This window comes from Columba livia, chromosome 1, assembly GCF_036013475.1.
Source record: "Columba livia isolate bColLiv1 breed racing homer chromosome 1, bColLiv1.pat.W.v2, whole genome shotgun sequence".
Classification (NCBI taxonomy): Eukaryota; Metazoa; Chordata; class Aves; order Columbiformes; family Columbidae; genus Columba; species Columba livia.
The window spans coordinates 33,778,652-33,850,740 of record NC_088602.1 but is presented as its reverse complement, the minus strand read 5'-3'; the positions used below and the strand labels follow the sequence as shown (position 1 = coordinate 33,850,740).

General features: G+C 41.0%; 1 protein-coding gene across 1 annotated transcript; it reads left to right on the top strand.

Moving 5' to 3' along the window:
- Positions 1 to 47,259: 47,259 nt before the first annotated feature.
- Positions 47,260 to 70,103, top strand: TNFSF11 (TNF superfamily member 11). The gene is made up of 5 exons (XM_005501794.3): positions 47,260 to 47,752; positions 55,089 to 55,256; positions 61,647 to 61,692; positions 61,777 to 61,875; positions 69,402 to 70,103. The coding sequence occupies exons 1-5, from the start codon at positions 47,531 to 47,533 to the stop codon at positions 69,821 to 69,823; spliced, it is 957 nt and encodes a 318-aa protein (XP_005501851.2). The 5' UTR covers positions 47,260 to 47,530; the 3' UTR covers positions 69,824 to 70,103.
- The last annotated feature ends 1,986 nt before the right edge of the window (positions 70,104 to 72,089 follow it).

Here is a 72,089-nt window from a genome sequence, read left to right as displayed (position 1 = left end):
CCATTTTGGGGTGAGATGCTGCCTTTCCCGTGTCTCTTTTACATTCTCACTTCTCATATATTTTGGTTTCCACTTTGGAAAATTAGTGAGACCATTGAGGACTCATGGCATTCTTCATTTGCTTCCGTGTCTGGAGCTGTTTGGAATATTTCAGTGAACAAAGATTATTCACATGAGGGGAGGGCAGTTAAAATAACCCTTGTCTTGTCTGTAAAGACAAAGAAAAAAATATATTTAATTTATTTTAGAAATCTGTGTATCACATTCTTTTTTATTTTTTTTCAAATAATATAATAATAATGACATTGAAATTGCAAGTTTCTTTTTCTGTGCTTGCATATTCTGTCATAGATGTTATACTTCACTTAAAAATAAATTATAGACGAAGAAATGGATTGTAGATTTTCAAGGGCATGTTTGCAGTTTTCTTTAATATAATATGTTTTCAAGAAATAATAATATTTCTTAAGTTTATTATTTTTTGTCATAGAGATTAAAAACAGACTAAATGAGATAATTGTTTTCTTTTTCTTTTAAAGTGAAAGATTTACAGAATGAGGTTGGAAAATTGTGTGTAGGCTGATGTTTTATGTTGTAGCTGGTTATTACTCAGTGAGTCACTGTAAGTTTCCAGAGCTTGCCACACCTTAAGGTTAAACTGCCTCAAACCAGGCAGCAAACTATTAGCAGAGGTGCTTTGAGTGATTTTTTTTAAATGTAAAATGTCATATTTTCAAACAATGTGTTAATCTTTGCTGAGACTACTCAAATTGTGTTTCCTTAGAAAACCTTTCCTGCTCACCCTCTGGATCCTCTGAGAGCGTTAAGCATGACTAAAGAAATTATTTAATTGAGATAGTTATCAGTATTTTCTCAGGAGAATTAGAGGCTTCTATTGACAGGAAAGAGCCAGTTTCCCATGGCATAGCCACATGTAGCTGTCTTTTGGTACCTGGTGGGCTGACCCTGGCTGGACACCAGGTGTCCACCAAAACCACTCTATCACTCCATTCCTCAGCTGGACAAGGGAGAGAAAATATATGAAAATGCTCGTGGGTCCAGATAATGACAGTAAGATCACTCAGCAATTACTGTCACAGGCAAAACAGACTCAACTTGTGGAAAATTAATTTGATTTATTACCAATCAAATCAGAGTAGGATAACAAGAATAAACATTAAATCTTAAAACGCCTTCCCCCTATCTCTCCCTTCTTCTTGGGCTCAGTTTGACTCGCGAATTCTCTACCTCCTCCCCAACAGTGGCAGAGGGGGATGGGGAATGGGGATTGTGGTCAGTTCATCACATGTTGTCTCTGCTGTTCCTTCCTCCTCAAGGGGAGGACTCCTCACACTCTTCCACTGCTCCAGTGTGGGTTGTACCCATGTGAGACAGTCCTACATGAACTTCTCTAACATGGATCCTTTCTATTGGCTGTGGTTCTTCATGAAGTGCTACAGCGTGTTGCCTTCCACAGGGTGAAGACTTTCGGGAACAAACTGCCCCAGTGCGTGTCCCCATGTGGTCACAAGTCCTGCCAGCAAACCTGCTCCAGCCTGGGCTCTTCTCTCCACAGGGCCACAGGTCCTGCCAGGAGCCTGCTCCAGCATGGGCTTTCCACTGGGTCACAGCCTCCTTTGGGCATCCACCTACTCTGGTGTGTGGTCCTCCATAGTCTGCGGGTGGACATCTGCTCCACCATGGACCTCCCTGGGCTGCAGGGGACAGCCAGCCTCACCATGGGCTGCACCATGGGCTGCAGGGGAATCTCTGCTCCAGCACTTGGAGCACCTCCTGCCCTCCTTCTTCACTGACCTCACTGTCTGCAGTGCTGTTCACCTGACATATTCTCATTCCTCTCCTTCAGCCACAAATGTGCAGGGCTTTTTCCACTTCTTAAATATGTTATCCCAGAGGTGCTACCACTGCCGCTGATGGGCTCAGTTTAGCCAGTGGTGGATCCATCTAGGAGCTGGCTGGCATTGGCTCTATATGACACAGGGGAAGCTGTTAGTATCTTCTCACAGAAGCCAGCCCTGTAGCCCTCCTGCTACCAAAACTTTGCCATGCAAAGGGAAATTAACTCCATCTCAGCAAGAACAAATGCATGGTATTTTGGAAAGGCATGTCAGAAGTACTCGGTGAACATTCAGGAAACATGTGCAGTGCGGTGAAACAGAAGAAACTAAATACCTGGAGTGGATCATCTTTTCTATTTAATACTAATGCATCAGTGTGTGCTGTGTGTGGTATTCAGAACAAATACTGAAACAGGAGGCTCTGGAAACCTTAAACTAAGAGAAATGTAGTAACAAAATAACTGTTATTTACCCAGGTATTCAATTTCATATATATCATATACCTTGTTTCAGAGAGGGCTTCATCCTGAAAATTTCTGGGTGCTTCAATACTGATCAAACACAGAATATTAATCAGCTTAAAGCGTATGAGCTTCTCTCCTGGACTCTGAGGAAGACCAGAGCTGTACTTTGTACAATTCAGCCTAGGGAAATAAAAAATGGGATTTGATGCTAAAATATAATTCAGAGCTTAGTTTTGCACTCTCTCAGTTAATGGTGGTAGAAGTTTGTATCCCGTCTGTGATTCCAGCCTGACAAATTAAAAGTCAAAGCACTGTCGTGGTACAGGTGCTCCTGAAGTCAAATGTTTTTACATGTGCTACTTGAAACTAGGGTACAGAGAGAAATTTCTTGCAGCCTTTCTGCAGTGACTTACCCTCCACCGTACCCGTGTGCTACCCAGAACTGAGGCACTACAGCACTGCCCTGACATGGTACAGGCCGGTTCTCCTCCGGTGCCTGGGTCACCTCCATTGGCAAAATCCCCCTCAGAGCAAAAAGTTCATCTTCATACAGGTGTAGTTGAAAATATTCCCTGAAATAATCCATAGTTAAAATAATATAACAGTTGATATCACTGACTATAGGAAATAAGAACCAAAGCAACCCATCCAGTGGCCACAGGACTCTGTCTGTGGACACAGTTTTGAAGAAAGTTGAATAATATTCTGAATTTGATTTTGGGAACATTTGTCCCCTCATTTGTATTATTATATTTTTTTTTAAATTTCATTAAAGAAGAGGTTTCGTAGTACAAGTGTTAATCACAACAGTTGTTTGTAGACAGATTTAAAGCCTACCAGACTGCCATAGTAGCCCTAGTCCAGTCTGCATACTATTTTCTATTGGCTTCTTAAAGCTTTCATTTTCTAGCTATGTTCTCCTGTGGGTGTTATGTTTTCAAATGTGAAGTTTAAGGTATTTTCAAGTGCAGTAGAAAACCCCCAAAACTCCTTTCCTCATCATAAAACAACGTTTGCAAACTTCCCATTTAAAGTTACCTAAATTAAAAAAAAAAAAAAAAAAAAGAGAGAATGAAAATAAAAACAGATTAAGTAAATAGGTGTTGGGAATATTGTCAAATTTGATTAAATGTGTATTAAATTTGCCAGAAGAGAGGAAGGGATTCACAAAGCAAAAGCCTGTCACAGTAAAGAAAGACAAAACCCACAAGAATGGGTACCTAAGAAATCTCTGAAGTATGTAGACAGGGAGAAAATGCAATCCTCCCACACACTTTTTTTTCCCCTGGATATTGACATGTTTTTTGCTTGGATTGAACTGATGTAATGCAATTTCAAAAGATTTTCAGAAGCTTTTCTGCAATTATTGGATTTATTTTGTTGTCCATATGCTAATTGTGAATGTTAGTATTCACACTAGTTTCAAATAGTGACATTGACATATAAACCACATAAACTAGCAAGTAAAACAAGGAGGAAACCATTGTCCCAAGCTACTTACCATGTTCCCTGTCTTTGCACATGTAATTGTAGGCACTAATGATCTTTTAGCATCCAACACTGCAAGCCTCCACACCGTACTGTACAGCAGCAGAGAGGCAGTGGGGAATCTTTTATTTTTCTTCCCCTGTTTTCGTCCTGTTCAGTTGCTGCCAATGTCACTTGCTGCTTCTCAGAGAATTTATTGTAATTTTATTTTATTTTAATTAATCTCAGATTTAAAAAAATAGCCCCTTAGGCATAGAGCAGTAGGAGGTCTGTGAAGAGAAATCTTATCTGGTCCCGTGGAAGGGGTGTTATATGCAAACATGCAGTGACAGTTTGCTATCGTAACTTGTTAAATCTCCTCAAAAGATTTTATTGATGATGTTAATGGAGCTAATACAGCTTTTCACAAGGACCCTGTGGAAATGAAGTGTTCCACTAGATTCCTGGAGTGCCAACAAAAAGCATAAGTGGCATCGAGGAACTCTAGAAAATGGATTCATTGAGTGAAAAACATATTTGAGCAATTTTTCTCTCTTTGTGGATTAAAAGAATACTTTTAATATCCACTGCCAGGTGTGTAATCCTCTGCTAATGGCAGCTGAATCAAAGACCCCCGTAGCTGTTGTACCACCGTGTTGTAGAGGGTGCTTCCCCCTGTTGGCCTAGCCATGTTTGACTTGAGGGTCTTTCAATAGAGGGCATGTTTATGGGCACCTCATGCCACCACAGCCCCTTCACCTCTGTTTCTGTGGCATATTGCAAAACCACCCAAGTATTCAGCTGACGGGCAATAGTTGCAGAGACCTCTTCAATGGCTCAACTCATCAAAACTAAGGTAGCTCAACTTCACAAAAGTCTGACGCAGCGAGAAATAAAGGTTTCATCCTGAAACCTTCCTTCTTGTTAACAGCCACCCATGACAACTGATTGGGTTTTCAGGATGGGATTCAGTTCTTGGCTGTAGACACTTACATCCAGGGTGTAAGCATTGACCTCTCAGCCATGAGGCAATCTACTCTTGGGGTAAGAGCCAGCTGGTCAGCCCCATCCACGCTGTGGGGAGGGCTGCTCAGCTGGCCAGACACCAGCGTCTGTTTTATGGAGAGCAGAATAGCTCATCACACTCCTGTGCCTGTACTGACTAGTTGCTACCAGCTATTGTGGGAGCTCAGACACCTGGATCCCATGAAGACACTCACACTTAGAAAGTATATTTAGGTGTCTTCAGTCTGGACCTGAATACCTAATGCTTGTGGCTTAGGGATTCGTCTGCCTAAACATAGATGCCCTGTGGTGTCTGAGACATCCAAGGGGAGCTGAGGGGTAGGACACAAAGCCTACAAGGAGCTGTGGGTCAGGAGATAGAGTCCAGACAGGACACTGCAGGGAACCTCAAGTGCCTCTAAATATCTGTACGTGGGCAATAGACATGAGCCTCTAGTGATAATTCACACTTACAGAGGCCTTCTAATCGTGTTTCTTCTTTTTAGTCTTGTGTCAGCTTATATTTTTAATAATGTCCCATTTTCCATGTGAAGTGCATCTGTCAGTACAGACAGGAATTTAGTGTGACCAATTACAAAGAGGAAGCTAAAACTTTGTTTACCCGATGCACATTTATTAGGGGCTCCATGAATGGGTGATTCACGTCCCTCAAAATAGACCCTCTCCTTGGCCTTACTGCCTCTCACACCTTTCCCTCCCAGATAAATCCAGAGAGAAAAAGACAGTGGAGGAATGATAAGACTTCAAAGAGAAGTTGCTCTGTAATATATACTGAACCATAATTATTTACTCAGTTTGTTTTTTTAAAATGATTTTCTGATATATGTCTGCATCAGTACAGGCCATGGGAGTAGTTTTGGGAAGCAGGCTGACCATTGCTTAGGTGGTTTGAGACAGTTCTCTGAACATCTGACATAGATGAACATATTGAACAAAGAAACAGATGTAGAGCTTTCCCCCTCAGCAGCCTTTCATCTGAGGATGGAGAAAATGTTTCATGGCAACGTGACAACTACTCATAATCTTCCTGCTCTGCCATATACCCCAGTCACATCCTATATGATCTTCTACATGATGGGAGGAGCAGAGCAAACAGGGTCTGATAATCTGTGGTCCCTTCAGACATACCAGAGTGTCAGAAAAAGACGTGTAAGGGTGGTGGGGAAGGGAGGATGAGCTCCTACGGTGCAGAAACACATGTAAACATCTTGCTTTGCTTTGAGAAGTTGGAGCTTTTATTTCCATGCTTTAAAAACTGTCTTAGGTAAAGGTACATCTATGGCAAGCTGCTGTAAAAAGAAGCAGAACCCAAGATTTAATAATCTGCTGTGGGATTTAATGTGTCTTCTGTTAGTGGTGGTGGAAAGAGTGCCAGGGCTTTGTGAGAGACTGAGATATGACTAGAGACATGACAGGCCCATCAGTGACAACTCACAAGGGTGGGTTAAGCTTGGTGCTGTATGAATAGAAAGAATGAAAGCATGTTTATTTTTTCCCTTCTTACAATGCCTTTTTTTTTTTTCTTTCCCTGGTATCCCTATTCTCTCTCAGTTTAATATTCTGTTCACATAGAAAGCCGTAGGCACAGACTCAAATTTCCTTTCTACAGCTGCTTTAAAGAAAGCATTAGGGCTGAAAGAAGAACACGATTTCAACATTCACAATAGATTTTAAAATGGAAACATGAAAAGCTCACATCCATAATAGGAGACTCTACAGGCAGTTTCCTATACAAGATAACTCTGATCTTTCAATGGCTGTATTTTCTGTGTCGGCGGTCTCACCATGGGGTCCAGGGCTTCAGAGCACTTATCTCCAGGGCCATGAGAGGTCTGAAGCTCAATGCCATAAAGATATGGTTCCTCACTGATGAGTGTATCTCTTTGAATAAAAATACAGTCGTTATCCAAGGAAGAGTAAAGCCGAGCACCCAAGTAACACCTTGATCCTTGATTTAATGTCACTCAGGCAGATTGCAGTAGGGCCAGAACTGGAGGCATTGGCTTGGTCCATTGACATCACATAGGTATAGGCTTACTACTATGAGCAAGTGTAGAAAACAAATAAATATCCAGATGAATGTTATTGTGCAACTCAGAACAAAATCTCTTTTGCAATGTGTGTGTCAATTCTAAAGTTAAAGATTGACTACCAGGAAGCTAATTGTTTTCAAGCTTGTAAAAAAACCGAACACAACATGGGCCAGCTAATTAAGATGATGAAGGTAAAACTGCGTGTGTCTCTACAATCAGAGAGGTAAGACAACAAGCGGGTCTAAAAACAGCTTGTTCCATGACGCATGCCTGTGCCAGATTCTGTTGCAGTTTGGAGAAGCAATTATGTAAATATAGATTTGAAAACAATTTAACAAAGTGACAAAAACAGTGTTAATTACAAAAAAATGTTAGCGATCTGTCTAGCCAACCACAAAGTGATGAAATCATGGTCATGTTAAAAATGAAAGCCTGATGTAACCTCTGCCTTATTTTTTTTTTTCAGGAATATTATCTTTCCTTGTATCTTTGACTTAACTCTCAAGAGCATCTGGATTTACTTATTTTTCCTAATCTAGGCCCAGGAAAATGACACACATGCACATAGTCAAAATAATGTGTCTATTCCCATCAACGGAGGGGAATGTCATGAGCAGTGCCTCCACAGGTCTTTACAGACCCAAGAATCAGTTAATTTGTGTTCAAATTCTCATCCTGAACTAAAGAAGATTTTTATAAATAAGATTTTTGCTTTGTTTTTCACAGAACAAAGATGCAGTCTGTTTTCTTTCAATGTGTGAAAAAGCAACATTGACAGTAACTATTTCATGTTTTTTACTTGCCCAGAGTTTCTTACATCACATTGTACATCACAATAAAATAAAGCTCTTCTTTAATCTTCATTCTATTCTTTGTCTGTCTGCCTGTCAGCTCGGCAGTTCAGCGTTACATTTTAAAAGGCTCATTTCTCAAGAATGCAAACAGTGTCTTCATCGTACTCATTGGTTACTTAGACATTATAAGCCTAATTGATAAATAGTAAGAGATTGCATACATCCTGCTGATACTAAATACTGGTATCCAGTACTTTCCCCAGATTATGGCTATGGATGTCATACAAGATTGACTAAAAACATTCTTTGGAAGAGAAGTACAAGTTCACATCAAGTTTAGAAAAGGTTCTGGATGCAGTTAACCATAAATAATGGTTATTTTGTAATATTCAGAAACATCTTATTTCCATGGATAAATTACTACTTTCTCTTTCTCTGGTGAAAATTTAAATAGTACCTTCAAACAACAGTTGCTTCTATTCCTGCCACAAGGTTATACAACACAGTGTTGATACAATTTGAAGGAGCTGACTTACTGCTTAAAATATGGTTGTTGCATATGACTTAAATAATATGAATTATATGCTGAAGTCATTACTGAGTTGTAACCCAGGCAAAACATAGTGGTGCTTCAATAAATATTTCAGGATTCAACGCTATAATTTTTATGAGACATTTTATAGAAATAGGATGGATAATAACTTAAAAATGGCTGTTGAATTAATATCTCACTGTTTAAATATTTAGCCAGGAGCTTACTAAAATAGGATTGCTTCTCCATATATTTGTTAACCAAACAGCAAATTTACAAAAGACAGATCAAATTTCCTATCTTCTCCCTCCCCATTAAATAAACATGTAATAAGAATTCGTATCTCCTCTTCTAAAACTCATGCAAGTCACTATAGCTGCCCATGTTACATCATGAAAACAAAGTTTTGATGAGAATATGCCTGTGAACAGAAGTAATCTTCTAATCAATTCTAATCTTTAAGATCTGAAAAAGTTGTATGTCTTAATCATAAAAGATTTTCTGCAAAAACATTTGAAAGATCTCACATAATGTTTCATGAAACCTTGATTTCTGTGGTACAAAGTGTTTCTGCTTCTACAGAAGTGGAAACTCAGGCACAGGGAGACCGTGTGTTTTTGATGATAGCCCACGACTGAACTCCTGCATTTCAGTCTCTCCATTTAGGGGCTCAAGTTTGAATGACAAGATATGTTGAAAATTTCCAAGAGCTTCACGGCTGGTCAAATGCAAACCCCAGAGAAAAGCACCAATAGTTTTGACATTTCTGTGACTTGTGATCCATAACTAATAAACCAACTACTAAAGGATGTAACTCAGTCAATTAGCCATGCTATAGTGTGGTGTCACGCTCTGATAGGTTCTAGGATGCACACCTAAAATGTACATAAACTCCTGATTTTGTTTAAAGACTTCAATATTTGTACATGTGCCAAATATACAGCTTTCAGCTGAACATGTGGCAATATTTTTTGACGATCAAGTTATTACCTCGTATCTACATACATATTTCCCAGGTTAATGGCATTTCCAACCTCCAACTATAATCATAACCGTAACAAAACATCTCTGTACTTTGAGGCTAGAAATGGAAGAAGACAACTTTTAAGCTTCGCTGTTGAATATACCAAAGAGTGGTGGGTCCGGTCCAAAATGAAGTAATTCAGCAGAAAGACTCCCACTGATTTCAATGGGCTTCGAACCAGGGAAAGGTCTCTAAAATGTTCTGCTCAAATATGAGAAGCACAAAATGAAGGGAGAGAGTTTTCATTGCTCTATTGCCTAGTGTTTGTGATGACTCAGATACAGCAGACTGCTAGGAAATTGTACTTTTACCACAAAGACAACACTTATTGCAACTCCTTAGTCATCAGAGAGAGAAGCTAAATTCAGTTGCGAAGTTTGGTACAGGGTCACAGTCTGTAGTTTTTGGATTATTATTTTACTTGTTTAACCTATTGCTTTTTAAGATTAAGCCTGTCTAGGAGCTGAAAATTGAAGTGTTTCTAAGATTTATTTAAGCCTGAATTTTGTGGAATAGCAGGCTATCTCAGTAACACCCCTTGTTTCCAAAAGCTGATGAAACAAATCACACAAATGAATCTGGCATCATACTGTTACCAAATATCGCCACATCAAATACAGGGCAAATTCAGGGATAAGAAACTGCCTCTTTCTTACAGTTGCCTAACACAGGAACTATCCTCCTTTTTAATCGTGATTTTCAATCTGTTTGGGTCCTGTCACCGGAAAGAAAAGCTGCTACTTTTTGTCTCTCTTCAGCACTTGTACTACCACCCATCACTTCTGTATCCACATTCACATCTCCCCAAATAGATGCACTACAAATCTTTGCACATTCAAAACCTTTAATTTAGTGGGCTGAGCTCAGCTTTTGGGCTGTGTGCAGCCTCAGGGGGGGTCTTAAAAAAAAAATCCAGACTTTAATACCTCTTCGATATTCACAAAGAGCATTTTGGCTGTGTCATGCTGTGTTAATAGGCTGAAGGATTTCTTGGTCGGTTTGACATTCTGCTGCCCCTAGGTAGCAAAATGCTGCGGTCTCCAAGGACAACCCTCAAAACTCAAAAGAGCTGGGTACCGACTCCCAGCGGGGCTTCCTTAATGTGAACTCAGCCAACCAACAACTCCATGACTCCAGCAGATGTTTTTGGCCTTCGGACCAATAGATGAATTTATCCATCTTCCCTCATTCCCTCAGTCATCTCCCTGGCTGAAGCCAGCATGGTTAAACCTGGATTCCTGCCGAGGACAATCAGGAACGAAGTGCCGGCCCAGTGAGGTTTTGCAGCATGTACCCAGCAGATTGTATTCGGGGGCAAAGGGTCCATGCTATATAAATGTCATACAGCCTGTACCACTGTTCTTGGCTCCCCATTGTGCTGTCTTTGATTGCAGGTTTTAAATATGTCATGTATTTCCAGATGCATTATTTATGTTTGCTTGTGTTGTTGTGCAATTTGTGGCAGAGTGAGGGGTCTACTGGAAAGCAGTTCTTGGTTTAGTGGCCAGCCCTGTAGCAGAATATTAGTAATACAGAAATATGCCGCTCTAAGTGAAATTTGATTTAAACATAAATGACAGAAAGCATTCAACTAATGTGTAATTTTTTAAAAGTTGGTGACATTCAAAAGTGATTAACTAAAACTGTAGCTATTTTTAATTTTTCTCTTATCTTTCTTGTCTCTTCTTTCTCTTTTTCCTTTTCCCTCTTCCCCTTCCCGTTCCCTGTCTTCTTTCCCTCCCCTTCGTCTTCCCTTTCTCCTTCTGTTGCATTACGCTTCATGACAGCATCGAGGACACAAGCTCTGGCTTTATCTGGCGATGCCCGAGCACTATCAGATGGGTGGAAGCTGGTGGTGGCTGGTCACTCCTATGGCAGTGGTTCAAATGACTTTTTTTCAGCTAGTGTGGGCAGGAGGCTGTGTCTGCTTCTCAGTCTAGACTTGGATTCCATGAGCTGTGCACATCAGCCCGTCTTCAGGCAGTACTCCTGCCATAAAATCACGCCTTTACCCCTTCCAGAAATTGAAGCAACATGTAGTGCAATTCAGTGCCAACTTGTGACACTGGTGTTTCACAGTCAGTCATCCCAGAGCTTGTGGTTCCCAACACAGTTTAGCTCTACGTGTTTTACTTGGTTAGAAAAATGGGCTGTTGCTTCATATCCATATTGCCTTGCAATCAGTGGGAGCATTTAACTAGGACTGTCCGGACTTTAAAGAAACGCAGCTTCCAGAAGTGCATCCTTCATGATGTATGCTAAAACAGAGCCTTTTCTTTCCAATCCCAAATAGTTTTTGGGTAAATGCTTATTTCTACATAGGTATATAAATTCCAGGACTTTGGAAGCACATGTGTACTTGAGGCCAGATAGTATGTGGTAGTACATGGTAGCTAGCCTTGGTTTTAATATTTGCCTGGCTGTTTGCAAACACGATTTCATTCCTGGTACCATTTAACTTTTGATGTTCCCTAAAATGTTTTGGTTTTCTCTCTTGTGTATTGTCAGTATAAACAAGAATTAGGAAGCGCAAACGATCTGCAAAGTTAAGAGGAGTGATAAGTGATCATTGCACGATTATGACAATCTTTTTCCACTTGGATGACCATTAATTTGCGTAAACTACCGACTTTGTGATCATCCTACCCTGAATGCTACGTATTATACATGGAAATTTACCCTACTCCTCTATGTGACCACAGAAGGAATCCCCAGGGCCATATTTAATTTCACAGTCAAATGCGCTACTTGACTAGAAGCCTTGAAACCAGCATATATCCTATAGTTTGGATCTCCTCTGGGTACAGTACTGTGCAGTTAATTTAGCTATTTTGCTTTGTACAAGAGTCCCAGCAGGAAGGTTGTGGGGGGCAGGGACTGGGGAAAAATATATGTGCAAGATAAAAAAAAAGAAAAATAGGAAGACACAGCAGAACCCTTAATGTTTTTTGAACAAGATGTAATCAGTTGCCATAATACTGTACTGTTTGTTTGACTTTATTTTTTTTTTTTCATTGTGGTTACTGTTACTTCATCCCTGAAACATTTCCAAGAGAAAGGAGGGATTGTCCACAAGATAATCACTGCTGTGTCTGACTCTTCTGCCTGTAGTATGGTGTGTCACTAAGATGGAGATACTATCTATATGCAGCCCATGAACAAAAATCAAGAATACTAACTGGGGAGTGTAACTTTCAGCTGACATTGTTCAGTGAATGGATGGTTTCTCCAATAAAAAAATCATTGCTACTAGGTAAAAGTAGTTCTTTGTCTTTTTCAATATCAATATTTCAGTGTTTGCTCTGCACAAATGTGATGGCATCTTCAATACCTTCAATATCTTCAATGATAATTTAGAAGAAGGCAAATTAATGGTTCCTGAACCGATGTGCCTGCACATCAGGCACTAAGACCACTTGTGAGCCTAAAGTCATGTCACCTCAATCCAACTGGCGTGGACAATCATACATACCTGTGTTCCAACACTCTGAGAGGCCACCAGCTACAGCTGTGGTCCCTGCTATGAGCTGGATTGTCCTCACAGATAATTTAATTCTTGCCCTGCCTGTAATAACCAGAATGGGCAGATTCCCTATCCCACAAAATAAAAGAGTTCACTGATGCGGTGTTCTCACTCCTCTAACTTATAACCACCCGCTCGTCATGCATGAATCCATGCTATGAAAGTGGATGTGATGAAACTGCCAGCTCTGAGATGGGGCAGTGCCCTGGCTCAGAGGTGGCATCTGGCAGGGACTTTGCTCCCTAAGAAATACCGAGCATCTCACACAAGCTACGGGGGTGACCAGGGCCAGCCTTCAGGCTTATTCCTCAGCACAGCACCAACAGAGTAAATTTATGAGTAAACAGCTTCTTTATGGCTGCTTTGTATACCTACAGTGGGAACCATCCTGAGCAGTTTAGCAGGTACCTCGATTTGATATGTTTGATGAAGCACTCTTTCTTAGCAGGGTTTTAAAATTCCCTCAGTAGTCACTGGGGAGAGAAAAATGGCTCTGGAGACATTCAGAAGATTGAGTTATCACCCAACATGGTTTTAAACAGGTAGGCTGCGTCCCAGCCTGTATCAGTACAAAAGCATTACTTTACCATATACATATATATTTTTTCTTTTTAATTGTAGTTCTCATTAACTAAATAAAACCGAGTTATGCTAGTCAGCTCATGTTTATAAGTCTTTCCCTTGACATCAAAAGAGTTTATGTGACTGTCAAATCAATTATACTTCCAGAACTGTGTCCACTAGAAAACTTGTGTGTTTTGTTGTCGTTTTGCTATGATTTATCTATGTTTCAGCATCATGGAGGAGCTTGATTTTATACTCATAATAGACATCAATGTAATGAGAGACAAGCTGCTGAATCTACCGCTATTCAATTTTAGAATGATCATTTTTCAAAAACTGTAAAGTTGGCATTAGAAAAACAGTAATTTTTTGCTGTTTTTAATGCTTGTTGGATGGACAGTGTCTGAAGCCCAGCAAATAACAAAGTAACATTTATTCCTAGTGCTAGGTCTTTATACTTTTACTAGCTTGAGTAGATTTTGCTTCACAGAGGATTGTGTCAAAGCAAATTTCTGCTTGTCGTTCATCAGCTGGCAAGCTCTGAAGAGCGATGGCTGTTGGCCAGTAATGCAAAATCTGACATGAGTTAGTTGTATTCAATTCATGGGTAATCAACTAACTGTAATCAATCCACATGAATGATGAAATCTAGTCTTCTGGTGTCAGATCACCTTGAAAAAAAGTTTTCCATGCCACTTGATTTTATTAGATTTTCTATGGACCAGTGAAGAAGGTAATATGTTTCATGCATTTTATGTGTGTCAGCACTTTTTAGCTAAAGTTGCAGCATTAAATACATTGGTAGAGAAAATTTGCTTCTGCGTTTTGACAATTGTTAAGACTGTGCAAAAATTGAGTGATGATAATTAGCAAAATTGATTAAAGAACAGGAAAAAGTGATTATGAAAATTAACAAAAATGCTTATAAAACTGTTGCGTAGGTGCAGTTTGGAAAGAAAGCCTTGACTTTGTTATTTATTTTCTGTCTCATGACTTAAAATACAAGCCATTGCTCCTACGTTGATGGGAAAAGTCGAAACATATGCTTCTTAGCTAACAAAAAATAACATACAAAGCAGAATGTTATTGCAAGTGTGAAACTAAATGGAACTTTTCCATAAGCCATATTCAGAGCAGTGTCAATGGCCACAAGGCCAGCTTCAGCTTGCTTCTGGGGGAGTTGGAGCCCACATGGGCCACAATCCAAACACAGTAGAAATACAATACAACGCTTTCCCCTCCTGATGCTTTTCACGAAACCACCAGAAGTCATGCATTGAGATCACAATGTATCAGTCTAGCTCAGAAATTCAGACTTGGGAAACCAGCTGATAAAACTGCTTCCTGCATCACGCCGTACAAAACGTAACTGCTGTACATTTGAAGCGGCGTGATTATCTGTGCTAAATATTGGTGGTTAAAAGCTACACTGAAAGAGAAGTAATGCTTTTGGTGGGTTGTTAGGGCAAGGAGGAGATGAATAGTTTCTGTTATTATGACAAGTAATAATTGTACAATTAAATACCTTAAGTGGCATTCTGTAGTGTGTCTATGTGAAAACGGAACTTCTTACCCAACCCTTGCATTCTCGATGTGAATTTAGTCACTGCTGCCTTTAATCGTCAAAATAAATGTTTAACAGTTTTAACTTGTAGGAACTCTGCTAAAACAGCACTGTATGGGGAGGGAGAGCTGGAGGCTTTTGCAGTCAGAAGTCAACAATAGCACTTGTTAAATAAGCAATAACTGACCATGTCTCAGCCCTTCACCTGCAGGCAAACAACTCACATCCTCACGTAAAATCCTGCGGAACAGGATGGAAAGCAAAGGCAAAGAGCATTTGGCCTGTAACGGCGCCACTGCTGGTGTTAATCAGCAAGCTGGGCTCAGCTTTCAACTCCTCAGATGTGTTGACAGAGCTGACAGTTAGAAATATTCTCTTTTTTTAACTTGTGAAATGAATGTGTTTTACCTGGAACCACTGAGTCACAGCAAATATGGAAAAACCACTCCCATGCCATTTCCCAGAGGAAAGTGGTCATTTAATAATAGCATGTTTATACAATATTTGTTTCCACTGTCCATGTTAGGGCCTCAAAGTACTTTGCAGACATTAATAAAACTATTTGTAACCCTTTCCAGCTAAGCAATTTATTTCCACTTTGTTGATCAGAGCCATGAAGAGACTGTTAATATTTTTATCTCCTACATGAAGTGCTTCTAAGCTGTGTCTGCCAATGTTCTTTGAAAAAAACCCACGTTACTATTAAGCCCATTTTACATACGGAGAAATAAGACTTTAAAGAGCACCAAGACTTACTAATGGCCATATCACCAATCTGTTGCAACACTAAGTATCACCCCCCTCCATATGTCTTGTTACCTATTCACTAGCATGCACATTATGTAAATTGTTTCCACCAGTAACAGGGGATTTCTGGGGCAGCGGGAAGAAGTGGAAGGCTGAAGGAGGAGAAGCAGCCATCCTGTGGTCATGTCAGTGTGCTTTTATAGGTTGCTTCCACAAGCCTGTTCAAACAGCACAAACTGACAAAGCCCTGTAGCAATTTCTTCAGAGCTGATTTGCTTGCAATAGGTATATATATAAACACATATAAGACCCCAGATATATCTATACATAAAACTTAACCATGCAGCCATATCTATCTTCTCTTTCTTTGGGAGCAGGATCACTTGGTAGCTATGGAGAGCTTGCTCCATCTTCCTACTTTTTGGCTAAAGGCTGAATGTCTTCTCCTGGGAGACAACCCATATTGTTGGTTTGGGATTTGCAGTATTCATCATGAGCCTAAGCACGGTCTTAAAAGTGGTGGAGGGCAGGTGTGAGGGCACTGTTCTTGGATTGAGGGGTTGTTAGAGGAGGACTTTGGTCACTAAAGCTTTTACCTCAGGCACTGAGTCAGAGAAAAAGTCCCTCGTCATCAAGTGACACACACTTTATTCCTGGCAAGAGGCAAGAAATGTTGTTGTCTTGGATAACACCATTGCTATTCCAGGCTGTGGATAACAAGCAGGTATGTGAGCCAAAGGCTTTGACACCTTGTGATGGTCTAGACATCATCTGAAGCACTAATCAGGCATGGCTCCATTTCCCCGTGTTGAATTCCTCTCAGCCCAGGTCTTGCTGCTATGGAAACATGGGCTGTACAGCAGCTTCTCTTAGCACTTGGCTTCCAGGGATGACACTGTCTTTTAAGCCACTGGAGAGAAGTGGCCTGGGCTGCAAAATGCTGGGTGTCACAGAATCACAGAATGTTAAGGATTGGAAGGGACCTCGAAAGATCATCCAGTCTAATCCCCCTGCCAGGAACACCCAGATGAGGTTACACAGGAATGTGTCCAGGCAGGTTTTGAATGTCTCCAGAGAAGGAGACTCTACAACCTCCCTGGGCAGCCTGTTCCAGTGCTCTGGCACCCTCACTGAGAAGAAGTTTCTTCTCAAATTTAAGTGGAACCTCCTGTGTTCCAGTTCGTACCCATTGCCCCTCGTCCTGTCATTGGTTGTCACCGAGAAGAGCCTGGCTCCATCCTTGTGACACTCAGCCTTTACGTATTTATAAACATTAATAAGGTCACCCCTCAGTCTCCTCTTCTCCAAGCTAAAGAGACCCAGCTCCCTCAGCCTTTCCTCATAAGGGAGATGCTCCACTCCCTTCATCATCTTTGTGGCTCTGCGCTAGACTCTCTCCAGCAGTTCCCTGTGCTTCTGGAACTGAGGGGCCCAGAACTGGACACAATATTCCAGATGTGGTCTCACCAGGGCAGAATAGAGGGGAAGGAGAACCTCACTTGACCTACTAACCACCCCCCTTCTAATACACCCCAGGATGCCATTGGCCTTCCTGGCCACAAGGGCACAGTGCTGGCTTATGGTCATCCTGCTGCCCACCAGGATCCCCAGGTCCCTTTCCCCTACACTGCTTCTTGCTTTCCCCACTCTGCTTCTTGCCAGTCCTAACCCAGGGCTCATGCAGGCAACTCAAAGCAGTGGCTGCAGTGGGCTGGGGGAGCTCTTCAACTTTCTGCCATGGTATTCCAGCTGGGTTACTCTCATGGTGACCCTTAATATACTGCAAAGCCAAAAAAAATGTGGTAGATAAGAAATTAGTCCTTGATGGCTTCGCGAGACATGGCACTGCTAATGAAGCCAAATCAAAGCAGCTTAAGTTCCCACTTGTTCTCTATTTTTTTTTTCCTTTCAGTTTAAAGGGCATTTCTGTGATATATTTCTGAATTATGCAGTTTTCTTTTAATCATGATATGCTGAGGCGGGTTCTCACCAACACTCTTTCTTGCCATACTTTTATCTACCTTGCTGTAGACATATACTGTTGAGGCCTCTTGGAGAAAAGAAACTCTAATGCGTGTGTGGTTCGTATTCTTAATACTTTTTAATGTACTTTGACTTCTCTAACAGCACTGATGTGTAACTACGCTTTGATCCCCTTATGTTGATGTTTCTCCTTAAGTGTTTCTCTTAATTCCTTACACAACAGGAGTCTGCAAACAGAGAGTTTTCCTTCTTTCCCTCTTTTTAAATCTATGCTTTACCAAAATGATTTTCATAAAGGGAGGCTGTGTTAACATTGTGTCCAGTTCTGGGCCATCAGTTCCAGAAGGACAGGGAACTGCTGGAGAGAGTCCAGCACAAAGCAACAAAGATGATGAAGGGAGTGGAGCATCTCCTGTATGAGAAAAGGCTGAGGGAGCTGGATCTCTTTAGGTTGGAGAAGAGGAGACTGAGGGGTGACCTCATTAATGTTTATAAACCATGCTAAGCAGTCTTGAGAATGAAGTGCCTTGGGCACCTGGTTTCACCTTGGAGTGTTTCAAATGATGCTGTCTCATAGCTGTTGCCTAAAGCAGAGTCCAAAGAAGAGCCCTTGAATTAGTACCTGTTAGGTTTGGGTGCAGGATGTCTTCACAGAATCATCCTTCCACCATCAAGCTCATGAATCAACGCCCTTTAAAAATAATTACTTAGATTTTGAATTCATGGTCTGTGAAACCTGTCTCAGAATTGTGCACAGAAATGTAGAGGCCCCAGCCTGTGAAGTTTACACAAAACTGTTAAATTTCTGTCATTCCTAGAAAAATTGTAGGAAGAAAGGTTCAAATCTGAACATGCATGTCTCAAAGTTATACAGGTCAACTTTTAAAATTATATTATACTTTTAATTTAGATTTATTAATTACATTTTTAGGTCCATACACCCAAAGATCACAGACATAAACGGAGGCATCACAGTGGAGGTGGCAAGTAATCTGCTGGGAAGATCTTCATTAATACCTTTTATTTTTGCCCTTTGAAATATTTTAAAGAATAATTGTGCTTGCTAAAGTAAACACAAGATGGCAGTGCTCAGTTCATTAACAAACTAAAGGAAAATAACTATTTTGCTGTACAGTGAAAATGAAATAGAGAAAAAAATATTATCACACACAGCAGCAGTGGGTTCTTAACCCTTTCTGCCCAGCCCACACTAAGACAGATTCCCCCTAAAGCGTACAAGAATGTGTCAGTAAAACCCACAGCAAACACCCACAGCCCTGAAGAAAAGCCAAATTCTGCTTCATTATCCAGAGATACACAAGTTTTTTGCTTAGCCAGCTAATCTTCAAACCAGCAAGAGAAAGTGAAAATGACACCTGAACTTGTCCCAGTTTGTAATTTATATATATATATATATATTTATATATATATATTTTTCTTGTCTATGCTTGAGGCTTAGAGCTTCTGAGATTACACATATCCAAACTGCAACATTTTTTTTCTTTTTCCAAACAATATGTTAGATAACAAATAGATGGGTTTAGCTTCCTCTATGCTTCTCTTTCCACTTGCTTGGTAATACAGTAAATGTAAGGTTTCCTGCATCGTTGCAGTGCAGCACTGTATCATGGTATTTTTAAAGAGAGATTGTTTTTTCTTAATGAATTTTCCCTCTGAATGCACAACGTCTCTGTTAGAATACCTTCATTACTTAGCTTGGGAACAGTTTGGAGTGTGCCAAGTTAAATGTCTAAAAATAGTTGGTATGAACTCTGCTCGTTTAGATCATCATTTCACAGATGCAACTAACTGCTGAGAAAACAAAACCCAACCAAAGCACCTGGGCACCCATGTCTCAGTACCCAAGAAGCAGCTCTGGGCTTCAAACCCCACTTCTTAGTTATACTCTGTGGCAGGTAAAGGAGCAGGGAAGCCAACAGCCCTTTTTCCAGGCTTTGCATTGAAAGGACATGGGTTCAGACCTGCCTGGCTGCAACTACAATGACCTATAAAATCGCATCTTTCACCATACTCCAACCCCTGCCTATGTTGCACCCGCAACTAAGTAGGATGGGGCAGTTCCTTACTTTTAGGGACACCCATAAGGTCAGTTGGCCAGTTGGCACATCCGATGCCAAAAAAAACCAAGGTATCAATGCATAATGGTTACGGGTGCTCAGAGATTTCTGCCTGGTGTAGGGTGAAAAAGCGTCACAGAATCACGAAACGGTTGGGGCTGGAAGGGACCTCTGGAGATCATCTAGTCCAACCCACCTGCTAAAGCAAGTTCACACAGATCGTACCGGTATGTGTGCAGGTGGGTTTTGAATGTCTCCAGTGAAGAAGACTCCACAACCTCTCTGGGCAGCCTGTTCCAGTGCTCTAGCACCCTCAAAGTACAGAAGTTCCTCCTCAAAACAGAAACATATGAAAATGGACCTGAGTGTCCTGAGGGGTCAGTCCCAGGTGTGTGTGTGTACATCCTCAGCCTCTAGAAACAGAGGACAGAGTATTCCTGGGCCCCCAGGAGTTTCCACATAAATGGAATATCTAGTTACTTTAGTCATGACTTCCCTTAAATGGACACATAGTACTGGGAATTGGGAAAATGCCCTTCTCCAGTATCACCCCCCCACCCGGCAGTGGGCTGCAGCCAGCAGGGCATTTTCACAGAATCACAGAATTTCAGGGATTGGAAGGGACCTCAAAAGATCATCCAGTCCAATCCCCCTGCCAGAGCAGGAACACCCAGATGAGGTTACACAGGAACATGTCCAGGCGGGTTTTGAATGTCTCCAGAGAAGGAGACTCTACAACCTCCCTGGGCAGCCTGTTCCAGTGCTCCGGCACCCTCACTGTGAAGAAGTTTCTTCTCAAATTTAAATGGAACCTCCTGTGTTCCAGTTTGTACCCATTGCCCTTTTTACTTCTGCCTTTCACCCTGCAATGAGATACTGCCCCCAGATCTAGATGTCTTTTTTTTTCCATCCTGGCAGTGAGTCTCCGCTTTCCATCTGTGGGGGGCCAAGGTAGCCAGTCCCCCTTGCAGGCAGGGTCTGCTGCCTCGGCCCCATCCCTGCTCCCTCTGACTGCAGCAGCCGCTGCTCGCTGCCAGCACAGGAACAGGACATGTGTTGAGCCAGCATCCTGGCAGGGTATCTCTCCAAACAATTTAACTTCTGTGCTACCTGGCTTTGCAGCAAATCCCAGCTTTCCACAGGTGTGGAAAGAGGCCTGAAATGTGCTGTTCCTCTTTGCTGCGCAACAGTTTGGAATGGGGAATAGACAGACACCTATGATGCCCTGGGAGATGGAACAAGATCCAAAACCTTGTGTCTTTGGGTGACTAAAAGCATCCTTTTTTTATGCTGAAGCAGGGCAAATGGTGCATCTGGAAAAACAGGAAAACATTTGTTTGTCCTGTTTTCGCTGTGCTAATGAAAATGGTCAAAATAAAAATAGCTTCTATAACAAAAATATATTGTTTAAAAACCTACCAGACCTTCAACTTGTTCTTAAGTTTTATTAAATACATTTTTCTCAAATTAAATATGCATATTTCTCATTCTATTCATCTGCATTCGGAAGTATCATGTTATTTCACTTTGCCAAAAAAAAGAAAAAAAAAGGAGAATTGAGTGACCTGGCATACCTACAGAATATTGGCAAAGTACTAACATATTCTAAAAATGAAAAGAAACCCGTTCCAAAGTCAGCACCTGCTGCTTTGGTATTATTGTTTTTTGCTGGTACTTCCATTTCTCATGGTTTGTAGAAGCAGATGTTGCTATTTGGGAATGTGTCTAGTTAACAAGACCACTCGTAATCAATCACAGCATTTTCCAACAGATTTATTCCTTATGGTAAGGTATGCACTTGCACAGAAAAATCAGTATGTGCAGGATCTGAGCAAGTCTAATGTAGTTCCCCAGCCCTTCAAGCAATAATACCAAATGACACAGTTAATGCAGCTCCTCATTAAGGGAATGCAATGACTGATTAACACTTCACTCCTTTCACATCTGAGACCAAGACATTCACATTCCCCCAGGACATAAGAATATTTCCTTTTATCCTTGTCAGACTGTACAGTCAGAATGTAATATGGCTGTCTCCCATGGGCTACTCGGCTACGTTGGCAATGTTTTTACAAGAGAAGCCATGCTACAATGACTCAGTCTGCAGAACTGGTCTGTTCGTATTGTGGGATTGTGCTGCTCATTTTTGCCTGGACAAAGCGAGCTGGAGTACTCACTCACTGTTTACAAACAGCACATCAAATCCACGTTTTTACCAATGGAAGCTGAAATTGAGGGAGCTCACGATGTCAATCACTGTTGTGGGATTTTAGGACAGCTTGAACAAGCTGCAGACAAAGCTGCTGAGCTCGTCTGGAAAATCTATCACTACTTGGAGGAAATTAAACCCAGAGAGTTATTTGTGGTTCTCACCGCTCTAGTTAAGCATGGCATTCAATTAATTTATTAAAAATTGCACTTTGCCCTAATAATCGCTATTCAGGCATGACATTCATCAGACTAGATTTATGGCCAGATAATGTACTCAGAAGTAGTAATGCAGGTGCTCTAAGTCTTCTCCCACAGCCAAGCTCTCACACTGTGGTTTTGTAGTAGCTAAAGCTCACGCAAGGTGAAGATGGTGTGCCCCAAATGTCCATTCCCATCCTTTTCCAGTGCTACTACTAATGAGTGAAAACATGTAGCAAGTCACTTCAGGAAGCTGATATAGCTAAAATTTGAGCTGTAAAACAAACAAACAAACAAGCAAAAAAAAAAATGCAATAAAACCAACCCCAAATTTATTTGTCTTAGACAGATGCATCTCATGGATCAGCACACAGTGTGATCACAGAAATCACAGCCTGTGACACGGCAGGGAAAGCTTGTGGGGAGTTGGTCCCATAATGTAATCTCCAAAACAAGACGGAGAGGCAATTGCTCATGAGTATAATCAGTAAGAACATTTGGGATATGCTGTTTGATTCCTTTTGTGATTCCAGCTATTTCCAGAATAGCAGGATGGGCCTGATTTTACCTGTAGGCAGAGGAGACAACTGTCTTCGGCAGTTTTCTCCCTATTTTTGTCTCTGATAAAGTCCTGGAATGGTAGACATGCTGCTGAGGCATGTTGTGTGGCAACTTCTGCTGGTGCTGAACCCCCTACATGTTATTACTTTATGTCTTGTTTCTCCTAAGCAGTAGCACAAGCCACAGACTTGTGCAAGACTATGCAAGACTTCACCCACCTCTGCCCCTTCAATACGAGTCCTCCTTGCCCTTGGGGTGACTGGACTGTCATGACAATGTCCCGGTCCTAGTTTTAGCCATATTATCATCTTATAACTCCCAAACCTCAATTTCCCCTACTCTGCTGAAAGACTTAAGTTGACATTGAAGTAAATGTGTGGCCATCCTAAAAAGGAGCATAAAAAGAAGAAAATAAAAATTATCTTGATGAACGCAAGGACATGAGAGGCAGTGGTAAGTTGCTTGTGATAACTGTTTATGTCAAATTAGTTTCTTCTTACTGAACCTATCAATTTCAAATAACTCTTCTTTGTATGGTGGTAGGAAACCCCCACTTTTCCCATTGATTCTAACTTTTCACAGCCACTCTTCTTTCTTTTTTTTTTTTTTTAATATTATTTTATTCAAGACAACACTGCCCATCCTAAACCTAAAGTTAAAATCAAATGTTCTAAACCAGTTTGCTACCTTTGACCATCCTTCACCAGATATTAGCATAATCTAATTGTAGGACAAGGAATAACTCTCCACTGAGAGGGTGGTCAGTCACTGGAACAGGCTCCCCAGGGAAGTGGTCATGGCACCAGCCTGTCAGAATTCAAGGAGTGTCTGGATGATGCTCTTAGTCATACGATTTAGTAATTTCATCTGAATATGAGGAGAAACTTCTTTACTTGGAGGGTGCCAGAGCCCTGGAACAGGCTGCCCAGAGAGGTTGTGGAGTCTCCTCTGGAGACATTCAAAACCTGCCTGCACACATTCCTGTGTGATCTGCTCTGGTGAACCTGCTTTAGCAGGTGGGTTGGACTGGATGATCTCCAGAGGTCCCTTCCAACCCCAACCATTCTGTGATTCTGTGATTTAGTTTTAGGCAGTCCTGTGAGGAGCAGGTAGTTGAACTCTATGCTCCTTATGGGTCCCTTCTAACTAGAGATATTCTATGAACTCTGTTTCAGGATTTTGTGGACAAGTTGGAAAAGATTAAAAACCAGATGATCAAATACAGTTTTAAACAACTAAGGGATGGACACATATTATGCTGATGGGGAACAAATGGTCCTCATGGCCAGAGACAGACCGAGAAAGAGCACTCTGCCAACTTGTATTGGCAGGACTGCTGGGCTGGATCGACATTTTTTCTATTGAAAGGATGCATTTCCCACCACCCTCATTTTGTTACCTGACAACTTTCAATCTCAGCCCTGGACAAAACAAGTCAGACCTTGTCCTTTTCTAGTTTATGCATTCCCATCAAGACTGAAGATTGCATGCCTGGGACTTGGCAATTACAGTATCCAGCAAGAGGATAAGCAATAAACTTACTATGTATGTCAATAAAGTCAGCAAGTAAAACTTGGAACACACACATGGAGCAAAACTGCTGAGTAAGGGAAAGTGACTTTTCCAATTATAACAACCCATTAACATGCAGGTCAGAGGTTGAAATATTAAAAAGCAGTTAACAGGTCTCTTGAGAAGCACTGGTAATGCACAGCAGCTCTGCATACTTGCAGACAATGTAAAAAGCCACAACATTATCCCTTAAAACCAAACACTTATGTGCAAATCTCAGTTCATATAAGCTGTTCAGTAACTGAAATGTTAGTTCTGCTGAGAGATGCCCTACCAAGGAGCAGAAGTAACAGCACTGTGACACGCTTGGGGACCCAAAATTGCACTGCAAGGCAAAGGAGCCTGCTGAAGGCTGAAGTAAAATCTGTCAGAAAGTCATCAGCTGGAGAAAAAATTCATGGTGATGATGCCTTTTAACACAGACAAACAACCTTTTTATTACTGGCCTTTGTTTTTTTATTGCAACAACAGCTTGAAGTAGCAACACTTTGGTCTTGAGAATCTTGAACCCGATTTCAAGCATGATGTGCACCTCCAATTACACCTAGATTTTTTTTTATAGAGCTTTACTTTCATTTAGTTATTAAAACTGAGTATCTCTTACGGCTCTGATGCAATTCATTACTCTCTTCTAAACTACAGACAGCTGGACTGAGCATCATTGGGAAACACAGTATGTGTCCTTCACAACCTCTAGCTGACAGGTTCTTATAAAATATATTTTATAACACAGATGATTTGGTGTAACGTGGTGCAGGAGCTGTATAATTACCCCAGGGTCCGTGCATGACCTGCCTGTGTTCAGGTGTCCCACCTATGTCACAGCCCCATAGCCAGCTTCTCTGTTTTATGACTTTCACATCTGCCCTATGGGACACATGCTGATGGACTAAGATCAGTATGGAGATCTGTGATTGTTTCCAGTTTATTCAATCTGCTGTCCACATAGAGGAAGAAAGAGCTCAAATTTTCTGTGTTGTGCTCTGAAATTGTTTGAGTGGCAGCTTAATTTCAGTGAGTCTGAACACAGACTGAACACTGTTCAGACTGACTGAACACTGCTGCACTGCATCCATGCTTGGCCTGCACTTAGGCGCACATGTGAAGTCACAGTCTTCCTAGCTATTCCCTGGCTTAGGGGAGGAACTAAGTCCCTGTTAAACCATGTTTAGTTGCTTAGTGTTATACTATAACTGCATCTAAGCCACGGAAGAAGAGGCTTTAATTCATCTGTGAACTCCTTGTTTTTTGTGAGTTTGTTATGATGATTTCATGCCTTGAATGTAAATAAATTGGGAAACAAGAGTCTGTTCTAGAGCCTACCCAAAAGACTGGTGGTCTTCGCAGAGCTCTGATCAGGCAGCATGAAGAGAATGCAAAACCTACATGTGACCGAATCAATATGTAACCAAAGTTTCTATATGCACAGTGCCAAACAAACAAATGCTGAGCCTAGTTATGTTTGTAGTCTATATGCTCCATCATACACATGATAACCAGGTAGATGCAGTTAGATCAAAGGTTTCCTTTCAGTCCCAAAGCAGCGGATGTTCTATGGTGAAATCATGACAAATGTTTCTGCTAAGCAAAAGCACTGCCTGGCCCTGTCTGAGATAAAGCTCTGTCTCTTGGAAGGAAAATCTCAGTCACTCTGTGGCTATGTTACCCTTGCTCTGGGTGGAAGCTGTTTTGATGGGTAACATTTGTTATTTTCACTGAAATCTGAAAGACCTGTCTGCATGTTTTGGTGTTTTTTTTTTCTTCCTCAGTATAGGATGTGAGGGAGGGAAAAATAACTAAATTGACCTTTCAGTTGACTGAGATGCAGTGTAAAAAGTCTCAAAGAAATGAATATCCTTACAATTATGCATAGTAAGGCATTCTTACTCAGTTTTTCTCATGTAAAGAAAACCAAGAAAAACAGAGCTATTATGACTTTACCCACCTACAGACAGAGCCTGAGAAGATCCTATTTCTCAGACCCTTGTCAATTTTTCAGTCTATCTAGTGGGAATTCTTTTTCCTCTGTTAAAATATAAATATGTTAAGAAGTCTCAAAGGATAATAACTTTTAATCTGAGAAAACAATGTCGTCACTCTTTCTCATTCCCCAATCTTGTCTTCCTTCCCCTTCTCCATCTTTTATTCCTATCTCTCTGGCCATGGGAATATATATTCTCCTTCGCCATTAATTTCTCTTTTCATGGGATCTTATAACATTTGGAAACAATATATACTGAGACAAAAATTGGACTTTTGGAAAATTGGTGCAAATATAACCTATCTTTGTATTTGATTTTAAGTAAAATGTAGTAAAAAACATAACAAGAATAAGACACTTGTAGACATTTAAATAAAGAAGGCACTGACATTGAAAAAGTATTTACATTTGTCATTGCAATCTCCTGAATCTGCCAACAAATTCACATTTTACCCTGAACCAGGTCATGGGAGGAGAAAGGAAAGGAAAGGAAAGGAAAGGAAAGGAAAGGAAAGGAAAAGGAAAGGAAAGGAAAGGAAAGGAAAGGAAAGGAAAGGAAAGGAAAGGAAAGGAAAGGAAAGGAAAGGAAAGGAAAGGAAAGGAAAGGAAAGGAAAGGAAAGGAAAGGAAAGGAAAGGAGAGGAAAGGAAAGGAAAGGAAAGGAAAGGAAAGGAGAGGAAAGGAAAGGAGAGGAAAGGAAAGGAAAGGAAAGGAAAGGAAAGGAAAGGAAAGGAAAGGAAAGGAAAGGAAAGGAAAGGAAAGGAAAGGCAAATTACATTTCAAAAGTGATGCTGAAAATTATGAAAATTAATATTATAACCCTAAATTTCTGCTCATAGAAATTGTACAGCAGGTAGTTAGCATCTTCAGCCCCTGGCATGGGAGCTAGTGTTTGCTTTAAGACTCTGCTATTAGTACCAGAAACCATCTTACAGTCCTTATACATAAGCATTCCCATCTATTGGTTCACTACCTCTTGCTTTTTGATGACCCATAGCAGGGATGGATCACAAGTTTTCTGCTGGGATTTTAGGCCATAAGATCAGCAGCTGCTGGTAGCCCAAATCCCCACCTCTGGGGAAAAAGCAACATGGCAGGGGCTGGTATTGACTGATGGTCACCCTGTTTCAAGGGTGCAGCCCCAGCCTGACTCATCCCCCAGTGTTGTAGCTGGGAAGTCATTTCACCTCTTGCCTGTGGATGACTCCTGCAACCATCTATGGTTCATATGCTGTGGCTCTTGTGTATATGATGTCGGTGTATGGCAGATAAAGTCAGGCAGGTTGGCCAATTTGCTTGGTTTTATGCACTATATGAATGGCTCCTACAGCCCATTTGCAAGCTGATGAGCTTGCCATTTACAGAAGCAGGTACTGGGGCAAGAGCATAAAAGTGTGAAAGTTTCTACTGTAGCCAGCTGTGTCGCAAAACTGTGGCAGCAGGTTGTCCTTGATTGCTCTGCTGGTGCAGATGCACAGCCACTACAGTGGGGATTGATAATACTCATGACCCTGTGCAGAACCACACAGCAAAATCTTCATCATGTCGATAGCCACAGGAGGTTTACCACAGATGTTGGAGTGACAGATACAACAGGACATCTAGGAGTACAAAGCCAGGAGATATTAATGGATCTCTCATCACACTATAAATCGGACTCAGTGCACAGCTGAGTCCCACTGGTTTTGGGCTAAAAAATTCATGGGTGCACATTTCTGCCCGCTTCCGTGGGGGGTCACACAATACGTTTTTGTTGTGGGAGCCATTCTTTAATTGCTTGAGGCTTTAGAGAGTTTTTCCAGCTCTACAGGGCACTCTATATTTTGACGCCTTCCCCCAAACACTGATATCTCCAAATATGGCTTGCCAGAAAATAAACAATAAAAAAATGCTCAAACAATGACAAGAGTATATGATTCTGAAGTGTACAGAAAGTGCTATAATATGCATACAAGTGGCATGTTTCCTAACTCCCTTTGCAATCTTTTTTATACTCATCAGATGTCTATATCTCCTTTCTAGATTTTCAAAAAAGGGAACAGAAAGGATAGAAATCCCAGTGCTCAGCAGCATTGTGCAACATGAATTTGAGGGACTGGAACATTTCGATCCAGTACACGGGGTTCTGCCATTTGAACTAAGGGAGAAACTGAGTTTGTGGGTAATTTAACATAATTGAGGGAAAATCCCTTTAAAGCCAGATACTGAAACATCTGTAGTGGCAAAAGACTTCTTCTCTGCCAGCTGTCAGTATCTCACTAGCCATGTCCAAAATAAATAGTTTTGGCTAGATTTTTTTTTCGAGTCACCCTTAAGTTGAGGTATCCAATATCAACAATTTCAACCTGGAGAATGAAAGATCTGCTGACCAACAAGAAGCTAAATCAGCATGTTATAACAAAAAGTGTTAAGCAAGACTGGCGATAGGCAGAACCACTTTCAGCATCCAGCTAGGTGAGAAAACAAACTCAGATACACTTCCAAATTCAGGATTAAGTCACAAGGACGTTGCTTTGTGCAAAATCTCAATGAGCCTGTTTATTTTTCCTCTCTTGACCTTTCTCAATTCTGTTCTCTTGAATTCTTTGGTATTCATTGCAAGGTCTCTAGAACTGGATTCCAAAGCTGGTGTTGGTGAGGCTGGAGCATATTCAGATCTCTTGCTATAGCTGCCTTGCTTTGGTGTTGCAACTACCACAGTTTATGAGTTCAAGAGAATGATATTTATGGCCTTATGTTGTGCCAGGGAAAGTTCAGATTGGATATTAGAAAAAATTTATTCACAGAAAGGGTTGTGAAACAGTGGAACAGGCTGCCCAGAGAAGTGGTCGAGTCACCATCCCTGGAGGTGTTTAAAAGATATATAGATGAGGTTCTTATGGACATGGTTTAGTGCTAGAGTTAGGTCATGGTTGGACTCGATGATCTTAAGGGTCTCTTCCAATCAAAATGATTCTATGATTCTATGAGATTTGACTTGGGCTATCTGTTACCTGAGAAAGACAAAATATGACTTTGTATTCAAGAAACAGAGAGAAGGTGCTAATGATGCACAGACCCCAGTTGGCATTGACTTCACACTGAGAGTCAGAAAACTGCAAGCCAGACTTCATGTATTATTCTTTGGCTCTTTGTGTGTGCTTGCACGCTCTGCTATAGACAAAGCTGATTTCTCCCTGCTGTCTTATAAACCAGCAAGCTCAAGGAGAGATTGAGAAGAAAAGCTAAATATGCATATTTTACGTAATCAGCTCTCCTCCCACCATCCCTTCTTTGCCCTCTAGCTTGTGCTTGGGAAATGGGAGCTTTCTTCCACACAGTTACACAGAATCACAGAATGGTTGGGGTTGGAAGGGACGTCTGGAGATCATCCAGTCCAACCCACCTGTTAAAGAAGGTTCACCAGAGCAGATCACACAGGAATGTGTGCAGGTGGGTTTTTCATGTCTCCAGAGAAGGAGACTCCACAGCCTCTCTGGGCAGCCTGTTCCAGTGCTCTGGCACCCTCAAAGTAAAGAAGTTTCTCCTCATATTCAGATGGAACCTCCTGTGCTTCAGTCTGTGCCCGTTGCCCCTCATCCTGTTGTTGGGCACCACTGAAAAGAGTCTGGTCCCATCCTCTCAACACCCACCCTTGAGATATTTATAAACGCTGATGAGATGTCCTCCCAGCCTTCTCTTCTCCAGGCTGAACAGACCCGGCTCTCTCACTCTCTCCTCATAAGAAAGATGCTTCAGGCCCCTCAGATGCAGCCTCACCAGGGCAGAGTAGTCATCCCCATTGTCAGCTGTCTCTAAACTGACTCTTGCAGCTGTTCTGCAAGACACACTGGGTTGCAGAATCATTGAAACTACGCAAATTTAAGCAGAATACCTGTTACTGTGGGAACTGACTAACCTGCATCTGCCACATTGCTTTCACTTTTACTGGACAAGGTTAATGATGAAAATGAAGTTAATCTAGTAGAAGGTTAAGCAATTAATTACAGAATAGAAACTTGAGTTATAAAGAACTAAAACAATAAAACATTATGCTATTGTCTTTATCAGGTTTGTCTCAGCATTTTAAATTTCTTTACCACTTGGTGTTCAGGAAAGTTATCTTTCCTCACATTAAAATAATATCTCCTCTTATTGACAGATGGATATTCAGTACTAGTAAAAAAGGTTGGGTTCTGTTACAAATGTCAGTATGTTTAACATGGAAAAATAAATATTTTTAAAGTAGGCGTTTGGTATCTAGCCCTATATATTCTTGGCCAAATTAATTGACTTCTCAATACGAACAAAAGGATGGAGAGCAAACATTCATTTGCCACTATAAACTAGCTATACACAGGACTTTACAAATATCAGAAGGCAAATCCTGCAAAAAAAGTATGTTCATTTTTTGCTTTCAAACTTGTCTGGTTTGAAGATTTCTAAAATGTCTCCTGGGGATCACCAGTTATCTGCAACCTGGTGATTAAAAATGTGCCAGAGAATGTGAATTGCCCACTTTTTCTCATGTGGTGTCTTCTATATATATTTGTTTTTAAATACATTGATTTTGCCTTGCAAAACTACTTTCAGGTTAATTTAAGGCTTGACTCACCTCTTCCCCCTAAAACTTCAACCAATAGTGACACCTATCCAGACCATATAATGCAACCTTTAAAAACCATACTTGAAACTTAAATTATAGTACAGTTTCAGAGTGAACAACACTAGACCTTTGGGAAACTCTTGCCAGAGTGGAGAGCTACACTTGTTTTGTGATAACTAACTCCTCAGGTATTGAGGTCTAATACTGAAAATGGTGTATTGCAAGCAAGCGAAAAGAGCAAATGGAAACTGCACAAACCAATTTGCTGTTTTCACTTATGCTTCAGAGCTCCGAATGTCATCTTGGGTAGAAAATGCCTTAGCAGTTTTCTCTAGCCATCTGAAACCATTCTAATATATTGAAAAATGGCAGTGACATTTCCCCAGTATATTTTTATGTGCAATACTTGGTCAGTCCTAAGTGAGAAGAGAAAAAAGGGATCTGATTATAAACAACTGAAACAGTGTCCTCAGTAGAACTGCTCTTCCCACCCCCCCTACATAGTGTGTGTGGGTTTTTTTCCTAGAAGAATTCTAATTTTCATTAAAATGATGTTTTTTTAATCCAGAAATATAACTCTGAAGTAAAATAACCTCTCCTCTCCTGTTTTCCTTATAAAGTGTAGACAAAACACCAGCCACACTTATAATCCATTCAATTGCCATTCTCCAAATATAAGCTCTTCAATATCAGCAAAGGCATTTGGACTGGCAGGTGAAGAGTTGCATGACCTTTAAATTGATATTTCCTCTCTCCCCATATGGTGGTGACTGAGCTGCAAACAAGCCAGTGCACTTCAGGTGAATTATAAACTTTAGGTGCATATAGAAACTTGGAAATAGATCCAAACCACCCCTGGAGTAGCAGTTTCCACATATATCAGGTTTTATAATATCTTAGAGGTGTTGCCTTGCAGGAAGCGTGGAAGAATTTTTTACCTAGCACCAGATTTGACTAAGAAAAGCCTCTTTTTCAGGTTTGGGCTTCTTCTGGAGCAGCTGGAGAAATGCTGGATATATCAGAATATGCTGTTCATGTTGCCATAGTTAAACAAGCAACAGATAGTGACACAAGGTGCTATAAATATTTTTCAAGCTGCAAAGATCCACACGTCCCTTAGAATCGAGGCAGATTTAGAGTAAAATATGTCCTGGAGGAGCTGGAGGCAAAGATGCACCTCTTCTGGTAGGGTAAGATGACTCCACAGTCCCACTGGCACCACGTGCCAACTCCCTCATTTCTGAAGACAGAAATGATTTAGGATGAAACATTGACTAACTCAGTAAGAATTATTGTCACTACTTCTCAGGTGATGTAAGCTAACACATTTGCTGAATTACAGCCTTTGTGCCTTTTTCTGTGCATATATTCTAAGACAATAAAGGAATCATTTCTACTGTTAAAAGGAGTCTTAAAGGATTATCTTCCAAATGTTATTTTATTTTGGTCTGGGATCAAGTAGGAGTTACTATTATTTGTGCATTTCTCACATAGAATCAGAGATAACCTTGGACCTTTACTGAACAAGCCAGAGGATTTACTACATAGCCAGGAAAGCTTGTGATCTACAACCAGCAGTGCTGCTCATGGATGTACCATTTCTCATGTGTGTTTATGAGTTCAACTCTGCAATGGGCAGAAAAGCAGGTGTGAGAGGAGCAGGATGAAGAAAAATCTGTTGTTTATCACTTCAGAGGGTGAATTAGTGCCTTGATGCTTTATTAATATCTGTATACATATACTTGATGCATTGTATTGAGGTAGCATTGGCTTGGCTCCCAAATGCTTACATGGGCAGAGGGCACTGCCAAATCGGATGTCTATGGGATTTGGCAGTGGAAATCTCCATTTCATTTCATTTCATTTCATTTCATTTCATTTCATTTCATTTCATTTCATTTCATTTCATTTCATTTATTATTTCCCAACTTCTTGGTAGTGATGGTGTCCCAACCATCCCTCAGGTGACCATGCCTCAGTTTCCCTGTCTGTCAGATGACAACAGTGACTCTGATGAATTTTTAAATATAGTTGGAGATTCATGGGAGACAGAAGAGTGCCAGCTAAGAAATGGGAACCAACATCGTTAGCATTTTTATTACCTGTATTACCTTATATACATTATGTCCTGGCACCATATTGTCTGTAGGGTGAAGTGATGATGGATACAAAGTGATGTCAGCAGGAAGGAGAATGCAAAAGAAAGAAACAGTTCAGGCACGGAAGTACCCAAATATAAGTGATGTGCAGCCTTGTCTGAAAGTACCAGTGAGAGCTGTGAGGCCAAGCAGCCTCCTTTGAAAAACTCAGATGAGAGGTTGTTGCCTTTTATTTATTTATTTATTTTTCCTTCAGGGATGGGCGTGATGGCTGGTGTTTATTCAGATAATCAGCTTCACAAACAAGACTGGGAACGTGAGGTGGATTTTACTCCAGCTGGCACATTTTCAAGAGAATCACTAAAGTGATTGTAAAAAAACACTGGAAACACGATTCCTGGAAGTAATTCCCTGCTGTCATGTTGAATTATAGAGAGACTTAGAGCTGGTAAGTTTTCCATGTCTCTGTTTAATCCTCTGTAAATTGAGTAAAGTAAAACATATCTCAGAAGGATGTAGTGAGTTACCAAAATGATATTGTGAAAGATTTCCTGCCTCTTCGGAAGAGGTGAGCTGTCTAGTTCAAGGTATTAGTGTTCTGCTGTGATGAAGCAATTATCTCTCCTAGATAAAACAAGCCAAAATCCTGTAACTTGGTGCTTCACTACTGATGACTGACAGCTCACTTTGAATTCATAATTATAGTCAAAACCCACATCCATTTCTTCATAATAAGTGTTTGGATTTGTGTAATTGTGATGTAAGAAGAAAATGTTTAGACCACTTCTTTAATTTCTGTAAAGAGGAATAAGGGAAGAGCATGAGATAATGCTTTGGCTTCAAATAAGCACCTTAAAAAAAAAATAGTATTTTGCTTTCCTATATGTTACACATTTTCCAGGTTAAGTTAGAAATACATATTCACTTCATATGTAATGTATTTGTTATTTTCTGGTTTTCCTCCAAGGCATTTTGCCATTATCCTGCCAGGACTGTATGTTGTCTGACCACTTCCCCATTGCAATTAAGGATTGAAACCACTTGCTTACGCACAACGGAGACCATCATACCTAACCCCAAAGGAGGCCAGAAACTCCTAGAACACTGCATTTCCCAGACCAACCAGGAGGCCCGGGGCACAGAAGGACAGTGTGCTATTTGCAACAAGGGCTGGCACACTGACAATCCACATGAGTTGAACACTTCGAAATAAAGAAAAAACAAAACAAAACAAAACAACAACAAAAAAACTATGGGGGGGATTTAATGCATCGCACAGGAGGTGCTGACTGAACTTTGACAATAAAATTAGATAAACTACTTTGAAATAAGTTTTTAAGAGCATGCTACTAAAGAGTCTGCCTCAAGGAGTGATGTTTAATCAGAGGCTTTTATTCAAATCATGCAGTATATATTTGGCAGCTATTGTGAAGAATCACAGGCTTGATCTGAACAGACATCAGAACATGAAGCTTGCATGAGTGACACAGCCTTCCCCGGGAATTTCACTTTGTCCCTCCTCCCCTTCCCTGCTATTCCTCCCTTCTTCCTCCAGTGCCAAAGCCAAAGAGGAGGAGGAGAGACAATGCCGTGGAGTGTAAAAGAGAAGGAGGCAGACTCTGACTGCAATCAGAAATATTTATTTGGCTTCAGTGTGTTTTGAATCAGTCCTGTTACACTTAACAAACTTAAAAGTGACCAGTATGCAATAAAGAAAGATTCAGAATCATACAGTCAGGAAGATGAAAGTGGTTGCTGAGTCCAGACTACAATTTTCATGTGTGTGTGTGTGCATGTGTTTAGGGGCTGGGGACAGTACAAATCAATCATGATTATCAACCTATTTAATTCATCTTTAGTTTATTACAAGGCAAATCTTGTCATATTACAGAGTTGCAGCTGATGTGTGTGAATCTGGTAACCTGTGCTGAAAATAACCTTTGCAGTCATTCGTTACTTTTCTTCCTCAAGGCTGATGTTTAAGGACTTTAAACTGAAAATCAGAGTGTATTGCCAGATAATATAAAAAAACTGAGCAGGATCTGACTGTATTGGATATCTAAGTCCACGTGGCAAAACTTTGAAATGCTCTTATACAGTTATAGCATGAGGACATGATGTTTTCTTAGGATGAAGAAACACTGAGAGAGGAAGAAGCCTCTCAAATAACACACTGGCACAGATATGTATACATATGTTCAGAGAACTTAGGTGTGGGGGAGCTCTGTCTACATGCACATTTAATTTGAAAGTGGTTCTGTCAGAAAGATCCAATTCGATAGTTAAGAGGAAAGAAATGACTAGGTTACCTTTTTTTCCCTCTAAACTTTCGCATCAGTCTGAAGCGAGCCATGCTTCAAAAATAAGCAGCTGCTTGGATTTATTGTGTTCTGGAGCCATTAATTACAGTGTGTCCTGTTTCAGTTTGTTTGTCTTAGTTCTTCTTGGTGTTGAAAGACTGACCCTCATGGACATGAAAAAGATTATCTAGCTTCATCTGTCTCACCATCCTCTGTGGCTCAAGTCCTTGTGGTAGGGCACTTCCCCAGACTACATGACACAGCCAGATGTAGCAACTGGATACCAGGGGATGAAACAGAACTAATTTCAGATGTCAGCCTTCACACTTCATAAAACAGAGAGCTCATTACAGCATATGTTAAAATCTAGAACAAATAATACCAAACATCTATGCGGATGTGTTGTAGATCCAAATAATCTGGCAGACTGTATTTGGAAATATTCTCTAAATTTCCTCGGTCCCTGCCCTGAGACTGTGGTAAGTAACACAGAGACCAGCTGTCCAGCCTTGTTTTTCTAAGCCATTGACTAAACAGTGAGTTCATGTTCAAGATAGCTGTGGGGAACCAGTTCATGAACTTCTTGAACTCTGCTGTCCATAAGTGCGGCGATGGGATTGAAAAAGTGCCATTTAATTAATGGTGAGTCTTGTAACTAGAAATGAACCTTAGACCAAGTGTTTTGCTTTTTTTTTTTTTCATTAAAAAATGTCTGAAGAGCAAAAATAAGTAAAAGTGCTAAGCTGGCAAAGTTGTTGCCTTTTGCCAGGGAAAGACATTGCTTTATCAAAGGGGGGATAACCATACACATATGCATATACAGTCCAAGACTTGCAGTGCGTGTTGGCTCCAATGCCAGAGCATTTGCACAGAGCAAATTAGTCCCTGTGCTCCTTTCCAGATTCACTTCCCAATTTGCAGAATGATTAACCTGGAGGTCTTTCCGCCAGTGGTGTTTATTTTACTGCAAGAGTCTTAAACTTCTCCATTTCTTTGTGGGATTCAGTTCTGTGCCATTTATAGGCAGATTAGGGACTGGTCTCTGAGGCAAAAAAGCTGCATAGAGCTTGAAGTTGCAGTCTTGTATTGCCATTTCAGCCTCCAAACCTCTCCATTCATGTTGATAACAATGCTTAGATGCTGAGCCTTTGCCCAATACAAATTCTTTCCTATTATACTTTTTAAAATCACAAGAAACACAGTTGTTGTATAAATCCACATATTCTGCTCCCCTAAGCCAGAAACCACATAATTCCACTGTGCTTCAAGGTACATGCACCTTGTGCAAATATGACAGCATCTTCCCTTCAGTATTAGAAAGTGTTTAACGTACATATGCAGAACTCAACACAGAAGAAGGACCTTCTTAGATAGACCCCTGCTAGTGCAAGATTTATAAACTACTTAAACAATCTCTTTCACAGACAAAGTCTATCTAGTGAGGTTTCTAGAGAGATTCCCTGCCCCCTCTACCTGGAAGTTTAGTCCAGAACATCACTCTTTACGTGGATAAAAGAAGAGCAATGAAGCTGGTGAAGGGTCTAGAGAACAAGTCTGACGAGGAGTAGCTGAGGCAACTGGGGCTGTTTAGTCTGAAAAAAAGGAGGTTTAGGGGAGACCTTATTGCTCTCTACAACTACTTAAAAGGAGGTTGTAATAAGGTGGATGTTGGTCAGTTTTTCCAAATAACAGGTGACAGAACAAGACGAAATGGCTGTAAGTTGCACCAGGGGAGGTTTAGATTGTATATTAGGAAAAATTTCTTCACTGAAAGCATTGTCAAGCACTGGAACAGGCTTCCCAGGGAAGTGGTGGAGTCACCATCCCTGGAGGTGTTTAAAAGATGTGTAGAGGTGGCACTTAGGGACACAATTTGGTGATGGACTTGGTAGTGTTAGTTTTACAGTCGGACTAAATGATCTTAAGGGTCTTCTTCAATCTAAATGTTTCTGTGATTCTATAACAGCCTTTTTCTGATTTCCTCCTTAAATATATTCCTTGCCAGTTTATATTCATCTGCCTGTAGACCTTTAATTTAAATAAGCTATTTTTCCTCTCTTATTCCCCTACTGTATTTATGGCTAGCAATTATACACCTTCAGCCTTGACTTTTGCTCTTTGTTCCTCTCATATTCTGGTAGCATTTCTCTGTTCTGCTTCCTGTTTGAAATTGTCTTTCTTGAATGTGAATACCAGACTGAGAAAGATTGTGAGATGTCATTAGGGCCTTAACCCTGCAAATAGTTATTGGGGAAGAAATTATCCTGTTTCTTTAGGCTCCATGCTCTATGATGCTGAGGGAGTTGGTTTCTACTTCCATTGCACCTGAAACCATGGCTGACTCTGTTCACTCTTGGTACACTTGTTGAAGAGGTTATACAAGTTTTAGCACTACTGACCTAATGATACTTGATTATTACAAATAAAAGGTAACAAGTATAAATATTTTTCTTTGCTATTGACTATGCTAGAGTGTTAGGTGGTCTCATTCTGTAAATCCTGCTGCTTTGTAATGCTCCTGAGCAGACTTTGCCATGGTCTTTATTTGACCTGGTAAGTGGCACTGGTTGCGGGATCAAATGAGGTGATAAAGGAAGAAAAAACCAGTGGATGTGTTTTTTGGCACATTACTCTGGCTACCCACATGGGCTTTGATCATCCACAGTGCATTGGGGCTGCCATGTTGAGCACTGTGACACGAAACTTCATGAGATCCTTGCCAAAGCACTGGCAGATATTGTCAAACTGAGTCTGTAGCCTATGTTCTCCACAGCAGGTACTTGGAATAAAACTCTCATGGACTGGTGCTGAGTGGTGAGCTCCCTTGTGTTGTGGGGGAAAAGCAGAAAAAGAGAGAGAGGCTGATAATATGGGCAGGCATCTATGAAGAAGAGACACCTCAGCCCTGCTTTCAGGATATACATTCAACATCATGTCATGACTCCTTTTTGCACTGAGCATCCTACCTAGTCAGAAAGCCCCAATTTTCTTTCCTTCTAATTATTCCAAGTGATGTGGCTCTGACAGGTGGTCTTAACGCAAATCCCTTAGCTCCCACATCAGACGAACAGATGATTGTACCACTTTCCAGGGAAGTGGGACATGCTGCTGTGCCTTCTTTCATGGAGACAGAATTGAATCCAGATGCTCTTGTCCCTTGCTTTAACCACTGAATATGTGGAGACAAGAGGAAGTGAGAGATGAAGATGGATGTTTTAGATGATAGATATTATCTGTAAGGCAGATTGTGCTTTTTATGGGAACACATCATACATACACACACACATACAGACATATATTCTCCTTCTCCCTGTTCCTTTCCTCTTCCAAATCTTTAAACTGCCACGCAAACTGGGAGATCCCATCCTTCAGCCAGCACACAGATGTGTGGTTAGGAATTTTTCTCTGTGATCCTGGAATATGTGTGGGTTCGAATCCCACTGGAAAAAGAGGAATGTGAAGGCAGACCTCCCACATCCTGTGGAGGGCTCTAATCCATGACCTAGTAGATAAAACCGTGTGCCTGTGGGAGAGCCCAGCATCTCCTCCCCAGGGGCTGTTCTGTGCCAAGCTCAGCCCAGTGCTCTGAGAGCACCTACTGACATGACTGGTGCCAGTGTGACTAACGGAAAAAACATAGTTTCTGAAATTTGATGAGAGCACTGTCAAAACTTAAATGAGAAGAACTGAGGCACAGCCTTTTCTCTTCCAAAATATCCTCTTTCCTCCTCTTACATGCCCTGGGAATGCCATGTCCCATTTGTAAGATAAAGATTTGTTTACATCAAGCAGACAGTTAATTTATCTCAGTCAACCTCCTTTCAAATATCACTTTGTACTTAGTACTGACAACGGCAGACATATTTACAGATGTCACTTTTAAAGAAGAAGCTTCTCTATTGTGTTGGCCTCCAATGTTTCAGTCTTGTTCTGTTCCCATAGGTCTTCATCCACTACTTAATGTTTCCAGGTCCACTATTTAATGTTTCCAGATCTTCTCTGGTCAGTATCCTCTCTAAGGGATATTTGCTACATCATCTGGTACTCTGTGTGCCCTCCTGTGAGCCACAAGCACTGTTGGGGATGTCTGACAGCTTCTGACTCATACTCTCTGTTGTAATCACTGCTGTGTTGTGTCTTTTTTTGTGTCACATCCACTTGCCTGTGCCCCATCCAAGACTCAGCTCCCACTGAGGCTCCATCACATGTACACACGCCATTAGAATCCTCAAGCATCTTCAAGCATAGTCCTAAACACAAAAAATACCACCGCTGGCTTAGGACACAGTTGCTAGAGTGTACTGGGAAGTCTAATTACATGCTTGCCCTGTACTTTTATTTTTTCCTGGGCATAGACTATTGGCCACTGCTACTTCTGAAATCAGAACATTATTCTCTTGCCGTAGTTGGGTTTACTCACTATTGATTTTGCGGCTATTGGTTTCTTGGGCAGCAAGAAAGCCTGGATGTTGAATGAGCATGCAACTGTTTTAGGGCCTGTTACTCTGGATGGTGATCTGCAGGTTCTAGGGTATGATCCTGGGACTGTTTGGGTTTTTTTGTTGGTTTTTGTTTGTTTTTTTTTTGGCTTGAACCACTTTTCCAGCAGGGTCGAGAGTCTCAGACCCAAAAATTCCAGCGTGGTGGCTGGAGTTTCCAGACTCCACTTGATTAACAAAGCTGTCCCTGTGAAAAACAGTCCCCAGAGGAGCTGCAGTCTGGTTTCCAAGGAGCAGGGCTTGGGCTAGCCACACTGCTTGCCACAGCTGGACATGGCTACTCCTATTCTGCAGCAGCTGCCACCCACACAGGCGAGTGGGAGCTGGATGGATCTCTATCTGACTCAGTACCGTGCTTCTTATCCGCCTGTGTGAGAAAACTGCTTCTGCACAAACGCTATCAACAAGTGATTTGGTTTCAATTGTATGTATCTGAACTAAATCTGACTAGCAATAACAGCAATAGGCTCTTCCTTGGCATCAAAGCAATTTCAGCGTTTCTATGCAGTGCTGAAAGCAGTGGAGATGTAGCAGTTGCTCAGAAGATGGACACAATAAGGTGAAATTATACAGCTCTTAAGTGGATTGCGATTTCAAATCTTAAATTCTAGGCAGATGATCTTAATAAAATGTGTCTCCAATATCCAATATCACTCTTCTGACCAAAGTGCTTCAGTGCCTGTGCTCCTGGGATGGATTATAATCACCAGGATGGACGCTTGCCTGGGGTCCTCCATGGGCTGCAGGTGGACATCTGCTCCACTGTGGACCTCCCTGGGCTGCAGAGGACAGCTGGCCTCACCATGGTCTGTACCATGGGCTGCAAGGGAATCTCTGCTCCAGCAAATCTTCCTGCCTCACCTTCACTGACCTTGGTGTCTGCAGAGCTGTTTCTCTCACATGTTCTCACTCATCTCTTCTGGCTGCTCCTGCATCACAGAGTTTTCTCCCCCTTAACCATGTTATCACAGAGGCACTTCCACCTTTTCTGATGGGCCCAGCCTTGGGTATGGGTGGGTCTGTCTTGGAGGTGGCTGGTATTGGCTCTGTGGGACATGGGGGAAGCTTCTTGGAGCTTCTTACAGAAGCCACTCCTGTAGCCTCCCTGCCACCAAAACTTTCCCATGCAAACCTAACACAGGATGCTTGGAACTTCAGCACTATAAGGAGGTGTGATATGATGATCAAGTAATGCTAAAGAAATCTTTTCTATTCAGAAATGTTTCAGCATATCTGGCTTAAAGAAATATCCAGAAAGTCCCTCTTCTGCAAGAGGCCTTGAGGCCTTGAGCCTAATGTGTGAAGCCTGTACAACGCAGAAATAAATTGTCCAAATTCATATAAGGTGACTTCGAGCCTCCCAAGCAGAGAAACCTGATCCAAAACCTATTAAAATCCTCAAGAATATATTCAACAACTTCTTTGAGCTTTTTAACAGGTCCTGAGGACTCTAATTACTAATAAGCAATGTGGGGGTTTGTCGAGGTTTTGATTGCAGGGTGACAATAAAACCATGGCAGATATATTGTTAACCCCTCTCCCCTCTCTTCCCCCTTCAGCCTCTCCCTCTCCCCACTTCCCACTCAGGACAGGTGATCGGGAGGGAAAGAAGGACAGGGAGAAGAGAGTTGGAAAAATTAAAAATGTTTTACTAATGCTACTGATAAGAATAGAGGAAATAATACAAAATATACAAAATCAGTCTTGGAAGTCCCAGCAACTGTGGAGCTGGCACCTGAAGTCCTGGATTGGACTCTGCAGCCAACCTGAGCTGGATTCAGTCTGTCACTAGGCCTCAGTTTGCAGGGACGACCAGCAAGGTCCTCTCCTAATATTTGCTATAAGGAAAAAGGGATGAGAACCTCATGATCTCCCACTTTTATATGAAGTATCACATAAATGGGATGTTATACGCAGTTGGTCAGTTCTTGATCACCTGTTTCTCATTGCCCCTCTTGCGAGATGTGCATCAATTCATTATCAATAAACTTGCATTCCATTGTTATGTTTACCAAAACATGTATCTAGTTTTCCAGGAAAATGCAGCTAATATGAAAGCTTTAGCTGACAGGCAAATTCACTAAAAGAGAAACTTGGTTTTAACAAAACCAGGACAGGTTATTTTTGGTTTTACCTAATGTAGACAGATGTGAGCTGTTCTCTTATCGCCTAGTATTTTTCCCCAAATTCCATTGCTGACTTCAGTTCTAAAACAACGCAAGAATATTCCTACAACTTTGTTTCAAGTAATTTTTTTCCTGAACAGGGAAAAAAACTGTTTCTACAAGCTTAATTTAAGAGTTTTTACAGAATTATAAAAGACTTTAATATACTAATTATTTCTGTTGAGATTTCAAAATCAGCTTCATTGTTTTAACCTCTGTCATACCCACTAGACTAGAAAGAAGCTGAATGGCAATTCACTGGGAAATTTAAATGACATATTAATGCATTTTTCCATTATTTTCAAATATAGCAATTATTTCCTGGTATATCAATTGCTGTTTCCCAGCCTTTTCTAGAACACTATTTTTTTTTTAAATGTAAGTTTTCAGTGAGGCATTCTGTGGTATTGGCCATAATTTGTCACCCTTCTTTTTACACTTACAAATTTACTTAAATTAATCACTGTATAATGTGTGGAGAAGTGAAAAGAATGGTAAGTCCATTTCATGACAATTTTGGAGGTTGTAGAATTTCATTTCCTCTTAACATGCACAGAAAAGACCTCTCTGCATATTTTCATTGATTGCATTGAAATATCCCTATTCATACTCAGTAGATCAGTTTCAGTACAGGATTCTCTTTACATCCCCCTAAGAGTCTGTTCTGTTCCTTGGAAACCTTACTGTCCAAAATATGCTCAAAACAGACACATCTCAATGAAATATTTGCACATGGTGTGAATCAACCTTTTGCTGATAAAATAAATTTGTCAACAATATTCCAATAAATAGTAATTGCAGAAGAGTTAGTTATGAACATATTTCCACAGAATAAAATCTTGCTGATGTAAGAATATAATGCTTGTTCAATGAAGCATGATAAAAAAAAAAGATACAGTTGGAGGGATGCACTTACTGCTTTATTGAAATGGAATATTTCAGCTGCATAATCTCTCCTGAGTTAATAAATTGCTGTCTCAGTTGAAGTGTAGGTCAGAAGAAGAACTTTTAGTGATTTTCTCTATTTTGAAGAACAAACTAAAATAAAAAAGGGACCTTTCCCCCATCATGTTTTACTTTGAACTGCAGCCTTGCTGCTCTTTGACATTTTCAGATTTTTCAAGACTTTCAACTTTGCAATGAGAATTGACTTTGCAGTGAGAACCTACTTTCAACACAGCCTTTTATGTAAACACAATGTTTCCTGTTTTGCTTCAAAGCAAAATGATGAAAAAATCCTTGCAGTTAGGCAGTCTTATCACAACAGGTACTACATTCATGAGCAAGTCTCCTGCAACACAAATATTTTGTAGACAATAGCAAAGAGCCATTTTCCTCTTGGGGGCCAAGAGTTCACATCACAGAGCCAGAATTTATTCACAGGAACCAATACCTATGTCGCTAGTCCTTACACAATCCAAAGAAAGCTACGTTATTTAGAAAGAGAATATCTTTTATTAGGCCAACAGATAAAGCTGGCTAAGGCGGTTATTAGATGAATCAGATTCACTTCCAGGTAGATATACTACTCTTTGGGTCCAAAGCATAGAGAGAATATGCAGGTACTTGTAATTAATTGCTCTGAATTGCACTTTAACCGTTTTAGTCAGATACTTGAGAGAAAGTGTTTGTTACTTCAGGAGCAGAGTGTGATCTTGACCCTGTGAAAAGCATAAGAGGTGACAGACGCTAAAAGATCAGAGGAAACAGTAATTCCCAACAAAGATCAGCAAGACCTGAGATGTGGGGAAACTCAGAGGTCTGTCTCAAATCCGTCTGATATGGTGTCTGGTGTCTGACAGAGTTACACTTTTTAGTTTTCTGGCCCATCTTTGATCTTGCAGTGTCAGGACTGCAAGATTAGAGATAGAGCGGTCGTTTGGGGAATACAATTTTCCAACTGGTAACTGGGTGTCTCTGTTCTTTCCTGATTAGGTAGCACATGGTGGTTGCTTGGTTTCACCCACAGAGATCCCTAAGAGCAGCGAATGTGTCCTGTGATGCCTGTGACATTTTGGGGCACATGTGTAGGATCTGTGGATTTTGGTGGTTCTGCTGTAGCAGGCATTTATCATGAGGGTTGTGGCAAGACTCGGATGTGATTTTCTTGAGCTATCTGGTTCTAGCCAGCATATGCTGGTCTGATGGAAATTTGCTTTCAATGATGTAGCTAATGATGACGAGTGTTGTTTGAAGGGAAGGAGGGGTGTCTCTAGGAAATATAATTACAAGGTACTATTTTCTTCCAACATAAGTTGCAACTTGTTAACATTTTCCAGTATATATTTCTTGCATATTGTGGTACATGACACCCAGTACGGGATTTTCTCTCTGCATTGTATTAAGTTTGTACAAGGTTTAGGAGGCTTCTTCAACTATGCGATCCGACAGGCGTGTCACTGTTGGATGAACATCATCTGTAGCTTTGTGAGGGCGTGTCATGAATGTTCCCCTCAGAGCAAATGAGGTGATGTCTGTGGGCTGGTTGCATATCAGTTTTTCTGCTCTGTTTTGGATAGCTGATGGTTTGTGGAAGGAGGTGTGTTGGTCTGTGGATTTTCTGCATATGGTAGTTTGAAGGTTGCTATTTTTTATGTTGACCTTGGTGTCTAGAAAGTTGATGCTGATGTAAGTTTTCCAGAGATAGTTTGATGGACAATTCCGGTTGCTGAACTGGTGGTAGAAATTAGTGAGGGAATCCAAATTTTCGGTACAGATGTCATCTATGTATCCTTGTGTATCCTAGGAACCCAAGCTGGTTTTGTGGGAAGGTTAAAGTCTTCGGGTTTTTTTGAGGTAACTCCTGAAAAGCCTGATATTCTGGTGCTTGGATACAAGTACCTGGCTGCTCATAGTTGCATCTGTGATTTTGTGAGGATGAAATTGTTGAGGACAAAGATGAAATAGATGAGTTTGAAATATATAAGGTGCCCATTAGAGGCTTTTAACACGTAGGCATGCAGGTCAGGTGTAATGCTTCCCCAGTGTGGCATAGTGATGATAATATGAAAGCCAGAAGATAGTTTATGAAGCAGTGCTCCTGGAGGAAGCATGTTTTTCTGTAGAAAGCAGCTTTCATATATAACACAGCACTTAAAGATGCTGTCTGCAGATCCTTATAGCTCTTCAGCGATAGTATCCTCGGGTTTCTCTCTGTAAGAATCTAGAAGAGCACATTAAAGTCTTAAGGTGGCAAAAGAGTTTACACATTTTTTTTTCTTCTTCTTTAGGAGGAGATTCGAGCTCCAAGGTGAAAAGAACAGATGTCTTTCTTGAGTTCCTTCTCATATGAAAGCATCAAAAATAATCTGCTAGCACCACTGATGTGATCTGAACTTCTTTATCAGTTGTTTAATAACTAATTGGATTTTAAAAACTATGTAGACTCTTAAAAATAAACAGTTGTATCTTTCAAAATATATTTCACTGTTACTTCTGTTCTGATAAAATTGTTATTGTAGATCAATGTAAAATTCATTCAGGATGTCCAGCGAAGTATAATGTGAGATTATTTTCATAGTTATTTTACAGAAGATGGTGGCTAGCTTACCTTCCTTTTGTTTTCATAAAAGTTGAGACATACTTAGAGAAACGATTCCTCCAATTCTCTACAGACCACAATGTTACCCATCTTTGCAAGCATAAATGTAAGTATTTGGGCAAAAGAGAAAGGTTGCCATTCAAGATCAGGGTATTGCTCCATGACTTACTGGTAGGTAATGTTGGGAAGCAGGTGCTCTCACCATCATTTCTCAGATATGTCTCATTGTTGGTGAAGTAATTGTTATTGCACTATTTGGGTCTAGTGTTAAATGATATCAGCTTATTTTGATAGTAATTTGTTGCATGGTGGTTTGGCGTATTTCAGACAGTTTCCTTTAATTTGCTGGAGCACGTAATCATGTCTGGGTCAGTCAACCTCTTTGGGAGGTAAAGTTTCTCAGTTTCTTACCTTAGGCAGACCTAAACAGGATATTCTGTCATGTATGAAGAGTCAAAAATCAGACTGTTTTTCTACAGTCAAAATTACCTACATGGATCTGTGCCATTCTCAAATGTTCTTCAAAGCCTGAGCTCAGCTTCAACTCACTTGCTCTTATATCTTGACCATTTCCCCCACTGCATTTTACCGGGCTGCAGACATGTAAAAGTTGCCTTTGCAACAAGCACTTTCATAGGATTTAGGAGAATGCTTACCACACAGTGGACAGGTCAGGCCCATAAGATGGACCTACTGAAGAGATAGTCACATCTCCAAAAGTGTAGATAATCTGATGAGCGAAAGTCCAGAGAGAGGAAAGACTACATGGAGGCAGGAAAGGCTCTAAATAGACAAACACTATATGAGCAAATATATGAAGGGGAGATTTGATCTAAACGAGACCTCCAGAGGACCATGCAAAATAAAGTACCTACAAACTGTGGCATGACTGTACGAGCAAGAGCTTTCTGTGTTGAATGCACACTGAGGCATAGGAAGTACAAGAAGATGCTGCTCCTAACCAAGTGTTGGGAAATGCCTCTGTAGCCGATCGGCTGTGTGAGGGGAGATGGGGAGGCTCTGATCTGGTTTCACCAGCAGCTGCCAGCACAGCTTTCTGCTACTTCTTGACCCCAGTCCTTTAAAAAGACTCTGAACTGTGTTGCCTGTTTTGGACAGTGCAAGTCAACACCATTTGTGCTCATTTTAAACAGGCCTGAACGAGGAGAGACCACATTAGTGTTTATAAATATATAAAGGGTGAGTGTGAGGAGGATGGAGCCAGGCTCTTCTTGGTGACGACCAATGGTAAGACAAGGGGCAACGGGTACAAACTGGAACACAAGAGGTTCCATTTAAATTTGAGAAGAAACTTCTTCTCCGTGAGGGTGCCAGAGCACTGGAACAGGCTGCCCAGGGGGGTTGTGGAGTCTCCTACTCTGCAGACATTCAAAACCCACCTGAACGCCTTCCTGTGTAACCTCATCTGGGTGTTCCTGCTCCAGCGGAGGGACTGGACTGGGTGATCTTTCAAGGTCCCTTTCAATCCCTGACATTCTGTGAAGACACTGATGGGTTGACATGCCCTCCGTCCCCTGTGGCCCTGGACTCGCCAAAGCGCCCAGGGGATGACCGAGAGTTCCCACTGCTTCCAGGTACCCCGGGATCTGGGGGACAAGGACCCTCCAGACACGACCACCTCTCAGAGAGGCTTTGGCTGCCCGGGTGCATCGCAAACGTGAGCGGGGGCAAGGGCAAGCAAACGGCAAGGAGACGGCGGCCGGCAGGAGCCAGCCGAGGCAGGGCTGCCCATGCCCTGTTCCCTTATGGTGGAGGGGAGGGGAAGAGTTTCGCTCCGCCAGGAGGAGCAGCCCTGACCGCGACCGCTGGGCGGCCGGCCTGGCGTTGGAGGCCGGGGCTCCGGGGGCAGGGGCGGGCCCGACCCCAACCGACCCGGCCCAACCCTCCCGCCGCGGGCCGGCGGGGGCCGGTCTCCGCTCGGAGAGGGAAGGCGAGGAGGGGGCGGTGGTGATGTGTGTGGCGGCGGCGGGGAGGGGGGGCAGAGGCACGCCGCCTGGGGCTGATTGGCCGCCCAGTTTATAAGGGGTGCCCCGGCCGGGGCGGCGGGGTTGTTTGCCGAGGCCGGGGAGCTGCGCGGAGCCGCTTGGCCGCCTGTGGAGCCGTCCGAGCGGAGCGGTGCCCCCAGCTTGCCCGCGGCGCGATGCGACGCGCCAGCCGAGACTACACCAAGTACTTGCGCGGCTCCGAGGAGCTGGGCAGCGGCGCCGCCCACGACAGCGCCCCGCCGCCGCCGCCGCCACCGCCGCTGCCAGCCCACCCGCACCCGCCCGCCGCCTCCCGCTCCCTCCTCGCCGCCCTCGTCCTCCTGGGGCTGGGGCAGGTGGTCTGCAGCGTCGCCCTCTTCCTCTACTTCCGAGCTCAGGTAAGCGGCGCCTCCGCCCGCGCCCGAAGGCGGTGGCGGGGTGAGGGGAGGCAGTTGCGGCCCCTTCGCGCCTTGGTGGCGGGCGCTGTGAGGGAGCGGCCGGGCTGCCGCCTCGCACCTTTCAGGAGCGGGAAAGGCTCTCGCGTCTGTGGGATTGAGGCAATTAATTAAAAAAAAAAAAAAAAAAAAAAAGGTGAGAGAACACCTTTATCTGGCTCTGAAGCTGGCCCAGCTTTGAGAGGGGATTGGGCTGGATGCTCCCAGTGCCCTGCCTGGCCTGTGCTACCCGCTGGAGCTGCTCAGTCTGAGGTGCTTCAGGTGCTGCTCTGGCCTGCAGGTGCATAATGGGGTGCAGGGTTTCTCAGCGAGGTCGGACATGAGGGGTCTCTGATTTGGGGGACAGCTTAGTGATCCTTCACCCTAAGCCTTGCAGGGCTTTGGGTTTCAATGATCAGTTTTTGGTTATTCACTGGAGGTGGTTTTGACGTGGCTGAGGTCTTTGGCTGCCATGAATGTCTCAGCAGTGCAAGAAACGTCTTTAAGGAGGAAACAAAAGCCACCACACGCCACCACTTGGGACCGTTTGCCCTTCAGAGTGCGCAGGGGCACTGTGAAGTGGGGCATGGGCTATGGTGCCCGCTGTACCTCAGGAGCTGGGTTTTGAGAGCTGCTCCTCACCTCCCTGGGGATGCTTCAGGAGGCCAGGGTGTGTGCAGAAAGGAGCACGGTGAGGTATTGCTGTGGGGGAGAGGAGGTGGTGAGTGGTTAGGCTTTCGGAGAGAAGAGGAGCCTGCTTCTTGGAAACGGCTCATCTGGCTGGTTGGATTCACTCACTGCTGTGTCTCTCACCCCACACGGCTGAGCCTTCTTGGAGGAAGTGGGGGGCTGTGGGCTGGTGGCTTCTTGGCGCTCAGTGTTGACTTTGATCAGATGCCGATCAGTTCTGTTAACATGGGTCTCACTGCAGTCATGGCAGTGGTGCTTCTGTTGTGTGCACTTTTCATTTGAAGTCAGCAGGGAGTGGAAACACGTTTCTTTCGGTTTGCTTTCTAGGCAGATGCACTTGATCTTGAGGTAGCACACTGGATTTCTTAACAAAGTGTGCTCAGAAACCAGACGTTGCACAAATGTATACCCACTTAAACAGATGAATGCCTGTCAAATATACAGTAACGCTGCCGATGGTTTATTATGCAGACCGATTAGTATTTTCTCACCGACAGTGGCTTTGTGTTTGCCATTTTTAGAAAAATAAAATGGAGCAGCAATACAGTACTTAGGTGATCATATCCTGTATGCTTCAAAAGAGTGACATTTAATTTCTGGGGCTCACTGTAGAGTAGCTTAAAGCTACTTGTTTGCCTGACAGTGAAATAAATTAATGCCTACTTCAGCATGTGGCAGAGAAATGTTTTTCACTCCAGATCTGCATGAGCTTGAGAAGACATCCTTGTCAAAACAAAATTCATAGAAATGCATAGTTATACATTGGTTAGTAGGCTAGAGCGCCATTGCAATCAAAACAACTAATTGAAGTATACTTTGTGAAAAAGCTATTTTTGCATTCTCTTTACCTTCCTCCCCCGTTATTAAGGGTTCTTTCTGATAGGTTTGTGTCAGTGCTTTACACATGCCTAACAAAGGGTAAGAAGAGCTTTCTTACCATAATGACTGCTTTTCTTCTTCCTTGATTTAAAAAATTATAGGCCGGGTCTAATTCTGCATTTGGCAGCTTAATTCTCTTGCCAGTTTCCTGTTCCTGTAGATTTGGAGTAATGCTGTTGGATGGAGTCCTTTCTAACCTTGAACTTCTGAAACATCTAGAAGAGGCAGTGTAGCTAGATGTAGACTTGACTGAAGTCATTGCCTGAAAACTTTCTGATGGGGAAAATGCCTTTTTTTGCTATCACTGAAAAATCGAGCAATAAGTATACTTTGGAAATAGGGACATAATTCACAATAATAAGATACAGTAGTCCATATTTGTTTACCAATTTCTTATTGTGAAATAAGACAGATGGAAAAATATAATAGTTCCCGGAGAAGTTAAGTCTCATTTAACTGTCTTGCATATTGTTTTTATTTGTATGGGACATGATCCAACATCTCTCCTTTGAAAAGACTGCTGCCCAATTTAGTTGTATTATATTAAGCTATCTCAATTTCTACTCTTCAGTACAAATTTCAGCTATCTAAATTTGTACTTTAATAACAGAACTTAAGTATTGTGGTCTATTTCAATAAATAATGAAACATTAGTAGCAGAAGCTGTGCATCGAAATATTTGAATTGTTTTGTTGGTGAACTAGCAAGACTGACTGTATAGGCTGATATTAAGAAATTATATGTTTTACAAGGTCTTTAAAAGTTTACCTAAGAGATCAAGTAAACTCTGACTCAATTTTACCATACACATTTTATCTGTATTTGCATAAAATCATTTGGGCTGGATCATGACACAGTATGAGCCGAGACAATAGTTGAGGTTTTGGTTTTTCCTTAGTCTTGTTTATTTTGTGGCTTGAGCATTTGGAATTTCACAAGACACATAACTAAGACTGACACTAGATTTTCATAGATAAACATATGTTCTGGCCAAGAAATAATGCAGCACAATGCAAACGAGACAATGAACTGGTATATCTAAAAGGAAAGAAAAAGCTAAAAATTGAATTTTACCAATAGTCTGGTAATATTGTTCTGACATGTAAAAACATTAAAATGTGCTGGCTTTTCTTTCTGGACTGTCTTGTGCAATGTACTGAATCCGAGAAAGAAAACAATAACAAAATGTATTGGTCTTATGTGTTTATTTTACTTATCCTTCATGAGGAATATTTGCTCATGGTCAATGAAAATGCTATGAAAATGTAGTTAGATACTTGAGCAGCTGGAGATCGTCATGTAATAGCACAAGGTGAGAGAGTGAATTATTTTATGCAACTTTCACTGGTAAATGCTGAAGTACAGTCTCCAAAAGCTTTGCTTTTAAAGTTTTATTTTGGACTAATTTCCTTAATGTACTTTGATCGTAAAAGAGTAGGAATTTGGTGCAACACTGACTGAACTGGAGGGCAGTAGAACAAAATGAAAGTGCTCAAATCCAGATGTGGGGGTTGGATGTCTAACTCTCATAGTTCGACCTGGAGCTCCAAGCTTGTCTGTCTTGTCCATTTTTCCCATTAAAAAAAAAGTTTGTACAAATGTTAAGTATTCTACCACACTGAAGAATTCACACTTGGATAAATGGAGACCTGGAAGACAGATTTTTATCATGATTTCATGCATTTGGGGAACTTTAATGAAAGTATGTGTTTAAACAAGTGCCTTTCAGACTTCATCTAAAGTTTTGCGAGTGTGCTAGAGCAGTGATTAATAGAAAACTCTTTGCTGGGGTCATTAGCACTTTTTGGAAGCCTGGAAGAAGCCCTTGGAGGTTGAGAAAGACTGTGGAGTGCAAAGTGGTGTTTGATAATCTGGAAGTTGGTTTAAGTTTGAAAATAAGTACAACCATAAATGGGAAACATTTATTGTAAGGAGTAAGTACAGAGTATTATACTGTAACACTGCATAACTGAGATAACATTTAATGGGTAAAGTTGGCTGGAATGTGTTGTATCTTTTAAAATCAAAATGAGTCTTTTTACAATCAGAAAATTGTCTCATAGTTCTGTGAATTCAGCTGGTCTCACCCACAATGCTGGAGTTAGCTCATTTTGACTGCCCTGATTTACGTGAAAGGAGTCTGGAGATGCAACTAAATGATTAGATGTGCTGAAAATCACAGGGCACCAAAAGATTTCATCTGATTACAAGGTCAGAAACAATGGATGTATATACAACAGTAACAGAGGAAAAATAAGATAGACATTCCTCTATTTAAATAGGTTAATTCCTCTAGGATATTTAGCTTACTTAATGTGTTATGAAGCTTTCAACAATATTTTTGGTTGCATTTTGATGTTTCTTCCAGGTATTAAATATGCAGGATTTCATGCTGAAGGTCTCTGTTTATTCAAAGGCTCACCCTCTGTACTTTGCAAGTTAGCAAGCTGATTCCTGTAGACCATTCTGGTATTTCATCTGGCTCTTTAGAAGTTCTTCTCAAAACACTTCAAAGTTTTTCTGTGCATCACTTCTTGTTCTCAGGTTTGGTCTCAGTACTCAGTAATATCGGTTTACAACCGTGGCAGTTCAGTGCATGTTCTTTATAAAGAAGATCTAAGATGCAGGATTTCTGAGAATGTCTTTTCAGACAAGTGAGCTTATTTCCATGGTTAAATGTGGTGAAGACTAGCTATGCTGTGAAAAAGGCAAGGGCAATCAAGTAGCTTAGCTAGCCCAAAGATGCGAGCTTTACCTTATCAAACACTAGATCTCTAGAGACCTGCAGTTTCTCAGGATGAGCTGCACAGCTCTAAATTGCTGAAGCTATCAGTTACAGTGTTTCCATTAAGCCTTCAATCTTTTAACTGTAGGTGTAGACACTTCGGTTTTCTGTCTTAAGCCTTCAGCAGATAAACTGTAATCCCAGTAAGTGCTTCTGTACAATTGGCTGCTACTGTTCTAGCAGAGTGTTGTGTGACACATTTGACTGATTGCTTATGGGTGATAGCTCAAAGTCTACACTTGGATAATCTGTCGTGCTGGATGCCCAGGCTTTTACAAATTTTATGATCTTTATGTTGTAAAACCTTGATTTCTTGTCTGCTTTTCAGAAGATATGTTTAAAGAAATCCCAAACTGGGGTAATAGTCTCTCACTAGTAGAATTAGTGATAAAAATGAGTATCTACTGGCAATTATTTGCTGTGGCTTTCTGTCTTCCATCTTGTGATATGTGTGGAGGGGGCAGAGACATCTGGATCCTATTGAAGACCCTAGTTGCCTCAGGTCTCTGACAATCCCAATTTCAGAGGCTGCATCTGGAATAATGTGTCCTGTTGTGGGTCCCTCAGTGCCAGAGGCATATCAACAAACTGGAGAGAGTCCAACAGAAGTCTCCAGTGATAGGTAGGGACTGTAGTGTATTAGAGATGGAGAACTGGATTTTTTTGAACCTAAAGAAGAACAGACTAAGGTGAGGGAATCAAATCACCATTTTTAGCTACCTAAAGATGGAGCCAGGCTCTTCAGGAGTGTTCAGCAAAAACAAGAGGCACAGTCATAAATCACAGCAAGAACTGCAGCTGGACATCAAAACCAGTGTTTTTATACAATAAAAGTGGTTAAATTGTAGACCAGTTTGCCCAGGGAGGTTGAAAATTTCCATTGATGGAAATTCCACAAAGCTTGTCTAGATGAGGCCTTGACCAACCTGACTTAAGTTACAAGTTGGCCCTGCTTTAAGCAGGGGTCTGGACCAGAAACATCCAACCTAGGTTATTCTGTATTAACTGCTGTTTGGCAGCTCTTGGTAAATTTTTTGTGCTTTCAGTTTACAGTTGATTTTGTGAGTTCTAGTGAAAGATACTGGAAGAGATGCTTTTAGGGTGCAGTTTCACAGTCATTTAAGCTAGTGCTGCCTTCCTGCTCTTTCATTCCTGTGCCTGTCCCTGTACTGGCTCTGCTTGTCTGGTACCTGAAGTGAGTTGGTTTCAGGGGGCTGATTTTTCAGGAAACTAGATCAGCAAAAATTCCTCCCAGGGTATTGATTTAGAAGGGGAGATTGAAAACCAGGGATGACATTTTGTGGTGAAGAAGGTGAGAGCACAGAGATGCTAGTTTAGATCAGCTTAAACAGTTAATGGGGCTACACTGCACTAGCTGACTTCAGAAGTCATTAGGGTAGTGTTAAGTACTTAATTCATAGAGCTGCAGTGGCTATACACAGGTAATTTTGGATTCACCTGTGTCAGGCCACCCTAGGAAGATGTTACTTCCTCCAAGCTATTCTGTAACTTATCTCTACCCTTCTGCTCAAAGCTGTGGCATCTTTTGATCTTCAGGTGAACCTTTTTTGACCTGTTCCATTCCAAATGTTCAGGGATAACTGAGACAGCTAAACCAGGTCACAGGGTCTGGCGTTGGTCTGAATGAATTGGGCAAACAGATCTCATCTGGAGACTCCAGCAGAAGGATGGTGATGGAGAAGCAGCATCTGGTGTTGCTGTCTGTGCAACAAATGTTCAACAAAATGTGCAACAGTGTGTGATTGTTGGATAGCTGCCTGGCTGGTGTAGACCTTTTTATGATCTGTTTTGTTCAGTGCTATGTTAAAGGAAGCTGAACATGATCAGGCTCTATCCACAACCTCTTGGCATTCCCTCATTGTGATTACAAATGATGTATTACCTTTTGTAATTCTCAGATAAAATGGTTCCTTCCATCTTATGCAGAAAAATAGATGTAAATATATTTTATTAGACCAGCTGATACAGTTAGAGAATTGAAACAAGGTTTTGAGTGCACAAGCCCTTCTCCAAGCTTGAATAAAAGTGGAATAAATACTAGTTGGGAACAATCGCTGAGACTCTTAAGCCATCTGTGAAAGAAAGTGTAAAGTATACCGAGTGTGGGGAGAGAGGGTGAAATGTTTTAAATAATGTTTATGCAATTAGCTCTGCCAAGGCACAGTCCTAATTCTTGCAATATCCTTCCAATTTATCTAACTAATGAGATTCAGGAGTATTCTAAACTTACATTTTAACAGTATATTTGATTCAATCATGAAGACTGCTAAAAATATCTTGCAGGTATTCTAAATTTTCCAGTCTTTGTCCCATGAAGTAAAGGAATTTATGGTATGGTTTTATCATCTTTTTGTTATTCTGAATTTGTGCTGTCTTACTTAATGACTGTTACACACAGCAATATGTCTTGCCCACAAAATAATTTCGGTGATAACTGGCTTCTGTTCCTTGGTGTCTCCTCTTGGAAATAATGTGCTAGATGTTGTACAAATGTTTCCCAAGTTCCTCTACTTGGCATTTGTGTGTCAACTTGAAAACCACAGTTTTTACAGATAGGATGGCTATGTATGTTGCCTGCTAAAATAATTGTGATATTGCACAGACTGATCAAACAATTGAATAAAGGATTATTGATTTTACCATAAAAGTGAGGTTTAACTTTTGAAAGTCAGATATCCAGTCTAAGCTAATATACTGGCCAGCTCCAGAAGATAATTCATTCTCCTATCTCATACACTTGTTGGATGAAATAAACCTCTATGTGGGTAACTTTTCCTCCTCATCATTTACAATGAAAATTTAGATAATAAACTTAGCTAGGTGCCAAACATTTAGATGGTTGTAAATTTTTCCCTGACTTAAATGCTTGTAATGTCTCTTGAACAGACGCTTAAAACTGTGGTTGTACTTTTATATTTGTTTCAGATGGACCCTACTAGAATTTCAAAAGAACATGCACACTGTGTCAGAACACTTTTTGGACATCAAGAAGATACGGATTTGCATGAGGCATCCTTTGAAAATCAAGAAGTGAAGCTAATGCCAGAATCATGTAGAAGCATGAAACAGGCTCTCCAAAGAGCTGTGCAGAAGGTAAGTGGCAGACAGACTGCGTGTTCCTTTGTTTTGTGCTACTGTTGAACTTGCAACTGTTTTTTCAACATCTATATTCAGAGGTAAGTTCTAGAAAGTATTTTACAGTGTTTGAATAATATCTGAAGTTGCATCCAAGATTGTATGGTGCTTGTTCATGAACCTGGTAGTGGTTAACCAGTTCTGTATTCAAATACTTTTTTTTTTCCTTCTTTTTTGCTCACTGTCCCAGTTCTCTGTTCTGTGCACACCATTCCCGTCCTGGCAGGAGAGCTGCTTTGCCATAGCATGATAACCAGGCAGTCTTTGCCCAGCAGTTGAGAATGACAGCTTGTTCCCAAACACAAATAACAAAAGTAGTCAGCTGAAGAAGTCTGCCATAATGAAGAAGCGTAGGCAAGCTGGATGTATGTCGTAATCACCTCTAACAGCAGCTAGTGCCTTTGATCTTTTTGCATGTTCATGATAGTGTTTAGTGCTAATTATGGGGGTATTTGGTTTTCCTGGCTTACTAGGTCCATTACTGCCTCTTCACATCTGCATAAGACTGTCAGTTTTTGATAAAGGATACTGTATTAGATTAGAGCTGAACTTGTGTAGACTTTACAGAGTTAATTGTACTTGAGTTAATTATAGGGTACTTTAATTCTGCTAATGCTTGCTTTTGATAGAGTACCCTGAGTGACAGATCTTTTTGCGAATAAAACTTAAAGAAATGTAGAAGTACATGTCTTGTCCCATTTGCTATCCACCTCCTTGAACAGCTTAAAAAAAAAAAAAAAAGAAAGAAAAATAAAAAGTTTAACTCTGTAGCATTAGTTCCATCTTCCAGCATTTTATAGGCATTACAACTATTTCTGTGTTCTGTGTGCTGGTGCTAGACTACTCGTTCATGCAGCTCCCATGACAGGGTAAGGAGCTGGTTACAGTAAGTGAATGGGAAGCCCTGTATTCTGGTCACTCGCTGCTGGTTACTCAACAAAGGCATTGGCTGGAGTTGAGGCTGCATATCCTGCCATTCTGGATGGAGGTTAAATGCTGCAATGTCCGTGGCCGAGATAAGTAGTGAGTGGGGATAACTTTTTTGGCTGATGACCGTTAGTTTGAGAACAATAAAATTTCCCTTGCCAAAGTAATCAGAATCTGAATTTCCTTTGGATGCAACAGAATGTGTTAAGCAGCTGGATCAGTGTTCTGGATGCTTTGTCATCATATATTGATGACATGGAGAAAAAGAGAAAAATAGAAAAATGCTTGCTTGGGGCTACATTTGCATCTTTCTGGTATATCAGAGATGTGAAATAAACAGTGTAAAGGCAAAAATATACTTCTGCAATCTCTGCCTTTCATTGGCTTTGGTACAATGAAGGGCAGAGATGCATCTGAATTTTACTTCTAGTTGTGCTAATCCTTTATGTGTGGGAATGCAGCTAATGGGACTTGAAAGGGGTTTTTCATCTTCTGTATGTTCTTTGCTTTTCTGAAGGAGATACTAACCTGTGTGTTTTAAGAACCAGTATCCTTATTTGAACTGGCAGCATATTAAGTGGCTGAAACGGAACACTAAAATACCGTTTAAGTTTTATGATTTTTCAATATTTTGTCTTTTGCAAAACAAGCCGTTCAGGAAGTGAAAATAGACAACTTGTTTTTGCTCAAGTGTATGGTCTGGTTACAGCTTTTAGCTTACTGCACTGGTTCTCATCTGTTTTCTTTGCACACCTGTGGACCTAGTGCTTAAATCTAAAGCAGGGATTAATGTTGAAAGTGAAAGTGCTCTTACGAAAAACAGAGTAGTAGGACTGCAAGGTCAGGTGTAGAAACATTTGTCTTCTGGAAAAATAATAATTAAAGATTTTCTTTTAATCAAAATCTAATAGTGAATTTCTTAACATATTCCAGGATAAAAATACTGCTTAGGGAGCAACTTACTCAATAGAAAGCACATTTTCAATGTTATTGCATATAAACTTTCAAGCAGACAAATAATATACTTTCCTAGCTTGTCTGTTTGCTTAATTTTTTTGCATGTAACCCTAAAAACCTTTTGGCAGTCCAGATGCACTAACCACAGTTTTTATGAAGTCTGTTATGAGCCTGAAGTAGAAAGGACTTGGGTCAATTCATAAGCAACTTCCCTTGGCAATACTCCCAGCTTCTAGCAGCTTGTGGAGTTCAGGCGTAAACTAGTTTCCCACATGGCAACAGAGTACTTTGCTAGACCTTCAGGAAAGTGCTTATAAAGAGATCTGTATACTTAGCAGACTTTTCAAGTTGACACAGTTATGGACAAGGTCAAGGTTTCATGGACGATTGCTATAAGTTGTTAAAATTTCAGAGTTTCCATCCTACAACCTTGCATACCTTTTTTTTTTTTTCTGCAAACAATAGACTATTCATTTGGGTAGAGGTTGTAGTGCTGATATCTAAACCGTCTTCTGATGAATATTGGTTCATGTACTTTTCATTTCACTTCCTTCCTGATTAACATTCTTCAAATTGCTGAATTTCCGGCAAGATAATCAGTTACTTCTTCCTGGTACTAGTTGGACTTAAAGCACTCAGGTAGTAGAAACAACTGCATAAAGGACCTTTAAGGTCACAGGTGAAGCAACACATGAATGTCCAGAGATGTTCTCTTCTGATTGGTCTCAAAAGGCTGCTTATAGCTGCTCAAAGTAGATACTGAGATGTTGTAAAGCCAAAGGAGAGGAAAAACTGTTCACAAATGTCACATGTTCAAATGTAGCCTTGCCTCTGCGTCCTCAACATTGGACATAACTTGAAGAGCAAGAGTTGTTTTTGTTTTGAAGGTGCTGAGATACTAAGGATTAAAACCTGCAGCCTGCTGTGGATGAGGAAAGAGCAGTTCCCAACTTTTCAGGCACCTAAAGCATGATATTAGCTTTTAAAATGTGTAAGTTTTTCAGCTTCCTAATGGGCTCTTAAGTATTTTGGATGAAGGAAGACACATTTTTCATTTTTGTGACTGGCTGCTTGTCTGTTGTTTAAACAGTGACTGTATGAGGGAGGTTGGAATGTGGGAAGCAGACCAGCAGAGTTGAGTTGGTGGGCAGGGTGCAAATGATGTGAAGGTGTAGAAGTGCAGCTTGTAAGACTAACAGAATGATGTGATTTTGGTGTACAGTTTTTGTAAAAATAACTCAACAACTTGGTAGCACATGGTTCTGTGAGTGAAAGTAGTAAGAGAAGTGATTGATAATATTTTGTCAGCAGTTCTCATGCCATTATAGCAGTGTCTTAGTGACAGGCTCTGTTGAGCTGTTTCTGCTTTCTTAATGGTAGTGTACATTGTGGTTAAGTATGAGATAATTGAAGACATTCAGGTGCTAAAGAATGCAGTTGATACTTTAAAGATTTGGAAAATCCTAGCTCTTAATGCCTTATCTTAAAGGGTACCAGGGGGGTTTTATAATCCCAGTAAGAGGCCATCTTTAGACATCTGGATATCTTCAGACACCCACTGAAAAATGTGGTACTCGAGTCCCTCAGGGTCAGAAGCAAGTACATGCTAAAATGCTTTTCTAAGGTAGGTCATGTACCACCAGCACCTTGGAGCTGTAGAAACATGAAGTAAAAAAAAAGTAATCAAGAGAAGTGTTGAAAATACTTGCTCTTCAGGAGGAGACTCACAGCTCCATCTCTGTTATCTAGGGACTAGTTCATGTATTTCAGCTTCCTTTTGGAAGCCTGGGCAACAGAACAGAAAAGAATGTAAAAGTTTTGTGCGGCTTGTCAAAATCAAGTAAAGAACTTGACATTAGTCCAGTGTTTGGAGAGCTCTGCTGATGTTTTCTGGCCACAGGCTAGCCACTTCTAATCCAGTGACAAGCACACAGAAGAGTCAATGAACATGAGCGAGTCTCCAGCTTTTCTCAGTGTGTTAGTGTTGGGGTCATGCTTATTACCTCTCTTTTGTTGTAATGACCCTTACATTCCTAATTGCATAGTAGCATAGCTGAAAGAGGCGTACAAGAAAGTGGTTGTGTCAGACAGATGCTCTTAGGAAACAGGAAAGTAGGCTTAAGACTATCAGGACAAGGAGAGTTGGGGACCCGAGTGTTCCTGGGTAGCTGTTCTGCTTACCAAGTGGTGACGTTGCAGATGAACAGCACCACCAAGGGTTAGAAAGAAAGCAGCTCAGACTGCATTTCTTGAGGACCACAGCCTTTCTGCAAGGAAGGTGAGCTGAGTCAGGCTGCTAGATCTCAGAAGGGGAGGTACCCAGCTGCTCAAGCTAGAGCATCTTTGTAGATGTGCAGAAGCAGAACACCATATGCCTAAGAAAAAAGTAGGTTAAGAGGAGGATAGTGATTTGCGAGTTCAGGGACTTCAAGGGCTGCACAGTTAGCAGCCACGGGATATTTTTTTAGTATAAGTTTAGACAATAGACAGATTAAAATGTACATTAAAATGCTCTTTTTGGATCTGCCCAGTAAGCTCTCAAGAAAAGTACTGTATCACATCCTCCAGAAGGAAAGGATCTGAAAACAGGCTCCACATCTGAGAGGTTTCCATTAAGAAAGCAAGAAAATTAGAGTTGCACCTTTCTAAGGAAAGGGTTGGGAGTAGATACGGTGCAGTAATCTCTGAGAGTGGTCCATCCCTCAGTTTCTTTTACCTTATGTCCTCTTCTCTTCAGAGGCTTCGGCTGCTTTTTGCAGTATCTAGTACTTGCAATTTTTATTTTTTTTTTCATCTTCCTACTTCTGGTGAAGTTAAAAGAGCTCAAGTGTGGCTAGAGGCTGATGTTGGTGTGCAGCTCCTAGAATTGAGCTTTGTTTTCATGCTCTTAGAACTGATGTTGAAGTAGGAAGGTCAGAGAGGGGAAGTGAATGTAAATGGGGGAGGTGGACATGAGTTTTGCTTCTTCTGAAGTTGCGATTCTTCTGCTTTTCTTCTCGTCTCTACAGCAGAAAGCACCTTAATGATTCTTATCTACAAAATCAGCATATCTCTGCTGAAGTATTATGCTTTGATAGTCATACTACAACTTCCATACTGCTGTGGCTTTTCATTTTAGTTTAACATTTAAACACCTACTGAAAGAGGAAAGTGAGAGTAATAAATGCACCAACTGAGGCGTTACAGATTTCACTGTGGCTGCAAAATTACATAAAAGCGGGACTTTAGGTGTTTGCAAAGCAGGTTTTCACATTCTAAAACACCGCAGTGATTGAAAACACAGTGGAACGTTGCTGATCTGGCCAAATCTGAGGCATATTGTATATACATGGTATTGAACAAGATGACCAGCAATAGGTGTGACATAAAGACAAAACAAAGGACCACTCTCAGGTTTCAAAGATGAGATAGGATTTTCTATCTTCAGCAACATGTTTTGTTTTAATAAATGTCTTCTTGATGGCTCCATGGTATGAGGTATTCTGAATAGCAAGTAGAATATTAGCCCTGTGTTTTAGAAAACAGAGATGAAGAGAGTCACAGGGGAAGAGGAGACAGAACAGAAGACTGAACCTAACATTACCAAGATGAAGTCCAGGCTTGTAAAAAGAACAGGCTGCTTAGGTTTTTGAAAACTGCTATTTGTATGTTTTCTCAAGAAAACAGGAGTGGATTATTAAAGGCAAGGATTTTTGTGGTGCCTGATGTCTGTTACTTGTGGTGTTCTTGGTTTTGAGTAACATGGGTTTCAATCATGTTAAAATAAATCTGCAGTTTTAAAGAATGCATACTTCCAAACTCTGGTACCCAGTCCATTTGGCCCAGTGCAGATGTGGAAAATGTTTAATTCTTCAGCTCCTGCATACATGTTAGAAGTGAGCCATGATTATAAAGTTTTGTAGTCTTGCAACCTCCCCTGTTAGTAGTCAAGTGTGAAAGTGGAGGTTTTCATCTATCTCATCATGAATGAAATTCAGAGCTTAACTTTCCTTAGTGTTTAGTGTGATTACACACTAGTCCCTTTGTACAAATGCCTCTTTCATAACCTTTTAACTCCAAGCAGTTAAATCAGTTCATAAACTCTGTTGTTTTATGTGATGTGTTTTTAGCAGTCATTGTTCCTTTATACTTAAACAAATATTCCAAATGCTATAAGTAGAAAAGGTTGTAAATGCCCTGTCACTACCTCTTCAATAAGTAGTGCGGTGATAATACACGCTATCATTCCTATCCACCCTTATCTGAAGTATTGGACAGAGGAAGTAATTTGATTGTGGCAACTAAACTGTGTGTTCATATTAAACATCATGTAAATAAGAGAACATGTATCTGAGGCATCTGAATATGCTGTAGATAGAACAACTCCCACATACACACGCAATGTTGTAATTGTGCAAACTACCTGCAATACGTAATGTTACGAAAACACGACAACATCAGAGCAATGGCTCTTTCTCATTTTAGGAAGTCCAGCGTGTCATGGGAAGAACACCACCAAGACCAGAAAAAGGTAGGTGCTAGTTTATGATGAAGAAATATTTTAGTTCTGCTAAACTTTTGTCTTTCTGAAGTAACGTGATTGTTTTATCTCTAGCTGCACTGGAGGCATTAGGAATGGATCTGTATAGGAGAAACAAACCTGAGAAGCAGCCTTTTGCCCATCTTATTATTGACGATAGGAATATTCCATCTGGTAAGTTCAGTTTTGAGTGAATACTTTCAATGCAACTATAAATATATTAAACAGTGAAGTATATGAAAATAGTTCAGCAATACCAGCAACAGACTGGGATTTCAGAAGTGGCTTTTTTTAATGAGAATAAATGGGATGCATTAAAGGATTTGAGAGGCAGCAGGGGTAATGTTAAGAGGACGATAGCTCCCTTTTGTCTCAGGTAGCTTACATCTGTCTGTTATGGGCTGAATAGGTGCCATTTCAAATGACCAGTTTTTGTGATGAAGCTCTGAGGGTTTGGCCTGCCTCTTCATGGTGTCTTCAGGTGAGAAATGATGATGAGCATTAAATACTCTCCTCTGGAGTTTCTTATTTTCTTTGACTGGTAGGGCCCATCTGGAGTTCTTCACTCACACTGGACATCAACTATAGGTATACATACAAACAGATGTATGCATACATGCATCAAAGATATATGAGCACAAAGATTGGCCAGAATCCAGATCTCGCAGGTTGGAAGATGTTTCCCTTCCATTGAGTCTAGTATTTTTTTGTCCTGTTGTCAGATGAAGAAATGTGTTGGTTTTCCTTTGTGAAGTTCAAGAATGTCTTATGTCCACCCGTTCAACCCTTCACAATACCACTTCCTTTGTGTGCTGAAGTGTAATTGAGTCTGTACTGGGTGACACAGTATTTATCTTCAGAGTGGATCTGGGAATTGAGAATTTTATATGGATACACAACCCATGTCAGGTGCCCATCAGTGTAAGAACTTGCCATAAAGGAAGGACATCTTTCATTTTGAGGTGTCAAAAACCTAGCACTGCTGTCCCAATGTCATCATTATAACTTGCCCACTAGTTCCCTGCCCTTTGTGCGTGTATTGCACTCTCATTGCATAGGGCTGAATTTATAGCAAGAGTTTCCTTCTGCAAATGTAATCTTGAAAAGGGTTTGTCATATTCCATTCTTTATTATGCTGCAGGACTGGTATAGACTTTTTCACAACAAGGCTCCCAGGGCCTTCCTGGTGTTCAAACATGCCAAAGCTTCACAAGGGTCTGTCTTTATCCATCTAGTTCAGTTGTAGGAAGATCAATGATCATAACATTGTACTTTGAGTCACAAGGTTTCTGGTCAGTGTGTGGACTGGGATGCAGTATGTTTCTGAGCTATTGAGTAGGGAAAAAAATGTTCCTGTGGATTTTATCTGCCCCTGTTGTAAGAGGATGGCATTCTTTTATCAGAGCTCTTATTCTCTACCCATGAGTACCTTTGGATGGCTTTGGGGATATCCACAATAGTACAATATGAGGGAATAAGATATGAGTCTGCCTTGGAACACTCTCCATAGGAAAAGATTCACTCTTACAGTTTTAAGATATCTTAGTGCTGTTTCCTTTTTTTGCCCTGGGGTGCTGTCAGTTGGGATTTTTCTCTCTGTATTCTCAATGCAACAATCATGATTGGTGTGGTAGAAGTAAAGCAGAATTTATTCTGAAAATATCAGATGGAGGATCTTGAGATAGGAGGGGACATTGATCACCACTGTTTTCCTCTGAAAATCTATATGTTCTGCAGTGCTGAACTCCTTGCTAATTAAGCTATGTGCATTGCTTTTCTGTTTTATGTAACCAAACCAAAGGGGGATGCTGTGTTGAGGCTTGAAATCTGAGATTTCAGCAGCCTGCATAGTAATACCTTTCTCTTACTCTATTTAAAGACAAAGCACTTCTGTACACAAGAGATTAGCTTCTTGCCTGGAGGGATAAGATGCTTTCTCCGTTCAAATGCATTGGCACTGCCAAGATACAGAACTTTATAAGCAGAGAGTTTAAGCAGTTTGTCCGATGGCAGTCAGCACTTCTACAGGCTTTCTTATTAGCTCAAATGCCTCCTGACAAGCTTCTGTTTCAATCAGATTTTGGCTTTTGACATAGGTCAGTAGTAGAAGATGCAATATCAGTAAATTTGTCGTAGCATTTTGTCTTTGGAAAGATACAATTAATTTGCTAATTGTAGAGACAAATGACTTATATCTAGAGAAGTGGAGTGTGTTAGTGTCAAACTTTGTGAAATCCACCATTTCCTTTGGGGAATTTATTTTCTGTGTGTCTGGTGTTGCTGTAAACTGGATTTTTATCAGGGCTGCAGCTGATAATGTTTACTGTTGTGCATCACTGCATTAACCACCTAGGGTGTGATGTAGCACATCTGTGGGTAATGGCAAGGGAGACATTGTTCTTGCTTGCTCTCTTCACTTTTTTATTTTTAATAGCATGGGCTACGGAAACTCAGAAATACAGTGCCTGGGACAACAAGCTGCTTTGTTTCTCCTTGGAGCAGATCAACCTCTTTCCAATGCGATGAGTTGGACATCGTGTCTCCTGATCTCCTTCGGAAGAGTGTTGCAGGATGTTAATCATGAGCTCAGCGTTTGCAGTCCTTGTGGGCATTGCAGCAGTGAGGGGCTGCATCCTTATGGGTAGCTGGAAGCCTCAACCTACTGGTTGTGAGGCACTCCAGTATCATACTCACTGGTTTGAGACAGCATTCCTCTTGGTTGGGTGACACAAAGGTTAATGACAGGCATAAAGGATGAAGAAATTGCCTGAAGGTCACTGGCAATTTTTCTCTCCCATCCTGTTTCTCTGACTGCAAATGGCAATTTCTCTTTTCTGGTTCCTCACCCTGCATGCCTGAAATCCTTTTAAATTGTATTATGCCATCCATGAGTCTGGACAGATCTGTTCTTAGTATTTTAAGGTTCTCTACTATCATCACTCTGATCCAGAATAAACAGTGTCAGGGTAAAAACATCTGTCTTCATCACTGTCAAACACGATTTTATTTTAAGTAGTTTGCCACTGAGCACCCTTCATGAAGTGAGCAGGCACTGAGCAGCGTCTGTGAGGGAATATTTTTTTTTTACCTGGTTCAAAATAATATCAAGCCCCAAATGGACTTTTGCAGCTGGGGGAAGTGCGATGGAGGGAGAAAATAACCCTTCCCAGATCTTGGTGTCCCCACCCATCATTTGGCTGCAGAAGCCATAGTGGTTTGGCTTGCTGTGTGTAATTTTTAGGTTTGCTGCCTTAGGTTAAAAGCTGGATGCTTGCTGGTTGGTTTTTACCAGAGCTCACTATAAATGCTACCTAGGTTTTAAATGAAAACAGTGAATTTTGGTTTATAAATTGATTATAGAAATTACTCACAGTTTAAAGGAGAAAATCACTAACAGAAATAAATATAAATGTTAAATATATCATTTGCTATGTGAATTGATACCTTTAGCTGTCTAAGGAAACACTGTAGCATTCTGAGCTATTTACAGCTACAGGTTCAGCTTAGTTGCCCTTTTCCTCTTGAAACAGTTTTTCAGAGCAAACAGAGCTTTGGTCCTTCCCCCAGGCTTTTTTTTTTTATACCTGAAGACTATGAGGATGCAATAAAAAATGTCAATACAGGGCTACTTTCTCCTCTGTTTCCCTCCCATCATATTCCTTCTTAATAATTAATTTTATTGAAACTCATTTGTATTAGTCTTAGTTCATGCTCACAAATATCCAAGACATTGTTTTGGTTTGTCTTCACTTACCAGAAAGACTGTGTATTTTCTTGCCGCTTTCTTTTATAATGCTTTTTACCTTATCTGGAAGGTTATCTTACTCATTATCTTTCTGACCTCTTCCTACTCTGTCAATGTGACTTGTGCTATTTTTTTCATATCTCCATAGTAAATTTTATCACAGCATTTTGACTCTCCTATGGCTTGGGTCATGTTTGAGTTTCTTATATATGTATGGCTTTGGCACTTATGCTCCAGTTTTCTCCTCTGCCTTTGTTTTTGGGCTACTGATTGTTTTGGTGCCTCCCCATTTGAATGTGTTACCACCAGAAGTGCTGAAAGCCTTCCGGTTTGCATGGCATAACTCCTAGCAATGCCTCTTTGTGCCCTGCTGCTGGCTGGGGCATGCCCATCTGCCTCAGTTGATACGATCACAGCACGATAATTTAGGTTGGAAGGGCCTTCCAGAAGTTATCTAGGCGAATCCCCTGCTCAAAACAGATCGGGTCATCTTCCATCATCTCTTGGCCTCTCCTTCCATCTGACCGTGGATGAATGATGCATATTCCCTTCAACACCAAAACAGTGTGAACAAACTTCACCCACAGCCCCTCTTCAGCATCTCAATTAGAAGAAACTGTGGCACCTGTTTTCTCTCTTCCCCCTTCTTCAACAGACAATCATGCATTCCCACTAAGGATTTCTTCAAAATTGCTACTTGATTAAGAATGGCAACTAAAAAGTTTACTCACCAGGTAAATAAAATCTGCCTAGCAGCCTACCCAGTGTGCTGTCAGTCAGTCACAGCACACCAGTATGCCTTTCTTTTCTGTCATATATATATATTCCTGTCCCATATCTCTGATGTGCTTCTTCTCCAATCTGAGCAGTGATTTCTTGCCTATTGTCCTCATCCTGAAGGTAGCCCAGCCTCCCTGGGCAGTATTTCTGGCAGACTTAACACCGTGTATGACAAGTTGTACAACTTTCTTCGCTATCCCAAGTGCTTCAGAGATGTACTCTGGTACCCACTCTCAGCATCTCTTGCAGGTGAATAATTGCAGGCTAAGAGACTTAAGATCTTAGTATTACTTCACTTAATTTATGGTTTCCAGAAGGTTTTTTTTGAGGCACTGCGCAGAAGATGGCTTTTCTGTATGATTTTGCTTGTATAATATCTACCTGGCTGTACTGGAAACATAGGGGAGCAACTATTCATGATCTGCCTTTGACAGCCTGTGGTTTGCACAGGTCTTTGTGGAAGAACACCAAAAGCTTTTTTGTTCTGGACTATAAAGTATTCCTCTCACATGCAAAAGCTGCTTGCCCTTGGCAGTTAGGGAAGACTCATAGCTCTCAGGTTCCCTTGTCCCTACTTCCCCTCACATCTTTCTGCACTAACAAATCCAGGAGGCATCCTTTTAACTAATCCAATATACCTGTGGCTCTCCCCCAGCATACTTGTGAGCACTGGTGGTTTTCAGGCATGCCTTGATACGTGCTTGGAGGAAGGGGCAGTGTGCCCTGCCGTGTGCTGTGGAAATTTTGGTGGGAATAGACTTTTGGTCTGATGTTGGGAGAATAAGGTACTGAACATTCCAAGCAGGCATTTAGATGCACTGGAAGCCCAAGGTGTAAGGTCTTCTGCTGGCTGTGTGGACCCACTGTGGTGGGTACCTCAGAGGGAGCAAATTGAGTGAGTCTTGTGTGCTGAAAATGGCTAGTGGTTAGGAGGACAAGTTGGCCAACTCTCCTCTGTTGTGCTGTGCCCTGCGTATTACACTGAATAAATGGTAGTGTGTTAGTGGCTTGGGCCCATCAGGAGGGGTCATGGCCTGTGTGACTTTCTCAGGACTGTGCTGTTTTCTCTGTGTGGGCATTCCCGTGGGCCTTGGCTGGACCTTCTCCTCCCACTGTTCCCTATTCCTCTATGTTTGCAGGCAAAGGCTGCAAAACAAGGTGGGTGCTGTAGTGGGACGGTGGTGAGGCTGGGGAGGTGGGTCTGCGGAATGTGTGCTGCAGGGCATTCCCCTCAATGAAAATGCTGTTGATAAACCTCTGCACAATACATGTACTGTAGTAGCAATGCGATCTGGGCTGGTGTTGCAGGCTGCTTCTTGACACTGTGCCACCAAAACAAAACTGAGGTGTCAAATATGACCAGTTTTGGAAGGAAGACTCAAATGCTCTCTCTCATTGCCTTTCTGACCTGCTGCCAGGCCATCTCTTTGCACAGCCTCAATAGTAGAATAATAAAACATGCCGAGCTGGGAGGGACCCATAAGGATCATGGAGTCCAACTCCCTGCTCCTCACAGGACTACCTAAAACTAACCTGTATAACCAAGAATGTTGTACAGACACTCCTTGAACTCTGACAGGCTGGTGCCATGACCACTTCACTGGAACAGTCTCACCAGGGACTGACCATCCTCTCAGTGAAGAACTTTTTTCTTATCTCCACAAAACCCCATTTTTCTAATGTCCAGGATCTACATGAAATGACATATTGAGATTTGACCAGCTTGAAACATCCCAGAGATGATACGATGTGGCTATTTGATGATAGCACCCAGGAGGTGCCTTTCAGGCCAGAGTTCCTGGAGGACATTTATAGCTGTTTCTGTGGTTAGATTTCAGTGACAGCACCGAGCTGACAAACTAATCAAAACATCTCCAGTCTCTCAGTTCCTTTTTGTTCTCTTCACAGAGCATTCAGTCACCTTAACAGATAAGGGACAGCTTCCTGTTTACCAGGCCACCTTCATGCAGGCAGGGTTGAAAAGGCTTATATGTAACTGTTAGAAGGAATTTAATAATGCTTGTTTACATCTGTTAATTCTGTTAATCCGTCCTTTTTGGTAGTGAGACTTGGTAACTGTTATACATGTATTTTGATTTCTATGGAGAGACAGAGACAACGTTATAATTTTCTTTCATAATTTGTGGATCTCCAGCTTAAGACAACTTGAGGGTGACTGTCTTCCTTCCAGCATGGGATATCAGCTCATTGTTTCTTGTCTGAAACTTAGGATCCTTTAAAATAAATAATTAAAAATAAGAAAAGGAGAAAATATAGCAATGCATCTAGAATCATGTGTCTTCCTAAAGCTCTTTTTCCAAGACCTTCCACTAGATATTAGGCAAAGAATCTGGGTTAACCTCCCGCATAGCTGTAACTGCCCAACCAAAATTTGTACAATTATCAAATAATTAGGATTGGGCTTTAGATATCTGGGATGTCACTGAACCCAGTTGTGGAGCCTTGTTTCTGGTATACACAAGCACTGCGTTAAGTCAAAACATTGTTTTTGCATGAAAAAGTTTGTCATAAATACTTGAAGTGCAATCTGAAATCTAGTCAGCTTACTGTGTAGTACTACAAATGCACAATTGTACTGATTTTTTTTGTGCCCCCCCCCCCCCCCTTTTTTTGTGTTCTCAAAGGAAAAAAACAAGAATATAAAATACAGGAAGGTTTCATAAACTTTCTCTTTGGGGACTTATCAGTTTAACTTGTTTTCAGATTTTGTTTAGTTATTCCTTTCAAATGCTTACCGGTTGAAGACTGATAACAAGATTTACTGTTTTTTCATCATTAATTGCTTTTCAACTCCTCTCAAGCATTTGCTACTTGAATAGAGTTTTAGGTAGGACACTAATTCTATACAGAGCTTGTTGCATGGTTGCTTAACGTAATCAAACCATTGGCCAAGTAAATGTTTTGTACCATGGTCCAGCAGCTGTTCTGGTGGAAGGGCAGACAGTTATAAATAGCAAGCCAAATATGGCATTACATGATGAAAAAAGGAAATTTCTCATGATTTTTTATCATAATTGTCTAATATTCACTTTAACCTATATGACTATAGTTGCTGTTGATTCTAAAAACCTGGGGATTGCTTTCTAAATGCTGCATTTTGTTAAGTGTTTTTATAAATAATCGTGGTGTTTTTATTTCTCTCCCCTCTCTTCAGGAACGCGCAAAGTGAACCTCACATCGTGGCATCATGACAAAGGCCAAGCAAACTTGTCAAATATGACGTTCAATGATGGAAAGCTAATTGTTAATCAAGACGGATTTTACTACCTTTATGCCAACATTTGTTTTCGACATCATGAAACCTCAGGAAACCTGACCAAAAGAGGGCTCCAGCTGATGGTGTATATGACTAAGACAAACCTTAAAATGAGGCGCTCTGATGTGTTGATGAAGGGAGGAAGCACCAAATACTGGTCAGGGAATTCAGAATTTCATTTTTATTCTGTAAATGTAGGAGGGTTTTTTAAATTAAAATCTGGTGAAATGATAAGTATCCAGGTATCAAACCCATTGCTACTGGATTCATCGCAAGAAGCGACTTATTTTGGGGCGTTTAAAGTAAGGGATTTAGACTGAATATTTCTTTAGTGTGCTGAAAATTTGGGGGGGTTTTAGTGGTCCAGAAACAACTTGATGACAGAACTGAAAATCTTCTGCAACCCAATTGCATCTGTATAAGCAACATATCTCTAAAGACACGTTTTTGCCCTGTGCTGACTCCAGAGGGAGTCCCACAAATGCACAGAAGGGCAAAATTACATAGTTCTCCTGATTCAGTCTTATAGTGGTTTTATATCACGTGTCTCCACTGGCTTCATTAGAGTCGTTATGACTTTTACATTGGTGTAGTAGAAATCAGAGCAATTAATATTGTTGAACTTCTGTTTCCAGGTTCTGCCTGACATTTTAACCCGTGCTACTCTTACTAGTTTTGGCTCAAACATAGGGCAGGACAGAACTTGGCTCCCAACTTGCATTTAGGGTTCAATTTTGCTTGAGGTTGAGCGTTCTGACCCTAAAGATGGCAAAGACTGAAAGTATGACTAATCCCATTGCATTTGATGTGGCTTTTCACAGACTTAGTTAAGCCTGTTCTTGCCTTGCTGGATTAGGGTTGGAGGGCTCAGGCCATGGCAAAAATGAGTTGCAGAGTACCTAAACTTAAGTTTTAACCTGATTTAAAGGGCTGTTCCAGGAAGGAGGAAGGTCATCTGGCCTTGCAGTTCTAAAAAGTAAATTACAGGTCATTTTTATTATTGTTGCACAGTTAATTGCAAATCTGGATTGCCAAAATATGGTGTGCCTTTAAAGTATTACCTTGTGCCAGAACCTGCAAAGACGTTTTTTAGACAAAAAGTATGTATTTTTATATTCTGTAATATCTAAAGTTTTATTTCAGGTGTAATGTTTTGTGTAAAAAATATGTAAATTATATTGTCCTATAGTATTTGATACAAAATATTTAAAATCTCTTGCTGTTTGTATATTTAATGTTTTAAACTGTTTTTAATGTACAGACATGTCAAACTGGTGCACTTTTTAATCCCAATGGGAAAAATTGCAGCTAAAAGAGGTTGTTTGCAATTAGCAAATGTAATATATATCTTTGTTCTTTTTAACTTAATAGATTTCTGTTAAACATGTCAGTATTATTGTGAGGGGGGAATCACACCTATGTCATGAATATTACACCAGAATGCTGGTCACTGGGCGCCTTTCAAATCTGGAGGGTAATTGTCATTACAAAGCTGACATTACCTAGAAAACCCCCCCATGAAATTAAAATAAATACATAATAAGCCACAGAAATGTATTAGGGGTATTTATAGTGATTGAACAGGCATATTTTCCTACAACAGAATCTGCAAGTTGTGCATTCTGCAGTTGAGTATTGACTGGTTTAGCTTACTTTCCTGAAAAAGTGGAGTTCATGTCATCGCGTTGCCTTGTCCTCGTCTCCCCTTCGAGCTTGTAAAGCTCTGCACGCTTCCGCCAGCTTTGGCAGATGAATGGCAGCGCTAAGAGATGTTTGTAGATGTTTTATGAGACCAGACAGCTGAGAACAACTCAGGCATCACATGTTATTTGTCAGTGGCTGGCCACTGTTCATGTTAGCCAACAAATTAATACGGGGAGGCTCCCCGCTAGCTGCAATGCGCGTTGTCGCTTCTGTAGTTGCTTGGCCAAAAGAGGGAGGTGGATGGAATCTGAGGGTGGAGCTGCAAATCCTGCGGGTGAGGGTTAGAGAACATCTGGGCAGGGAACAGCTGGGGAAGGGCTGAGGGAGGTTTTAGGAGCATTTCTCTGGGTGCTCTAAGGGTGATGTGGGGAAAACCTGCTCTTTAATGCGGTAGGAATCACAGAAAGTGAAAGACTCAAACCTGTAGGAATTGAGGCTTCATACAAATCCTCAGGCCTTTTTTTTTAAATAAGGAACTGAGTTGAATTCAAGCAATTATTTTATACTGTATAATAAGCATTTCTTTTTAATGTTAATATTGTTTTCTTACAAAATATATTTCTAAGAAAAAAATGAACTTTGTGATTTCTTCATCTTTCCATATCCCTGTATTTCTTATGCAGCTTCAATGATTTTGATCAGATTTCAGAACACTCAGACTGGGTATGGTATAACTCACACAAGAAAACTGAGGCACAAATCATCTGTTTTGAGATAACTACAATGAACTTTACGGAGGTTTGATTTGGCTCTAAACATGCATCCATCGTTTTCACGTAGGATTATACCATCAGGGATTGGAAATTTAGCTTCTAATTTATGTTTTACACCAAACAGTTGTCAGTTCAAACCCAGAAATGATTATTTTCTGGGTAAATTGTT

Coding starts and splice junctions, on each gene's coding strand:
- TNFSF11 (XM_005501794.3), top strand. CDS start 47,531: ATGCGACGCGCCAGCCGAGACTACACCAAGTACTTGCGCGGCTCCGAG. Junction 55,257..61,646: donor TCCAAAGAGCTGTGCAGAAG/GTAAGTGGCAGA, acceptor TTCTCATTTTAG/GAAGTCCAGCGTGTCATGGG. Junction 61,693..61,776: donor ACCACCAAGACCAGAAAAAG/GTAGGTGCTAGT, acceptor TTTTATCTCTAG/CTGCACTGGAGGCATTAGGA.